The sequence below is a fragment of the Astatotilapia calliptera genome, chromosome 3 (assembly GCF_964374335.1).
Source record: "Astatotilapia calliptera chromosome 3, fAstCal68.1, whole genome shotgun sequence".
Classification (NCBI taxonomy): Eukaryota; Metazoa; Chordata; class Actinopteri; order Cichliformes; family Cichlidae; genus Astatotilapia; species Astatotilapia calliptera.
The window spans coordinates 69,068,924-69,140,177 of record NC_137424.1 but is presented as its reverse complement, the minus strand read 5'-3'; the positions used below and the strand labels follow the sequence as shown (position 1 = coordinate 69,140,177).

Genomic DNA, 71,254 nt, shown 5'->3' with positions numbered 1-71,254 from the left:
GCCCCTGCACCTCCAGTGAAGCGTCCCTGGAGTCAAGGGCCCCTGATGGAGTCAAGGGCCCGTGCTTCTCCAGTGAAGCGTCCCTGGAGTCAAGGGCCCCTGATGGAGTCAAGGGTCCATGCTGGAGTCAAGGGCCCATGCGCCTCCTGTGACGCGTCCCTGGAGTCAAGGGCCCCTGCTGGAGTCAAGTGCCCCTATGCCTCCAGTGACGCGTCCCTGGAGTCAAGGGCCCCTGATTGAGTCAAGGGCCCCTGATGGAGTCAAGGGCCCCTGATGGAGTCAAGGGCCCCTGCGCCTCCAGTGACGCGTCCCTTGAGTCAAGGGCCCCTGATGGAGTCAAGGGCCCCTGATTGAGTCAAGGGCCCCTGCGCCTCCAGTGACGCGTGCCTGGTGTCAAGGGCCCCTGCTGGAGTCAAGGGCCCCTGCGCCTCCTGTGACGCGTGCCTGGTGTCAAGGGCCCCTGATGGAGTCAAGGGCCCCTGATGGAGTCAAGGGCCCCTGTGACTCCTATGACGCATCCCTGGAGTCAAGGGCCCCTGCTGGAGTCAAGGGCCCCTGATGGAGTCAAGGGCCCCTGCGCCTCCAGTGACGCGTCGCTTGAGTCAAGGGCCCCTGATGGAGTCAAGGGCCCCTGCTGGAGTCAAGTGCCCCTATGTCTCCAGTGACGCGTCCCTGGAGTCAAGGGCCCCTGATTGAGTCAAGGGCCCCTGATGGAGTCAAGGGCCCCTGTGACTCCTATGACGCATCCCTGGAGTCAAGGGCCCCTGCTGGAGTCAAGGGCCCCTGCTGGACTCAAGTGCCCCTGCGCCTCCTATGACGCGTCCCTGGAGTCAAGGGCCCCTGCGCCTCCAGTGATGCGTCCTTGGTGTCAAGGGCCCCTGCTGGACTCAAGTGCCCCTGCGCCTCCAGTGACGCGTCCCTGAAGTCAAGGGCCCCTGCTTGAGTCAAGGGCCCGTGCTGGAGTGAAGGGGCCGTGCTGGAGTCAAGGGCCCCTGCTGGAGTCAAGGGCCCCTGCTGGAGTCAATGGCCCCAGTGCTTCCAGTGACGCGTCCCTGGTGTCATGGGCCCCTGATGGAGTAAAGGGCCCCTGCTGGAGTCAAGGGCCCCTGCTGGAGTCAAGGGCCCCTGTGCCTCCAGTGATGCGTCCCTTGAGTCAAGGGCCCCTGCTGGAGTCAAGGGCCCCTGCTGGAATCAAGTGCCCCTGCGCCTCCTGTGACGCGTCCCTGGAGTCAAAGGCCAATGATGGAGTAAAGGGCCCTGATGAAGACAAGGGCCCCTGCACCTCCAGTGAAGCGTCCCTGGAGTGAAGGACCCCTGCTGGAGTCAAGGGCCCCTGATGGAGTCAAGGGCCCCTGCGCCTCCAGTGACGCGTCCCTTGAGTCAAGGGCCCCTGCTGGAGTCAAGTGCCCCTGCGCCTCCTGTGACGCGTCCCTGGAGTCAAAGGCCCCTGATGGAGTAAAGGGCCCCTGATGAAGACAAGGGCCCGTGCACCTCCAGTGAAGCGTCCCTGGAGTCAAGGGCCCCTGCTGGAGTCAAGGGCTCCTGCTTGAGTCAAGGGCCCCTGTGCCTCCAGTGATGCGTCCCTGGTGTCAAGGGCCCCTGCTGTAGTCAAGGGCCCCTGCGCCTCCAGTGACGCGTCCCTTGAGTCAAGGGCCCCTGCTGGAGTCAAGGGCCCCTGCGCCTCCTATGACGCGTCCCTGGAGTCAAAGGCCCCTGATGGAGTCAAGGGCCCCTGATGAAGACAAGGGCCCCTGCACCTCCAGTGAAGCGTCCCTGGAGTCAAGGGCCCCTGATGGAGTCAAGGGCCCGTGCTTCTCCAGTGAAGCGTCCCTGTAGTCAAGGGCCCCTGCTGGAGTCAAGGGCTCCAGCTTGAGTCAAGGGCCCCTGTGCCTCCAGTGACGCGTCCTTGGTGTCAAGGGCCCCTGCTGGACTCAAGTGCCCCTGCGCCTCCAGTGACGCGTCCCTGGTGTCAAGGGCCTCTGCTGGAGTCAAGGGCCCCTGATGGAGTCAAGTGCCCCTGATGGAGTCAAGGGCCCCTGCTGGAGTCAAGGGCCGCTGTGCCTCCAGTGACGCGTCCCTGGAGTCAAGGGCCCCTGCTGGACTCAAGTGCCCCTGCGCCTCCAGTGACGCGTCCCTGGTGTCAAGGGCCCCTGCTGGAGTCAAGGGCCCCTGATGGAGTCAAGTGCCCCTGATGGAGTCAAGGGCCCCTGCTGGAGTCAAGGGCCGCTGTGCCTCCAGTGACGCGTCCCTGGAGTCAAGGGCCCCTGCTGGAGTCAAGGGCCCCTGCGCCTCCAGTAACGCGTCCCTGGTTGCAACGGCCCATGCTGGAGTCAAGGGCCCCTGCTGGAGTCAAGGGCCGCTGTGCCTCCAGTGACGCATCCCTGGTGTCCAGGGCCCCTGCTGGAGTCAAATGCCCCTATGCCTCCAGTGAAGCGTACCTGGAGTCAAGGGCCCCTGCTGGAGTCAAATGCCCCTATGCCTCCAGGGACGCGTCCCTGGTGTCAAGGGCCTCTGCTGGAGTCAAGTGCCCCTATGCCTCCAGTGACGCGTCCCTGGAGTCAAGTGCCCCTGATTGAGTCAAGGGCCCCTGATGGAGTCAAGGGCCCCTGTGCCTCCAGTGACGCGTCCCTTGAGTCAAGGGCCCCTGATGGAGTCAAGTGTCCCTGCTGGAGTCAAGGGCCGCTGTGCCTCCAGTGACGCGTCCCTGGTGTCAAGTTCCCCTGCTTGAGTCAATTGCCCCTATGTCTCCAGTGACGCGTCCCTGGAGTCAAGGGCCCCTGATTGAGTCAAGGGCCCCTGCTTGAGTCAAGGGCCCGTGCTGAAGTCAAGGGCCCGTGCTGTAGTCAAGGGCCCCTGATGGAGTCAAGGGCCCCTGCGCCTCGATTGACGCGTCCCTGGTGTCAAGGGCCCCTGCTGGAGTCAAGGGCCCCTGTGCCTCCAGTGACTCGTCCCTAGAGTCAAGGGCCCCTGCTGGAGTCAAGGGCTCCTGCTCGAGTCAAGGGCCCCTGTGCCTCCAGTGACGCGTCCCTGGAGTCAAGTGCCCCTGATGGAGTCAAGGGCCCCTGCTGGAGTCAAGGGCCCCTGTGCCTCCAGTGACGCGTCCCTGGTGTCAAGGGCCCCTGCTGGAGTCAAGGGCCCCTGATGGAGTCAAGGGCCCCTGTGCCTCCAGTGACTCGTCCCTGGAGTAAAGGGCAACTGCTGGAGTCAAGGGCACCTGTGCCTCCAGTGACGCGTGCCTGGAGTCAAGGGCCCCTGCTGGACTCAAGTGCCCCTGCGCCTCCTATGACGCATCCCTGGAGTCAAGGGCCCCTGCTCCTCCAGTGACGCGTCCTTGGTGTCAAGGGCACCTGCTGGACTCAAGTGCCCCTGCGCCTCCAGTGACGCGTCCCTGAAGTCAAGGGCCCGTGCTGGAGTCAAGGGCCCCTGCTGGAATCAAGGGCCCCTGCTGGAGTCAAGGGCCGCTGTGCCTCCAGTGACGCGTCCCTGTTGTCAAGGGCCCCTGCTGGAGTCAAGGGCCACTGATGGAGTCAAGTGCCCCTGATGGAGTCAAGGGCCCCTGCGCCTCCAGTGAAGCGTCCCTTGAGTCAAGGGCCCCTGCTGGAGTCAAGGGCCCCTGCTGAACTCAAGTGCCCCTGGGCCTCCAGTGACGCGTCCCTGGTGTCATGGGCCCCTGCTGGACTCAAGTGCCCCTGCGCCTCCTATGACGCATCCCTGGAGTCAAGTGCCCCTGCGCCTCCAGTGATGCGTCCCTGAAGTCAAGGGCCCCTGCTTGAGTCAAGGGCCCGTGCTGGAGTCAAGGGCCCGTGCTGGAGTCAAGGGCCCCTGCTGAAGTCAAGGGCCCCTGCTGGAGTCAAGGGCCGCTGTGCCTCCAGTGAAGCGTCCCTGGTCTCAAGCGCCCCTGCTGGAGTCAAGGGCCCCTGATGGAGTCAAGGGCCCCTGCTGAACTCAAGTGCCCCTGGGCCTCCAGTGACGCGTCCCTGGTGTCAAGGGCCCCTGCTGGAGTCAAGTGCCCCTATGCCTCCAGTGACGCGTCCCTGGAGTCAAGGGCCCCTGCTGGAGTCAAGGGCCCCTGATGGAGTCAAGGGCACCTGATGGAGTCAAGTGCCCCTGATGGAGTCAAGGGCCCCCTCGCCTCCAGTGAAGCGTCCCTGGAGTCAAGGGCCCCTGATGGAGTCAAGGGCCCCTGCTGGAGTCAAGGGCCCATGCGCCTCCAATGACGCGTCCCTGGTGTCAAGGGCCTCTGCTGGAGTCAAGGGCCCCTGCTGGAGTCAAGTGCCCCTATGCCTCCAGTGACGCGTCCCTGGAGTCAAGGGCCCTTGATTGAGTCAAGGGCCCCTGATGGAGTCAAGGGCCCCTGCTGGAGTCAAGGGCCCCTGATGGAGTCAAGTGCCCCTGATGGAGTCAAGGGCCCATGCGCCTCCTGTGACGCGTCCCTGGAGTCATGGGCCCCTGATGGAGTCAAGTGCCCCTGCTGGAGTCAAGGGCCCATGCGCCTCCTGTGACGCGTCCCTGGAGTCAATGGCCCCTGCTGGAGTCAAGTGCCCCTATGCCTCCAGTGACGCGTCCCTGGAGTCAAGGGCCCCTGATTGAGTCAAGGGCCCCTGATGGAGTCAAGGGCCCCTGATGGAGTCAAGGGCCCCTGATGGAGTCAAGGGCCCCTGCGCCTCCAGTGATGCATCCCTTGAGTCAAGGGCCCCTGATGGAGTCAAGGGCCCCTGATGGAGTCAAGGGCCCCTGCGCCTCCAGTGACGCGTCCCTGGTGTCAAGGGCCCCTGCTGGAGTCAAGGGCCCCTGCGCCTCCTGTGACGCGTCCCTGGAGTCAAAGGCCCCTGATGGAGTCAAGGGCCCCTGATGAAGACAAGGGCCCCTGCACCTCCAGTGAAGCGTCCCTGCTGGAGTCAAGGGCCCCTGATGGAGTCAAGGGCCCCTGCTGGAGTCAAGTGCCCCTATGCCTCCAGTGACGCGTCCCTGGAGTCAAGGGCCCCTGCTGGAGTCAAGGGCCCCTGCTGGAGTCAAGGGCCCCTGTGCCTCCAGTGACTCGTCCCTGGAGTAAAGGGCATCCCTGGAGTCAAGGGCCCCTGCTCCTCCAGTGACGCGTCCTTGGTGTCAAGGGCCCCTGCTGGACTCAAGTGCCCCTGCGCCTCCAGTGACGCGTCCCTGAAGTCAAGGGCCCCTGCTTGAGTCAAGGGCCCGTGCTGGAGTCAAGGGCCCCTGCTGGAGTCAAGTGCCCCTATGCCTCCAGTGACGCGTCCCTGGAGTCAAGGGCCCTTGATTGAGTCAAGGGCCCCTGATGGAGTCAAGGGCCCCTGCTGGAGTCAAGGGCCCCTGATGGAGTCAAGTGCCCCTGATGGAGTCAAGGGCCCATGCGCCTCCTGTGACGCGTCCCTGGAGTCATGGGCCCCTGATGGAGTCAAGTGCCCCTGCTGGAGTCAAGGGCCCATGCGCCTCCTGTGACGCGTCCCTGGAGTCAATGGCCCCTGCTGGAGTCAAGTGCCCCTATGCCTCCAGTGACGCGTCCCTGGAGTCAAGGGCCCCTGATTGAGTCAAGGGCCCCTGATGGAGTCAAGGGCCCCTGATGGAGTCAAGGGCCCCTGATGGAGTCAAGGGCCCCTGCGCCTCCAGTGATGCATCCCTTGAGTCAAGGGCCCCTGATGGAGTCAAGGGCCCCTGATGGAGTCAAGGGCCCCTGCGCCTCCAGTGACGCGTCCCTGGTGTCAAGGGCCCCTGCTGGAGTCAAGGGCCCCTGCGCCTCCTGTGACGCGTCCCTGGAGTCAAAGGCCCCTGATGGAGTCAAGGGCCCCTGATGAAGACAAGGGCCCCTGCACCTCCAGTGAAGCGTCCCTGCTGGAGTCAAGGGCCCCTGATGGAGTCAAGGGCCCCTGCTGGAGTCAAGTGCCCCTATGCCTCCAGTGACGCGTCCCTGGAGTCAAGGGCCCCTGCTGGAGTCAAGGGCCCCTGCTGGAGTCAAGGGCCCCTGTGCCTCCAGTGACTCGTCCCTGGAGTAAAGGGCATCCCTGGAGTCAAGGGCCCCTGCTCCTCCAGTGACGCGTCCTTGGTGTCAAGGGCCCCTGCTGGACTCAAGTGCCCCTGCGCCTCCAGTGACGCGTCCCTGAAGTCAAGGGCCCCTGCTTGAGTCAAGGGCCCGTGCTGGAGTCAAGGGCCCCTGCTGGAGTCAAGTGCCCCTATGCCTCCAGTGACGCGTCCCTGGAGTCAAGGGCCCTTGATTGAGTCAAGGGCCCCTGATGGAGTCAAGGGCCCCTGCTGGAGTCAAGGGCCCCTGATGGAGTCAAGTGCCCCTGATGGAGTCAAGGGCCCATGCGCCTCCTGTGACGCGTCCCTGGAGTCATGGGCCCCTGATGGAGTCAAGTGCCCCTGCTGGAGTCAAGGGCCCATGCGCCTCCTGTGACGCGTCCCTGGAGTCAATGGCCCCTGCTGGAGTCAAGTGCCCCTATGCCTCCAGTGACGCGTCCCTGGAGTCAAGGGCCCCTGATTGAGTCAAGGGCCCCTGATGGAGTCAAGGGCCCCTGATGGAGTCAAGGGCCCCTGATGGAGTCAAGGGCCCCTGCGCCTCCAGTGATGCATCCCTTGAGTCAAGGGCCCCTGATGGAGTCAAGGGCCCCTGATGGAGTCAAGGGCCCCTGCGCCTCCAGTGACGCGTCCCTGGTGTCAAGGGCCCCTGCTGGAGTCAAGGGCCCCTGCGCCTCCTGTGACGCGTCCCTGGAGTCAAAGGCCCCTGATGGAGTCAAGGGCCCCTGATGAAGACAAGGGCCCCTGCACCTCCAGTGAAGCGTCCCTGCTGGAGTCAAGGGCCCCTGATGGAGTCAAGGGCCCCTGCTGGAGTCAAGTGCCCCTATGCCTCCAGTGACGCGTCCCTGGAGTCAAGGGCCCCTGCTGGAGTCAAGGGCCCCTGCTGGAGTCAAGGGCCCCTGTGCCTCCAGTGACTCGTCCCTGGAGTAAAGGGCATCCCTGGAGTCAAGGGCCCCTGCTCCTCCAGTGACGCGTCCTTGGTGTCAAGGGCCCCTGCTGGACTCAAGTGCCCCTGCGCCTCCCGTGACGCGTCCCTGAAGTCAAGGGCCCCTGCTTGAGTCAAGGGCCCGTGCTGGAGTCAAGGGCCCGTGCTGGAGTCAAGGGCCCCTGCTGGAGTCAAGGGCCCCTGCTGGAGTCAAGGGCCGCTGTGCCTCCAGTGACGCGTCCCTGGTGTCAAGCGCCCCTGCTGTAGTCAAGGGCCCCTGTGCCTCCAGTGACGCGTCCCTGGTGTCAAGGGCCCCTGCTGGAGTCAAGGGCCCCTGCTGGAGTCAATGGCCCCTGTGCCTCCAGTGACGCGTCCCTGGAGTCAAGGGCCCCTACTGGAGTCAAGGGCCGCTGTGCCTCCAGTGACGCGTCCCTGGATTCAAGGGCCCCTGCTGGAGTCAAGGCCCCCTGTGCCTCCAGTGACGCGTCCCTTGTGTCAAGGACCCCTGCTGGAGTCAAGTGTCCCTCGTCTCCACTGACATGTTCCTGGAGTCATGGGCCCCTGCTGGAGTCAAGGGCCCCTGTGCGTCCAGTGAAGCATCCCTGGAGTCAAGGGCCCCTGCTGGAGTCAAGGGCTCCTGCACCTCCAGTGACGCGTCCCTGGAGGTCTGTATGAGAGCTGTTGGGCTGAAAGTAAATGAGGTTGAAGGAGTGAGTTAACAGGTTAATGTGGGGTGCAAAAAGTTAACAGGTTAATGTGGGGTGAAAAAAAAAAGAAAGACAAGAAAATGATGAAAACAAAGAAAATAAAGTGTGGAAGTGGGAGTGGGAAATTGTCTCCTACTGGGAAGCAGTGACGCTACAGGTCACCTTCTTCCCCTGCTGGACACAAAAGAAAACATAATTAGGAGTGTGGTGGATGAAAATAATTAACAACAAGATTTTTGTGTTTGCAGTTAAGAATAAATAAAAATGTTATTTTTGGGGTTTAAAGTCAGTAGAGAACAAAACAAAATAAGCAGAGATGTGTTGGTTTAGGAGTGATGAAAACATATGCAGTCACAGTGAATAATGAAAGTCTCTCAGTCTGTCGTTTACAGGTGGGGAACGGACCTGGATCAATTCTCCACGGGCAGCAGTCGGAAGAAAATTATAGGTTGAAATCATTAGAAAAAAAAATAGAAAACCCCCAGCCAGAATTTTTTGGCTGAATTGTTTTGCAGCTTCCCATCCTCATCCTGAACAAGCAAGCTCCAAGGAAGCTAATCTCTCCCTGAAGACGCCGAGTGCAGTTTCAGAAGCACGAGCACGAACATCAACAATGGACAGGAGTCCAAGAGATAAAACCAGAGTTCTGAGCAGAGAGGTCCAGCAGCGCTGTGGGCAAACGGCATCAGAAAGAGAAGAACCACCATCTAGATTAGATGGATGGAGATGCGTTTCCAGCAAGCTGCAACCTCATTGTGTGTGAAGGACTTTTGAGGAAACTGTCTGAGCTTGACATTTGCCATGTTTGGAGCGAGATGGCAATGAAAGAGACAGTGGGACAAAGAGAGACACGGGACAAAGCTGAAGAAAACTGACTGCCATTGGACTGAAAAGTGGGAGAGAAGAAAAGGAGCAGAAGAGGGCTGAGGTGGCTGTTTTAGTGTGGGGAATCAAATTGGGGTTAAAGAATCCGGGGAGACAAGTGACTGCCTGGAAGTGGAGGCTTGACACAGTGTCCAGACCACCACAAAAGGGGGAGGAAGACAAGCACTGAGGTATGCAAGTGTACTGTTAGAAAAATGGAAAGGTGACACCACACATGCAGCTAATATCCACCAGAGATAACACAAAATCATACACAAAGTGTTACACATTAAAAGAGGGTATTTGTAGAAGGGGTTAACAACACACAGTATGGTTGCCTATGGTAACCTGCAAGCATTTGGGGTTTAGCTGTGCCTGACTATGACAGAGTTTTTCATTTAGATGTTTCTGAAACAAACTTTGGAGTGAACGGAGTTTGTTTCAGAAAAAAGGGGGAAGGTACATGAAAGGATACATAAAAACAGAAAATGTATTAACCCGACTAACACACACACACACACACACACACACACACACACACACACACACACACACACATAATGAAGATCAAACACAATTTTAAGTAGGCAATACTGTTACCATCATCCTGTCTGGTTTATTGAGTGGGTTGAGAACTGATACATAAATGATTGAATTAGTATTATTTTGGGGAACATGATAGCAGGGGTGAACAGAATCTTGCAGCCAGAGTTTAAATGAGTGAAACTAGCAGATTTTTGTTTTGTTTTTGTTTCTGAAGTATGGGTGTTTTCTCACCTATAAGAGAAAGAACATTTTGTGACAAGTCCTAAGACCGGGCTTTTGTATTTTTTCTTTTTCTTTTGTTTTTCAGTTTATTTGTCATTTTTCATTTTATTTTTGTTTTTTGAACAGTGCACTGATTTTGTTTGTGGATTTCTTTTCTTTGGGCAGATCTGCACGTCGGGAATTGAAAGTGCTACACGTCGTCGGGAGGGCCGTTGCGGGTGGGTTTCTCCACATTAAAATGGGCTCTGGAGAAAGCCACTTATTGGGACAAGTCCCTGTCCAAAAAGGATTCAGCGATGTAATCCGATCTAAAGTTCTTCTTTTTCTTTTTGAAATGACGTCATTTTGCTGAGAGTGGAAACTAAATGCGACGACAGGTTCCACTATCAGCAAAGAAAGAAAGAATGGATGAATGAATGAATGGAAATAAAAACAAACTGACTGACTGGTAAAAGCTGACAAGACTGATTGACTTAACACCATGGTGTGAAGTCAACCCCCACCTGACAAAGGTGTGGATGTATCTCTGTGTGTGTCTCTGTTACAGGAGCAGAAAGATGATAGCAACATCTGAGGTTGCGTGATGGTTTAACCTTTTAAATGCCATTTTTATGTTTGTGAATCTATCAGAGGTGTGTTATTCATGGGCTTGTGTTGCTCACAGAAGTTACTGTGAGAAAGTGTGTACACACCTGTGCAGCGCTAACATTTGCATTCTCTTTTCTACAGCATTACAGTTCTTCATGTGATTTGATGATGTGGTTTTTAGCAGAACAATTGGTGGATGTTTGTTTCTTTATTACAGGTTTTGTTTTCTTTAAGAGTGTATGTGGCATTCGGCAGAGGTGGACAAGTGACATGAGGAAAACAAATGGGGGATGCAGTTTTTGTGGAATATTTGAAGATGGGCTATTGAGCTCATAGTGATAAAATGGGTGGAGTGACATTGTTTAAGGGAAGTCACAGATTAAATTGTGGAATAAATTGGGATGATTCATGATTTGGGACAAATTATGGTAATAATAGTGATTTAATGATTGGAGAAAACCTGCACATGATACTTGTCTGTTATGCTGAGTACTTTATCACTTTCATGATCTCTAGTTGGTTGCAAATGTGAAGTTTGATTTAGATTGTTTTAGGGAGACTGTGCAACATTCTTATGCATGTCTCATTGGGGAGTTGACACATGGCGAAAGCCGTGTGGCGAGAGGAGTGTTATTTTTTCAATTTGTAGATGTCGTGAGGTGCCAGAGGCAAAGTGGGTGTGGCTGAAGGTCTACAAACGAAAGTGGAACGAGCCCAGGTGGACAGGTCCATTCGAGGTGGAGACCAGGACCTCACACCCGGTCCGACTGAAAGGAAAAGGCGAAACCTGGTACCACTGGAGCTAGTGTGCTGTAGCGGAAGAGCCTAAGAGGTCGGAAAGGCTCTCTGCAAAGGAAAAGAGGGGGAACTCGGCTGAGACCCCCCTACATGGATCCCAGCCCAGGGACAGAATAAATCCCTGATCCATGCAACGACTGAAGGGTAGTCTACCCCGGAAGTTGAAGAAAGAAGAGTAAGAGAGAATCACCCGACTCAGAAGATAAAGGTTTAAAAATAATAATAACAATAACGACAAAAACAAAAGTAAATAAAAAAAACAAAACAAAAAGAACAAGTGAAATTACATTGGACAAAAAGCGATGAGAGAAATAACCAAAATGGGGTTATGGGGAAAGTGGAGAGCAATGGTAGTGTTAGGAGTGATAACTGTTGTAATTGTAACTGCGATTTTTCTTGAAAGTGAATTGCCCAGAGACAGTCCACTCCGGGGATACCCCCTTCACAGGCCACGGCGGAGCGAACCAAACGCAACGAAAAAGGTAAATCTGATGAGTGTTTGGATTATTATGGAGGTATAGAGCTGGACTACGTTAAAGGGTCCACTACTTCGTACACATTCGATCTTTGTGCTGTCATTAAATGTAAAGGTTTAAATAGTTCATGGCGGGGATATGATGTTTGGGTAGGTTGCAATCCAATGGTAGATATAGAGTGTAATAATCAGAAGCTTGGGTTTCAGCGGGACTTCTCAACTGGGCAGGACCTGTTGACTCTCTCACTGAATCGTTGGTATGACACTGTGTGGCCTGCCCGATCTGTGGTGTGTTTATTTCTAGGAGCAGACGTCTCAGGGAAGGATCCATACGGTTTGGTTAAAATTAATTCTAAAGATTCTGCACCTGAAGAATTGTTTTAACACCTCCCTTACCATTGTCACTTTCTGAATCGGGCCCACAAATACTTGAAGTAGACAAGACTAGACTTAACAAGTCTAACAGTATACAAGACTCAAACTTAAATAGCTTATTTCAATGGCCACTGGCTATCGTGACAGCAGTTTGTGGCTAGATTGGCTCATCCAAAATGCTAGAGAACGAAATGTTTCAGATTGTGTGGCGTGCCCAGCTGCTCGCCCACATCTTTTCACAGAAACAGCTCCCCTATATCCAGAAGACCAGTGGGGGTTTGAGTGCATGCTTAGACTCACGAGAGAAGCGGTTTCTGAAGGTAATTGCACTACGTTAGCTAGTTTGTTTCCACCAATAGGTAATGACACTGTACTTGGTCCTTTCACACCAAGAAGAGCCAACTACACATGTTTTAACTTTACTGTGTCTTTCCCTGACAGACATGAACATGAGGCCGGGGAGATAAACGCTGATTGGTGCACTGTGACGTACCAGGCCAGAGGAAAGGTATCCAAAAACACTGGCACTGAAATAGGCCTGTGGGCACATGCTGGTTTATATTATTATTGTGGTGGGTACAGATTATATGTTAGAATTCCTAGTGGGACTTCTGGTCTCTGTGCTATGGTACGTTTAGGTGCACCTCTCGTTCTAGTAGGTGAAAAGGGGGTAAGCCCGGCACTGCTCAATTGACAGCCAGACGGCGGCGCCATGTGTTGGGCAAGCGGTCATCAGGATCCTTTGACCTTACATTAGGATCACCGATATATGTAGATGCCATTGGAGTCCCTAGGGGTGTGCCTAATGTATTTAAGTTAGCTGACCAGGTTGCTGGAGGATTTGAAAATCTTCCCATAATTTCTGCATTTTTTCCAGTAACTCCAAATAAGAATGTGAATCGTATTAATTATGTGCACTATAATGTCCTGAGATTGGCAAACCTTACCAGGGACGCAGTTGAAGGACTTGCTGAGCAGTTGGGTCCAACATCTTTAATGGCAGTACAAAATCGGATGGCGTTAGATATGTTGTTGGGATAAAAAGGGGGCGTTTGCGCGATGTTTGGGGATATGTGTTGTACTTTTATTCCAAATAATACAGCTCCCGATGGCTCTGTGACCCGAGCGCTGGAAGGTCTGAGAATGTTGTCCATTACAATGCATGAGCATTCGGGATTAGATGACCTGCTGGAAGCATAGACGACCTCTGTCTTTGGGCAATGGAAAGGTTTCATTATGTCAATTATGGTTTCTTTGTCTGTTTTTATTGCAGTATTAGTGACATGTGGGTGTTGTTGTGTGCCTTGTATCAGAGCCTTGTTCGTAAGACTCATCAGTCGTGCTGTGGGAGAATCTGATACAAAGGCCGACACCATGATGCCACTTTTGGGAAATGGGGAGTCACAGTATGAAAACATTATGGTGAAAGATTTAGTTTAGTTTTATCTGCCATGGAGCAGATAAAAAAGGGGGACTTGTAGGAATGTTTAGCTTATTTTAGAGTTTAGAAATATGTTATCATAGAATGTAGAATTATTGTAGGGACACTGTTTGTAAAGTAATAAAGGCCTCACTCTCTTGTGAAGTTAGGAGTAGATTTTAGAGGGCTTCTCCCCCATTGAGCGGAAATTCCCCAGAGGATGTTTTAAGATGGGGGTGTTAACATTTGTAACTGTGGGGGGAGTTTTATGAGCTCTAGGGAGTCATCTACACCCACAGTGTTTTAACTGTCACACACACACATCCACACGCACACTCACTCATGAGCACTCACATAGACACGTGGGAACGTGCACATGTAGGCATTCACGTGCTCGTGCACATAGACACAGACAGAGTTTGCAGCACACCGTAGGGGGTTTTATGATGGGGTCGCTTCTATAAAACTGACTGTAATGAACAAAGGAGTGAAGATTTTTGCAGAGGGACACTGGCCTCATCTTCCCTTCTAGAAGTGCATGCTTAAAGATGAATGAAGATGAACGTAGATGAATAAAGATTTTGTGAAAATGACTACTGAGTCCGGTGCCATCTCTGGATGCTCGAGGAATAAAAAGAACCGGGGTAAAACTGATTTCGCGACAGCCTCCAGTGACGCGTCCCTGGAGTCAAGGGCCCCTGCTGGAGTCAAGGGCCCCTGCTGGAGTCAAGGGCCCCTGCGCCTCCACTGACACGTCCCTGGAGACATGGGCCCCTGCTGGAGTCAAGGGCCCCTGCGCCTCCAGTGACGCGTCCCTGTAGAAACTCCAGTAACAGTAAAGTTCAAATCCTCTTCATCTCGGTTGTTCACAGACGTCGTTTTGGTGAAACAGAATTAACTGTATGTTAAAACTAATAAAAATAAATGATAACAATAAATAAAATATGAATGACTCAAACTGGACACACAACCTCTCTCTTTGCCTTGTAACTTGTGCATCCATGTATGTTTACACATTACAATGAATCACCTGTTTAACATTTTCTAAATAATCTGTAATGACATTAGACGTACTTGCACAGAACTGTATCATGAATCAAACAATCAAATTAACATCTGTTAGGTATATTTTCTTTTTTTGCCTGTCCCGTTTGGCTCTTTTGCCTCAGAATTATTGTCTAAAGGCAAAGAAAGATGCCCAACTGATTTACTTTACCAAATGGACCATCCCAGCCTTGCCGTAATGGTCTATTTGATTCACCCTTTATTGTTTATTTTATTTTAATTTCACTTGTTAAGTACGGGACAGACTTGACTTGAAAGGGGAGAAAGAAAAACAGCGGGGAAGAGGGACGGGGATAAAGGGCAAAAAACAAAAATCAACAAAATAAGCAGACAAAAAATACATATATCGTGTCACGGGTAATGGGGGAAATGCAGACTCAGTCGCGGAGCTCTGGATGCGAAGCAAACAGTGCGTTTATTTACAGTGCTCAAAACAGTCACAAAGCGAAGTACAAAAATCCAACGGTGATCATCTCCAAATTCCCAGTGGTGTGCAGGTGAGTCTCCCAAGTGATTATCTGAGTGTGTTTCTCCTCCGAGGGCTTAATCCAGCGGACTCCTTCTCTCCAACCTTCTGCTCCGTATCACTTCCTCCTATAAACAAGTGACGACAGCTACAGGTGAGAAGGGTAGCCGGCTAAGGCTATGTTAAAAGTAAGAAAACACTCTTTACTACCGAGCCTCCAGTACAATCCAGCGTCGACTGCCATCCAGACACATAGTTAAGTACCTCAGTCCACAACGAGGATGATCAGTGACAGCTGGATGGCAAATTAGGTGCAGGTGTGTCAGCCACTGGGTGGAGGAGGAGAGAGAGAGAGAAGCACACACATACACACACAGACAGGTCGCTCCGGGAAGGACCGTCCGACCATGACAGTACCCCCCCTCTAACGGGAGCCCCCGGGCGACCCACGAAACTTGTCAGGGTGCCGACGGCGGAACTCTCTCACCATAGCGTGGTCGAGAACCGCAGACCGCGGCACCCAGGAACGCTCTTCCGGACCGTACCCCGCCCAATCCACCAAAAACTGGAAGCCCCTACCGCGGCGCCTGGCATCCATTATGCGAGTAATGGAATACGCCGGAGCGCCAGCGATATCCAGGGCGGGTGGCGGGGGCCCGGGAGGCGGGCACAACGGGCTGGTCCGGACCGGCCTAATTTGAGAAACATGAAACACGTCGTGTACCTTCATGTTGCGCGGGAGGGCCAGTCGGACAGTCACTGGATTCAGGATGGCTTGCACAGAAAAGGGTCCAAGGAACCGGGGAGCCAGCTTCTTGGACTCAGTCCGCAGAGTGATGTTCTTAGAGGAAAGCCACACCTGCTGGCCCACCCGATAGGCCGGTGTAGGGACGCGGCGGCGGTCAGCCAGTCTCTTGTTTTGAGCGCTCGTACGCAGCAGTGCCGCTCGAGTTGCCCGCCAGATCCGTCGACAGCGCCTCATGTGAAGTTGCACGGAAGGCACGGCCACCTCTCCCTCCGTGATGCAGAGGAGCGGGGGTTGATACCCCAGGGACGCCTCGAAGGGCGAGACACCCGTAGCGGCCGACGTGCTAGAGTTATGGGCGTATTCGGCCCACGCCAACTGCTCACTCCATGACGACTGGTTGGAGGAAACGACGCAGCGCAGCATGGCCTCCAGCTCCTGGTTCGCTCGCTCAGTCTGCCCATTAGTCTGCGGGTGGAACCCAGAGGACAGGCTGACCTGGACCCCCAGCTCGGTACAAAACATCTTCCATACCCGCGAGGTGAACTGGGGCCCACGGTCAGAAACAATGTCCAGAGGAATGCCGTGAAGGCGGAAAACATGTTGGGTCAAGAGCTGGGCAGTCTCTAGAGCAGTGGGAAGTTTGGTAAGGGCAACAAAATGGGCAGCCTTAGAAAAACGGTCAATGATGGTGAGTATAACAGTTTTACCAGAGGATGGAGGGAGGCCAGTGATGAAGTCCAGAGCGACGTGCGACCACGGCCGGCTGGGGACAGGCAGTGGTCTGAGGAGTCCCGATGGAGGGGAGTTGGACGTCTTATTTCGGGCGCACACAGGACATGCGGCCACATACTCCCGGACGTCCTGAGAGAGAGAGGTCCACCAAAACAGCCTTTGTAAGAAGGTGACAGTTCGGTTCCTGCCCGGATGGCAGGTAAACCGTGCGGTGTGTGCCCAGTGGATGACCTTACCCCTGACCGCTGAGGGAACGTACAATCTACCTGCTGGACCGGTGCCGGGGTCGGGTTCTTGTCGCTGAGCATCTTGGACCACCTTTTCTATCTCCCAGGTGAGGGTCCCCACGATGCATGAGGCTGGCAGAATGGGTTTCTCCTTCTCCTCAGGGTCCGTGTCTGGCGCGAACTGGCGTGACAAGGCGTCTGGCTTCGTATTCCGGGACCCGGGCCTGTAGGTGATGGTTAGGTTAAACCGTGCAAAAAACAGTGCCCACCTGGCCTGTCGGGCATTCAGGCGCTTAGCCGCTTGGAGGTAGGCGAGGTTCTTGTGGTCCGTCCACACGATAACAGGATGTTCGCTCCCCTCCAACCAGTGCCGCCACTCCTCCAGCGCCAACTTGATGGCAAGAAGCTCCCGGTCGCCCACGTCATAATTCCTTTCAGCCTGAGTGAGCCGACGGGAGAAAAAGGCACAGGGGTGTAATTTACCTGCCTTGCGCTGAGAGAGAACCGCCCCAACTCCAGAATCAGAAGCGTCCACCTCCACCACAAACGGCAGGGCGAGGTCAGCCTGGGCCAGGATGGGGGCCGAGGCAAACAAGCTCTTGAGACGGTCGAATGCTTGCTGAGCCGCTGGAGACCACTGGTACGGCTGTTTGGGCGACGTGAGTTGGGTAAGAGGCAATGCCACCTTACCGAAGTCCCGGATGAAGCGTCTGTAGAAGTTGCTGAATCCCAGAAAACTTTGCAACTTCTTCCGAGTGCCGGGCACAGGCCACTCCAACACAGCTTTGACCTTAGCCGGGTCTGCTCGCAACCGGCCCTGTTCAATGATGAAACCCAGAAAAGAGACAGTTGAGGCATGAAACTCACATTTCTCCGCTTTACAAAACAGCCGATTCTCCAGCAGGCGGTGCAACACCAGTCTCACATGCTTAACATGCTCAGCTCCGGACCTGGAGAAAATCAGAATGTCATCAAGGTAGACGAACACGAAGTGGTTTAAAAAATCTCGTAGGACGTCATTTACCAGGGCTTGGAAAATGGCAGGGGCGTTAGTGAGTCCGAACGGCATTACCAGGTACTCGAAGTGGCCCAGATGGGTGTTGAAGGCCGTCTTCCACTCGTCCCCCTTGCGGATGCGGACCAGGTGATAAGCATTGCGGAGATCAAGTTTGGTGAAATGGGTGGCTCCTTGAAGGAGTTCAAAAGCTGAGGTGAGCAGAGGTAGAGGATATTTGTTTTTGATAGTGATCTTGTTCAGTCCCCGATAGTCAATGCAGGGGCGTAGGGACGCATCTTTCTTTTTAACAAAAAAGAAGCCTGCACCCAAGGGAGAGGTGGAGGGACGGATGATGCCTGCTGCCAGGGAGTCTGTGATGTAGCGCTCCATAGACTCGCGCTCAGGTTTCGAGATACTGTAGAGTCGGCTAGTGGGCAAGGGGGCGCCTGAGAGCAAATCAATCCCGCAGTCGTACGGACGATGGGGGGGCAGCGATTGGGCCCCGTCTTTGCTAAAGACTCGACCTAGATCATGATATTCGGCTGGCACGGTTGACAAGTCGAGGCGAGAGGGCGGCCCCGCAAGATCGTCTGACATGCAACCCGGCACAGCAGAGCGTAAACACTGCTCATGGCAACGGGTGCTCCACCCTACGATACATCCCTTGGCCCAATCAATCTGTGGATTGTGTCGCTGGAGCCAGGGGAATCCCAAAACTAAGGGTGTGTCAGGTGCCTTGAAGAGAAACAGGAACATCTGTTCAGTGTGGTTGCCGGAGAGAGTGAGTGTGATTTCTTGAGTGCGGTGAGTGACAGCGGCTAAAGGCCTGCCATTAAGCGCTGACACCTGGAGTGTTTCCGGGAGAGGAACAACAGGCAAACCCATCTTGTGGGCCAAAGCCTCATCCAAAAAACTTTGTTCAGCTCCTGAGTCTATTAGTGCATCACAAGAATGGGTGCGGGAAAGAAACCATAATTTAGCAGGGCAGCTGAGGTGGAGGAATGTATTCACCGGCGCACCCGTCAGTATCCCCACCTTTAGTGACGGGCTGAGTCTTTTAGCCGTGAGGGACAGGAGTCCGCGAAATGCCCCTTCCTCCCGCACACAAAACACTCACCCACCAGTTGTCTTCTGCTCCGGGTGAATTTAGTCCGTCCGAGCTGCATGGGTTGCTCCTCGTCAGCAGGTGAGTCCGTTCCCTCCTCTCTCCACTCGAGAGAGGGGAGTCCAGTCGAAACTCCTACGACCCCTACTGACCGTCGCCCATCTCCAGTCCGCCTGCCAAACTCCCGCATATGGTCGTCTAGACTGATACACATGTTAACCAGGGCACTTAACGATTTAGGAAGCTCTTTAGTGGCCAACTCACGTTTGACATTGTCGTTTAAGCTGTTTAGGAATGCTCCTCGGAGCGCCTTTTCCTCCCAACCCGTCTCCTCGGCCAGGATCCAAAAGTCCACGGAGAAGTCTGCCACGCTTCGCCGGCCCTGCTTTAAAGTAAACATGCGATGAGCAGCACTGTCAGGGTTAGAGCCTTTGTCAAACACACACCGAAATTTGCTCAAAAAATCACTATATGAGATGGAGGATTGGGCGCTCAGGACTGCTTGAGCCCAGAGTAGCGCTCGTCCAGTCATGAGCTCCACCATGAGGGTGATCTTGGCGATATCAGAGGCATAAGCTCGAGTCTGCTGCCTAAAAATCAAAGAGCATTGAGCCAAAAACCCCCGGCTCTTGTCCAACTCTCCACTGAATTTTTCAGGTATAGGGAACGTGTGTTCTCGCTGAGGTGGAGGCGGAGATGGGGGAAGGGGACAGGCCGCCGCCATATTTAGAAGCTCCACTGGTGGTTGTGGTGGTGTACTGGGCTCTGGTGGTTGAATGGGTGCCCTAGGTGTAGCAAGCAACATACCTTTCAGTTCAGATACCACCTGTAGTAGCGCGGACTGCTCCTTGGCAACATGCTGCAGCATCTGTTCATGCCGCTCCAACCGTTCAGCTTGAAGCGCGAGCTCGCGCTGGACGGGGGTTGAGTCCGCTGAGTCCATAGCTGGCTGGATTGTTCTGTCACGGGTAATGGGGGAAATGCAGACTCAGTCGCGGAGCTCTGGATGCGAAGCAAACAGTGCGTTTATTTACAGTGCTCAAAACAGTCACAAAGCGAAGTACAAAAATCCAACGGTGATCATCTCCAAATTCCCAGTGGTGTGCAGGTGAGTCTCCCAAGTGATTATCTGAGTGTGTTTCTCCTCCGAGGGCTTAATCCAGCGGACTCCTTCTCTCCAACCTTCTGCTCCGTATCACTTCCTCCTATAAACAAGTGACGACAGCTACAGGTGAGAAGGGTAGCCGGCTAAGGCTATGTTAAAAGTAAGAAAACACTCTTTACTACCGAGCCTCCAGTACAATCCAGCGTCGACTGCCATCCAGACACATAGTTAAGTACCTCAGTCCACAACGAGGATGATCAGTGACAGCTGGATGGCAAATTAGGTGCAGGTGTGTCAGCCACTGGGTGGAGGAGGAGAGCGAGAGAGAAGCACACACATACACACACAGACAGGTCGCTCCGGGAAGGACCGTCCGACCATGACATATCGATCACCTGGATCACCTGTTGAGAAAGAAAAGAAAAGAACCAGAAGAAAAAAAAGAGCAATACAATAAACAACATCATGATGATCTATGGGAATATAACAGTAAATACTAAATATTAAACATTATTGTGCAGCACGTAATATCTACAGCGCACAGTGTGCTTTAAGGTAGGAGCCAAAAAGGGTGTAGCTTGTGTGTGTGTGTACACCTGTGAGCATGGACGCGCTTGTTTTTTTAAAAGGTTCCTTCATGTAATGATCTGCTAGAGGGTGTGGGGGGGCCACAGCCCCGTCCTCCAGGGCATGAAGCAGGTATGGAGGAGATCAAAACTCCAGACATCCAGAGGCCCCCAGAACACAAGAGACCAAGGAAGACTAACAGAGGGGCAGCCGCGCCACTGTCCCAGAAAGAGCTGAGGAGAGTCCCAGATGAGGGGTCACCCAGCAGCCGCGGAGCAGAAGCCAGGGGGAGTTGCAGTGATGCGCCCGTGAGCTCCGCCGGCAGCCAGCTGTGCCTGAGTGACCGAGCCCCAGGCCGAGAGGCTGAGGGCACCCCACCTCCGAAGTGGCCCGAGCGAGCCCCAGGCTCCAGGCCCCGATAAGCGGCCACCAAGGAGTGAGCCGGCGTGTACCTGGACGCCCATCCCCAGACACAAAGAACCACCAACGCACCGATGTCTGAGGGAGTCCGCCACTGGCAGGGGAAGTGGTGGTGGGGGGAGATAGGCCTCCAAACCTTGGAGGGCCTGAGATGTCCCCAGAGAGGTGGCGTCTGATAGCCAACCTGACATATAGACACAGACATACAGGCACACACAAATACAAACATCCATTCCCACCCTCATGCTCTCATATGCACTTACTCCACACTCAACCAACGTGGAGACAGACATAAAGAGACGCTGTACACACGATCACACTCCCCAAGCGTACTCTACGAACCGGGTCTAGGTACCCTTGCCCCTGGAGGGGGGAACTGCACCCAGACCCAGGTGGTATTACCCTTTTCCCTGCGGTGGGGAGAGGCAGACCGCCCCGACTCCGCAGCAGCAGGGAGGCCCCACACTCCAGACCGCAGTCGGACGGCCAACTCCTCCTCCTAGCCCCCCCGCTCCAGCAGGTTGCAGAGAACGGAGGTGAGAGAAGACTCCAAACCTCCCTCCACCCGCTCATTGTAGTGTTGATGCATGTGTGTTCTAAGGTGCATTTAAAACCCAGGAGGGCATGGAGCTACCTGCCAGAGAGCAGCAGGTAAGTGCATAGTCCCTCCTGATAGCCCTCAATGTCTAAGTGTATTTAAAATTGAGAGGTGGGCAACGACGCCAGGGGTGAGGTGTACACCCTGATGGTAACCTGGATTCCATGTATCGTGCCCACCCCCAAGATCCTATATGTATGTGTAATGAGAGTGTGAGTAATGTGAATGTCTAAGTTGTGGGATAAAATTGAGCCAGAGGCAGCCAGAAGAAGACGGGGGGGGGGGGGGGTAGCCTCCTCTGCACCCTGGTGACATACCCCTACTCCAAGGCCCTGCATGTGTGGGTGGTTGTGGTAGAGCGGGAAGAGGGAGGCAGCTGGAGATGGGGAGGGAAGGAAGGGAGGGGCAAGTGACCCCTCCCTGGGGCCAGCTCCCCCGCTGACCCCAGTAGGCACCCCCATACTCCGCGACCCGCCAGGGAAAGGGGGCCCAGGCCCATCCAGACCGGGGACCAGTGCAGCAGCGCCTCCCTGCCCCACAGAGCCTGGGACAGTCCACCCAACCCCACCACAGAGAAAACTGCACCCACCCCACCATCCACTCATCTTCCAGACTACATAAGACAATAGACGCCCAGGCTGAGATCTTCCTCCACCTCTCCTGTATCTCCCCTTCCTGCAGAGAGAGTTCCTGAAGAGAGGAAAGCTCCTGCAAGATGTGACAATCTCCCCCAACAGTTGAAAAGCCCCCCAGGTGGCTCGATGCACCGGCGGCACCCCATTTACATTTACATCCACATTTGTAGGTTAAAAGACCTGTTTTTTTTTTTTTGTTTTTTTTAAATCATGCCCCTGCTTTGTCACACTGAATCATGTTGAAAAGATATATTTTCATGGCTCCCCCCATTACCATTACCTTGTACTTTTTTCAACCAGTCTATTTTATTTTGTGACATTAACATCTTTAATGTACCCCGCCAGTATAATTATTAATAGCTGTGTTATTATTTATAATGCATCTTTTTATCATGTGCAGATCTACCAAGGGTCGGTGGCACAGTTCAACTTTTGTGGTAAGTTATAACACTTCATATTTAGTTGTTGAGTTCTTATAAAATAATTTTGTATAATTGTACAAAATTACTGAGGATACATCGAATGTGTAAATCCCAATCAACAATTTTACTGTGATATTCGCTCATGTTTAGAGAATCTCCATTATATTGATTACTGAGTTTCCATTTTTTTGTAGGGCCAAATTTGTATTAAAAATTAATATTTTCATGTGATGTGAAAATACTCAATCATTTTTAATTTTTAAAAGAAACCATTCATTAAGTACCTTAAAGTGCAGATTTCAGTAGTTGTTGAAATGCATATAAAATGTCCCCCAAAAAACGTCTTGATACGTTGATTGGGGTATTTCAAAATTAAAAATGTTTAGAAACCCAAATTTTGACTGAAAGTTTCATAATCTGGACGTGTGATGTAACTGAAGGGAGTTGTATGTTATGCCCTGTTGGCAGTAGGTGGTGTTTGTGAGCGTATATAATTATGATTCGGGTATGTTTAAAGCTGACCTTTACAGTTAACTCCTGGCTAAAAAGATGTCCAAAGCTGTGATGTCATAGCTGGACACCATGGTCATTTTAGTCTTGGCTGAACATTCACTGTGTTCTGCAATGGTTGTGTACGAAATTATAGGAAATTTTGTAAACCAGAAACACGCAAACCGTGTTGATATTTGGAGTAGCAAGTTCTGTCTACCCAACTGCCGTCGTAGAGCACGGACTGAAAGTTTTGCTTTCACTACAACAACAATGGCGTGCAGTCATTATGTGTTGGTTTCAACACTATCTAGTTGAGCTCCAACTAGTGTGACTAAACATTTGTAAAAGTCCCCGGATGATGACAACAAAGCACAACCAAGATGCTACCAAGTGCTTGGAATTCATAACAAAACAGTGGGAAAATAATGGCGTTTTGTGGCAGGTTATGCTTTATGTAAAAGCTGCAGTGTCTAGTGCCCCAACAACTTTCATTATATGGATATAGGCTGGTCAGGAATTGATCTAAATATCTCTCAAAGGACTCAAAATAGCACCTAAGTTGTGTGAGTGAGTAAACAAACATTTTGCATTCCATAAGGCTCACGTTGCAAAAAACGGTAGATCTCCTTGAATGTTTGTCAAGAAACTGGCAATTATATAAATATAGAAATAGAATTATTTGCATGGTAAAGTAATAGATCATCTAAGCAGGTGTGATTTGCACTTTAAAATTGTTCTTGAAAGGGGAAACAGAAGAAGATCAGGTCAGTTTGGAGGATATGAGAGTCCAGATAAAAAATGAGGTTGAGAAGACTGAGCCCAACAAAGTAATGATTGAAAAACTGATGCAGACTACCTTTGCACTTCGTCACCATGAAATTGTTCAAGACAACCCAATGGTAAAGAACTTCTTAGAGAAATGGCCTGCTCTGCGATTTGACTCTCAGGTATCTGTGCTTTGATTTTTTTTTTTTCTTCTTCAGTTTAACATGAAACAATGCAAGTTCAGCAGATCTCTTCCGATTCAGATAATAAATAAATAACACATAAATAAATAATAGATAACAAACAAAAATATATGTCAGCTTTGTGATACACTTGTGCTTGTGGTTCGGGTCCAATTTTAAAAAAAAAAAAGAAAAAAAAAAAACTTCATAGGACATCTATAAAACAAGGTTAGACAGAAGTTGGGCAATTCCTCTTTAATGATAAGATGTAAATTTGGTCAGTAATTTGGCTTCATGTTGGATGTTTTTGTCCTGTTTTGTTTTAGATTTGTGCAGAGTTCCGAGTCACAAACATCAACCTGCGGAACCAGTTCTACGCTGAACTTGACAGACACACACCACGACTTATGGCTCTATACAGACAGAAGGCTGCACGGACTGGCAAGATATCAGAGGCTCTGCGAACCATCCTGAATCATTATGATCTTCAGGTGAATATTGATAATGATAAAATTAACACAAATTAAAAGTTTCACCGATAAAAACTCAATTTTTCCTTGCTTTGAACATTTGTGTTTTATACAGATTACAGCTCTGATCTGGTATGTTACTTTAAAATACTGTGTAGGATTTTTGTCAAATGAGTAAGATACAGACTCTTTGTCATAAGAGACAGAAAGGTTGTGTCTTAAAAGAAATGTCTCCAAAATTATGTAGAGTCACATGCCATGCAGTTTCATAAACATGTATTCTCCCCAAAGAATGACACCTGAAAACTTTGTGTTCAATGAACTTTTCTTTTCCCTTTTTAGGAGGCGCCTGATATCAACGTGAAACGCACTGCAGTGCTTCGTGCCCTTCCTGTATACCTGCGGGAGGAGGACCCAGAATTCTTTAAGACATGTAATGTAAGTGTATTTTTGCATCACTTAAATTCTGCCAGTGAGATAAAACACCATGGATTTTTTTAAATCCAATTTAATACCCACCCTCTAGGGTGGAGTGCCCACTCCGGGTCGGGGATGAGTTCCTGCCCCAAGTGGAGGAGTTCAAGTATCTCGGGGTCTTGTTCGCGAGTGATGGGAGAAGGGAGCCGGAGATCGACAGACGGATTGGGGCTGCAGCTGCAGTAATGCGGACGCTGCACCGGTCCGTCGTGGTGAAGAGGGAGCTGAGTGTAAAAGCGAAGCTCTCAATTTACCGGTCGATCTACGTCCCTACCCTCACCTATGGCCACGAGCTGTGGGTAGTGACCGAAAGAACGAGATCGCGGATACAAGCGGCAGAAATGAGCTTCCTCCGAAGGGTGGCTGGCCTCTCCCTTAGAGATAGGGTGAGAAGTTCGGCCATCCGGGAGGGGCTCAGAGTAGAGCAGCTGCTGCTCCACATCGAAAGGAGCCAGCTGAGGTGGTTCGGGCATCTAACAAGGATGCCCCCTGGGCGCCTCCTGGGTGAGGTGTTCCAGGCATGTCCCACCGGGAGGAGGCCCCGGGGCAGACCCAGGACATGCTGGAGAGATTATATCTCTCGGCTGGCCTGGGAACGCCTTGGTGTTCCCCCGGATAAGCTGGAGGAGGTGGCTGGGGAGAGGGAGGTCTGGGCCTCTTTGCTTAGGCTGCTGCCCCTGCGACCCGGCCTCGGATAAAGCGGATGAAGATGGATGGATGGAATTTAATACCCTAGCAGCTACCAAATTGTACAAGCAAAATACCCTCTCTTTAGAAAACCCTCACACACACACACAGGGTCAGGAGCAGGGCACAGGCGTATCACAGCACTTCGGCTACGCTGCAGGTGGCCCCAAAAACAAGGCTGAAGTCAAGATTTAGTTTCTTTTTGAGATAAAGTCATAAAATAAAAAATGACGTTTTTTTTTTGTTTTGTTTTTTTTTAGAAAAATAACAAACATACTAATTATGTAATGCAAGAAGCGAACGCGTTAATGTACATTTTTCAAAAAAGTAGAGTACCCTAACCCGTTACAAAGTAACCCACTACACTGCTGAATTTTTTGCTAGATTACAGGTCTTGCTTGTCACATTCTCTCAAACCAACCTTACTTATTGATACTGTGTCTATTCCAGGCGGACACATTGGATGAGTCGACCCTCATTGACACTCCAGTTGCCCTTCTCACAGTGGTTACCGACGGCGCTTCCCAGACCAGTTCTGTCCATTTTACTTCCTCAAGCATGGCCGTTGTGGTGGAAGGCGACTTGGTGATGCGTGATATTCCCAGATTTGCAGATGCATTTGCCTTATTGTTTGGCTTGATCTATGCTCTGCATTTGGACTACCCCAAGAAGCTCGTTCACACATTTACCTTTGTCCAAAAAATCTTCATGGGGCTTGATGACGGCAAACCTCTGAAACCCTGCCTACATGCTCTTAAAAATGATTTGTTGCTGAAAGAGTAGTTCTGGAAGGAATATAAGGCAATGTTTGGTAGGACATGCACTCTGTTACTGAGCACTTTGTTTTAAGCACTTTATTTAAAGCACTTTAAGTTTACTACAGACTTTGGGTGGATTTAACTCCATCAGTTTACCTAATTTTGCTTTGGTTATTTGGAAGATGATCATCTTTATTTGTACCCATTTTATAAAATTGTTTTTCATTTCTTTTTCAAACAAAAGTGATTAGTATTTGACTTTTTATTTTGAATTTATGTATTTTGAGTAAGATGCAATTAGGACTGATGTTGTCCTTTGTGATTTTATAAAAATATACATGTTCTACATTGAATTTATAATGCTCACTTTATGGTGCCAATGTCCATGTTAGTGGTTTTATAAAAATACTAAGTGATGTTTTTACATTTCCATAAAAAATGTTAAATAAACAAAATGTAAAGTAAATGAATTTCTCTAATTTTTTTTACTAGTCTACACTCAAACATTTAAGAATAAATATCTTTTAATTAATAATCATATAATTTGAGTTTAGTTTGTAATATAATTGCTATGTGATGGATCAAAATAGTAAACTACAAAAAACACAAAAATATTAAAATTAAAGTATATAGTTTTTAAGTAAAGCTCAATTAATAAAATAAAAATATAATTTAAAATTTTTAAGTTAACAATAAATACAAATTTTGAATACCCCATACTTATAAAAGATGAGTTTGTGTACTTAAAACTTTTGAGGTAATCAGTTTCCACAAATGTTTTAAGTTCAGTCAACTGATTCGGGTTTACAGTGGAGGGCATGAAGCAGGTATGGAGGAGATCAAGACTCCAGACATCCAGAGGCCCTCAGAACACAAGAGATCAAGGAAGACCAACAGAGGTGCAGCCGCGCCACTGTCCCAGAAAGAGCTGAGGAGAGTCCCAGATGAGGGCTCACTGTTAGGTATATTTTCACTTTATTAACTTAACTCTAATCAGCTCACATGGCTGATCATTGTAGTTGCTGTGATGTTTGTTTAGAGAAGCGTGACAGAACCGAGCTCAGTACTGTTAAAATCAGCACTTCACCGAGTTCTTTTGAATCCTCAGAGGCAACCGATGGAAGACAAAACACTGCTCAGTATACCATTTAACACTTTATTTCTCTTTAACAATACTTCTAGAAGGGAGATGCATCCTGCATGACACGCTGCCGCAGATCTCAAAATGGTGACGAGCCCCTGACAGTTTTATTACAGAAGCATCTCATTCTAGACTAAACAACAGCATTCCTGTAACTCTCCACAGAAAATAGTTCCCTCTTATCTATATTTTCCTGGGAAAATATAGATAAGAGCAAGCATGAGTGAGAGTCTGCAGCTTTCTACTTCCCAAGGACACAGTCTCATGCCTTTATAGTAGAATATATATATATATATATATATATATATATATATATATATATATATAAATATATATATTTATATATATCCTTCTTTCTCCGCCTTTCTCTGTGAAGGAGTGTTAGTTTTGATTGCCTGCACTGTTCTGCTTCTTATATTTCAATGAATAAATAAATAAATAAAACAATCAATTATACTATAAATGAATTTTGTCTATAATTAGTAAAATCTGGATACTTTAGAAATCCCAGTAAGTACCTTTAAACTTTTTATGGAAACTAATCAAACATTCAGGTGAAAAAAAAGAGTTGAACCAGATTTAAAAAAAAAAATTAAAACCGGATTTCAATAAAAAAAGATTTCAGGCAAAGCTGCTAAACCAAATGAAAACCATCAAGAAAACTCCAGTGTTGATGAAAAGGAAACATTAAAGACTTGCTCAAAGAAAAACCATCAACTACAGCTGGCACAGTCCTGCACACCAATTAGAGAGACTGAACAGGTCTGCTCTCCCGAGTTAGTACTGGAGGGTCAAATGGAGCCAAATCTGTATGACAGAGTGTAAGTGACAAAAATTGTGTTTATTTTTTTGATACTCCTTTATAGATGTGCACTAGCTGTACAGGAGAAAAGTGGCTGACAGCTGAGTCAGTGTCTCACACACACACACACATGCAGGCACGCATGCACACGCACAGCGATGTCAAAGTATTTACGGGAAATGTAAAGAGAAGCACAGAAACATTCTTCTTCTCTGACACACACAGTAAAAATGTTTTTGTTTCACTGTCTGTGAAGGTTCTCAGTCATCCAGGTCATCGTAGTCAAAGGAGCTTGCAAAGAAAAGTGTCTTTAGGAGTGAAAGAAGCCATCTATGTCCACTGTGAGCGACCATCTTTGAACAGAGGCGGGGGTTTACGACACCAACTCTCTGCCATCTATAATCCAGTTTTGAGATCCCTTCCCAGATGCCTTAACGCCCACTCACATCCTGGGCCATCTGACCTCAGGAATTCGCATGATAAGGTGGGGCCAGGTTTCACAATGAACACACCCGAAACTCTGGCTGATTGGGTCCCACACCCAATTTCACACCTTGGCTCAGGCGATTAGAGGATCATCAGGGGGTCCTTTTGTCCCTCTGTGGGGGGTCACTCCCACTAGGTTTATATCTGGGACTCTCCACCATTTGACCTTAGAACTGAAGAAGCTTCTCGGATGAGAGGTGAAACGTCTTCAAGCAACTTAAAGAAGTCCAGACGCTTTTCTTTGCAAGCTCCTTTGACTCTTTGTTTCACTGGCATGCAGTTCAACAGTTTATGGTGAATTTATTTCTCACACGCACTTGAAGAAGAATGAGTGCAGCACCCTGTCGTCCCTAAAACTGTACAAATGTGTAAAAAATGAGCTACATCTTGTCCAGATAACACTGCTGTGACTTCATGTTAGACCCTCATCATCACTTACTGAGATGAAGCAGAGACAGAAGACTTTATGATCAGTTTATTTGGAAATTTGATTAGGCCTCAGTCATAACTGTGTACTTATGCAAACCTGTGATGGTAGCTGAGATTAGCAAAGCTTTAGAAAAGAGTTCCAACTCCACTACATCATACTGCATATTACACACAGTAATGCCTGCAGCACCCTGGTGTCCTGAACACTGTGTAAAGGTGTCACTAAAGTTTTTATGTCACTCTTCCACACAGCAAAATCTCCAGTGTTAAATTAACACTAGAGAGTGTCTATATGGGTCCACACCTCTGAGTGTTAAATACAACACTGTTGAGTGTTAAATTAACACTTTTGACAGTGTTATATGTTTAAAAGTAACCTAGTCAGTTTTGAAGATTAACAATGGCTAACACTGAGCAGTGCTGATTTTCTAACACTGGAAAATAACTCAAAATGTTAGAAATATTCCAGTGTTAGAAAATCAGCACTGCTCAGTGTTAGCCATTGGTATCAAACGTTTGTGCTACGTTTGTGCTGGTTTGTGCTGCTAAAATTTTCGTTTGTGCTGCCTCTGTTTTAAAGATATTAATGAAAAGGTAAAGGTCAAAATGTCAACCAGCCCCCCCACATTATCCAAATCAAACAAAATTGATGTTAAATGTTTGTGCTACGTTTGTGCTGGTTTGTGCTGCAGAAATTGTTGTTTATGCCGCTATTATTTTAAAGATATTAACAAAAATTTCTAGATGTCAACAGCGGTCAACCAGCGTCCATCTTGTTGCTCTTCACAAGATTGGGGCCCACATATTTCATATTTCTGCCTGTTTCAGGTGAGAGACAACCATTCACACTCACATTCACACCTATGAGCAATTTAGAATGACGACTTATCCTAACCCCACTAACTGCATGTCTTTGGACTGTGGGAGGAAGCTGGAGTGTCCAGAGATAATCCACACAGGTACCGGGAGAACATGTAAACATGCATCAGATCCCAGTTCTGCCTGAAGAGCACAAGTTTGCTACAAGACACCGAAATTAAACTGAAACCTGCAAAGTTCATTACGAGCCTTTGAGTTTAAGCACAGAACAAAATGGAGGATGTTTGTATTTTAAAGTTCAGCTTTACCTCTGTCACTTTGACAGAGGACGTGTTAAACTGACAAAATAGAATGAATTCAGTATTAAAAACATGCATGCTGATCGTTTTTCACACTGAAAGGCTGATGTGAAAACAGTGGCATCACCTTGCATCGACTCCTGTCAAGTCATGTCAGCTGCTCAAAGCTGAGTACAGCAGGTTGAGCGGTAGGTCATAAATATTGATGAAGTCAAATTTGGTTATGAATGAATGTAACCAAAACAATAATAAATGAACATTTAAAAAGCATGTGAGCAGTTGGGTGTCACTTCTCGTGCTGCTGCTAAAGTCTGTGGATTCAGTTCTGCTGCTGAAGCTCAGAGAGCTGCACGCTGAAACACCTGAGCTGGACAAAGAGCTCCAGAGAAGCCTCGTTTGACCAGTAAAATACCTGCAGAGTGTCAGGAGACGTATGTATCAGCTCACTCTGTGTTTCATAAAAGACATAAACAGAGTAGCATACATGCACGCTGCCACTAATAATTTCAGCTTTAATGACTCATGTTGTGTTCATTTAGTCATGAGCTATACACCTGAATGAAAGGATTTTCAGTTAAGAGTTTGAATAAGTGTTAAGAGGTTAATACAATTAACTCAATATATTTCATCTCGTTCTCAATATGCTAATCTTAGGTTACCTTATATGTTCATTTAATATACAAGATTTAATTTCATTTAACATAATTTGGAGTGGCAAAACTGTTGTGTGTCTTTTGAGTGAAACTGTGTGAAATGAAAGAGCTGTATACTTTCTATACTGGCCCCAGCACTGTAGATGGAATATATGTAAACAACATAAAAGACAGTGAGGAAAGAAGACACAAGCAGCAGGCGTATCAAGCAGGAAGTAGGCAACCCTGAGAGGAGATGCTGTGAAGGTCAAAGGTCAGATGAAAACCATCAAGTGTTGGGCAAACTGAAGCTCCTCTGCTGCCACCTACTGGCTCTTATCTTTCTATGACTGATGCCTTTATACACTATGCTGTATTAGGAACACCTTGCTGGTACTGGGTTGCATCTACCTCAGCACCTGTGTAGCTCAGCAGAGAGATCAGAACTATACAAGACACATAAACAAAACCTTGTTAAACGTTGTTCATCAAAGTTGCTAAACTAAATCAAAACCATCAGCAAAGTCTTTTAATGAAAACATTGAAGAGCGGCTGGAAGAAATAGTAAATGGCCTGTATTTGTATAGCGCTTTACTAGTCCCTAAGGACCCCAAAGTGCTTTACATATCCAGTCATTCACCCATTCACAGACTGGTGATGGCTACATTGTAGCCACAGCTGCCCTGGGGCGCACTGACAGAGGCGAGGCTCCTCCACTGGGCCCTCTGACCACCACCAACGGGTGAAGTGTCTTGCTCAAGGACACAATGACCGAGACTGTCCGAGCTGGGGCTCGAACCAGCAACCTTCGGATTACAAGACGAACTCTTGAGACAACTCTTGAGCCACAATCCCCCTTGAAAAGAAAAAAAAACCCATCTGCGGTTGGCACAGTACTGCAACCTGATAAATGAGAGAGACCGGGCAGGTCTGCTCCCCAGTGTTATTAACTGAATAACTGACTTGAATAGAACAATAGAAGACTTTTATAGTCAGTGCACATTTACAACAAAATAGTAGGTGTTCCACAACAACTGTGGAATAAAATAAAATATTAGACAGCAGGAATGAATGACAAACAGGAGAAATTTATTCAATCAGGAGGGATATATACAAAAATATACATAAAAAAATAAGAGAAAGGCACAGAACAAAATTGCAAATTGCAAACTGCTTGGAATTAGTGATGGTGCAAAAGAACAGTGAAGGACATATGCTGTCTGAATCATTAAAACGCGGCAAATAGAACCCATTAAAAAAAAATACAGCAAGCATTCTATGAAGCTATGGGGGACACAGACTGATAAAAAAAATCTTAAGATTGCCACAGCAAAATGAGCATGCATCCCCGATCAGATGCTATGCTTAACCTTGACAGTGCTGGAGGGCTTGTTAGAGCACTTCAGTGTCAGTAGGTGGCAGCACCAGATCATGGTTTCAACTTGGGATGGCAGTTAAACCAAGCTTGAAGCACACACACACACACACACACACACACACACACACACACACACACACACACACACACACACAAACTGTGTGGTGCCAAATGTATAATGAAAATTTCAAGTTAAACTACACTAACCTAAACTATCATCTGTGTTTAGGTGACTTCTGTTACCAGATACCAGTCTATGTTATTTTAGGTACTAATGGTCACTGTTGGTGTTACAACAAATAAAATCCACTGCAGCACTGACTGTGACCAGTGATGTAAGTGGTTTACTGATGTGTAATGCCTTCCAAAATGATGTGTTTAAATTAGAAAAAATGTAGTAATACAACACACTACTGTACTGAATTCAGTAATAATATAAAAATGTTGTTGCTGCTTGCATTTGCACAATTGATGGATTAAATATATATCAGATGTGTTTTTTTTCCTGCTACAATCAACTGATGTCAATTTGTGTGCAAGGAGAAGGAAAATGGTGGTGAGGTCTACAACTTTTGATGAGTGAATGAGTGGATATAATACTGAGAGGCTGAGTGTGTGTTGGTAAAGTGTAAACTGCATCAAGGACAGAAAAAAAATCGCCTTCGTAACATCAACTCTGTGTAAAAATCTACAAAAAGAGCACACTAACACCAAGCTAACCAGAGAGAAAATTCTTACGGTTTGATTTCCTTGAATTAAACACTTCCAAAAAAAAAAAAACACACTTTGTTCTTTTATCTTTTTTTTCTGAATGATGTTTGTGCTGTTTTTAGTCTGTGATCAAGGTTAAGCTGGTTGTCTGTTCGTTGTTATCTGCTGAGTAGAGGTGTGAATCAGTTAGAGACAAATTTTCTATCAGTGCTTTTTCTCAAACCCACAGAACCACACGACAGGAACGACATGTGAGAGCAAAGTTTACTGATGTTGCAGAAGTGACAGCATGGCGCCTATAAATGAAATGAACAAAACACAAAGTTACAGAGGACATTTAAAGTAACGCATTACATTTATATTTCTAATTAATGTAATTATACTATATACAGACAGACTTATACAACCACGAGAGTGATTATAAGAGTGTATATTATAATGAGAGGACACTACTCAGTATAAACAAATAAATATTACAAGTCAAATTCCTCAGGTCTGATGGGCTGTGTGGACCAGTTTGAGACCAGCAGCTGGACGTCAGTGGTTGGACTGGTGGACTACTTCAGTGAAGAATAGATGATGTCTGGCTCTGGTTTAAAGTCTGAACTCGTGGATTTTCAACAATATCAGAAGGAAAAACATATTTTATCATAAGGTACAGACTCACACTGTATATACTGTACATTATTGTCAGCACCTTGATGAGAGTTTTCTTTTTGTCTTCGATTAACAGCTCAGTGGATAAAGTAGGAGGAGCTGCTGCGGTTTTATATGCAGAGTGTTTTTAAAGGACAGTTTGAGATGCTGAGGTGTGGTTCGTTTACATTCATTCATCATACATTCATTTACATTTTACTTAAAGTCTTATTTTCATGCAGAGTTCTAATGTCATCTTGTCTTTTACTTGATAAAAAGTAGAATAAAGAGTTCTGTTTTTATGTTTTATACAAATGTTCATCATCCAGTGATGACAAATTCACTGCATTGAGGTTGGTTCACGGTGCAGCTGCTGCTTTAACCACGTCATGACGTCTGTCCTGCATAAAGACATCCTGATCACAGGCATAACAACTCTATGTGAGATGTTGTGGTCTAACATAAACTCTCATGAACTTCTTCAGCTGTTCTATCACAAGCATAGAACCACCACTTTAGCACTGCTTTAGGAGAAGATGTCTTCTTCCCATTTTCAAACTTTTCCAACATCTCCCTCTGTATGTCTGCATGTCTCTGACCCCTGTGGAATAGCATAAAAATTATGGTAAACACTGACATGGTACACACTTGTGAGTTAAACACAGCTTTGGCGACCGCGGCTCAACATGCCAAGTTATAAAAATCCAGAAGTGACAACCAGCTAATGTGCTACAAAGATTGTGTTACTTGACACAGGATGTGACGTCAAAATTGGCTTGCAACGTCCACGACTCAAGCGACTCGTACAGCATAATGGCACTGTCAGCACGCAGCCATGTTTAAAGAACAATGTCATGCCAAGCAACTTTTCACTAGTGGGCACTTTAGCACAAACAGATGTGACTCACAGAGTGAGTGAGTGAGAGAGGAGACAGTTTCAGCAATTTTACACATGATAAAATCCCTCAGACTGTACATGAAGGCAGCTCACTGATTTAAATTTAATCTAGTGTTGAGGTTTTGATTTGATTAACATTCATTAGAAACCCCAAATAGAAAAAGCTGTGAACAGAAAAAGTGCCTGTTTAGGGTTAAAACTAATTCAACATTAGTCTTGGTGAAGTAAAATCTTACCAATTTGACTAACTTTACACAAATTGATACTCAACTCTTCAGACAAACAATTTGTTGAGTTATTTCAGCCACTGAAAGATGTTCCTGCTGTTTTTAATCTGTGGTTGAGATTAAGTTGTTTGTCTGTTCTTTCTTATCTGCTCTGGATAAAGGTGTGTATCAGTTAGAAACACAACTCACATTTTTCCATCAGCAATACTTCTGAAACCCACAGAACCACATGACAGGAACAACATGTGACAGCAAAGTTTATTGATGCTGCAGAGAAGGCAGGACAACGCTGTACAGATGACATTCATATTTTAGTTATACTATTAACACTCATACAAACACTTAGAGTGTATATTTTAATGAGAAGGCACTAGAGAATATATGCAAATCAACATTGTGTGGCTGTGTGGACTAGTTAGAGACCAGCAGCTGGACGTCTGTGGTTGGACTGGTGGACTACTTCAGTGAGGAGTAGACAACGTCTGGCTCTGGTTTAATGTCTGAACACAAACACACACACAGTTCAACATGAGAAGAATAAACAGCTCTGTAAACTCATGTTTATGTAAAGTAAATGAACACAACAGGAGAATGTTAGTGAAAGTATCAGAGCATCACAGTTAAAGTCTGAAGAAGAATAAAATCAAATCTTTATGTTAAAGAGAAGTTTATGTATCTGACATCTTACAGACACAAACTCAGTTTCTGTCACGGTCCGGGGCAGCGGCCGTGTGAAGAGTGGAAAGGAGGACTCAAAACGCAGCACTTCTCAGTTGTGAGGGTGATTTATTGATAATAACAAATATAAAGTGGGGATGGTAAAACAGAACTAAGGATGAACTAACTGGGAGAAACTACACAAAGGAGTGGCAAACCTGAGCATGAAGGGAGAACGGCAGGGAGAGCACGCAGGGGATTACACCAGGTATGAACACAGACGACGCGACGAGGAACAGATGCAAACACACACTATAAATACACAGAGAGACACTGGGAAATAACACACAGGTGGGAGACACAGCTGGACCTGATTAACCTGACAAGACAGGGGAACACTAACACCAGGGACCAATAGAGGGAGCACAAACCCAAAACCCAGTATCTAAAATCCCAAAACACAAACCATCCCAAAACAGCCCAAGAATAATAACAATAAAGAACACAAACACAAAGTCCCTGAGTCATGGCCGCAGGACCATGACAGTTTCATTAAAACACACACAGAGGACTGCAAATACCACAACTTCTAAATGCACTGTTAGTGTACAGGATGTGTGTTGAAAGAAGAGAGTTATTGTTCCTCATAGCACAAAGATGATGTGATCATCTTTTTTCTACTTTGGAAAATCACCCTCTGGTTATATTTGGTCACTGGTTATTAACAGTAGGAGAAGAAAAAAAACACTAATTTTACCACAAGCTACAAAACAGCCCCACACTTTGAAACACACTATCATCAGCACTGTGATGAGAGATCCCAGTTTAGCTTCATATGTCAGCTCATTGAAAACAACAGGAGGAAGTAGCTGATGTTGGTGAGGATGCAGATAAATGAAATGTTTACAGACAACATCAGCACCCTTCATTATTAATACATAAAATCCAAAATCAAAATAATAATCTGTACCAAACTGCCCTTAAGTTGTGGTTGATATTTCAGCATCTGGCTGAAGTGACTGAAGAGGTGTGAGCATAAAGTGAGTAGGATTTTTTAAATGACAAGTTCTTTCAAATGTAACGTTTCAACAAACGTTCAACGCTCAAAGATCATCAAACACACAAACAGTTTGTCTCACAGTGTGTTGTAGCTAAAGGTTCAGCTGCTGTATTTGACAAGGAGAGAAATGAAAGTGTTATGACCGTGTGCAGGGAGGCAGGAAAAGGATCCAACATGCAGACTCCTGGAAGCAGAACTTAAACGCAAGGACCACTGCTTTACTGCAGGCATCAGTCAAAAACAGAACAAACCAGGAGGGCTAGAAACTGAACAAGAACCAAAACACACAGGCAGGTCTGAGGGCATGAATGTTAACAATGCAGCAAAGCACAGAGGCAGGCACAGACAATAAATACAGAAGGTCAACAGGGCAAAGAGGGAGAAGGAGGGCGACACAGCTGAGGATAATTACACATGATGAGAAAGGAGGATGCAAAACTGAGCACACTGATTATTAAGACTAGTGCACAGAGGAGCTGGGGGCAGATAAACATAACAGCACGAGGGTAAACACAGCCCAAGAACTCACACAACAATATGCACACATGGAACCAAAACCTAAGAACTGGTGGCTGTAGCTCAGGTGGCAGAGCAGGTCAGCCACTAATCAGAAGGTCGGTGGTTCAATCCCAGGCTGCCTCCTGGCTGCATGCCAAATATCCTTGGGCAAGATACTAACCCCATGTTTGCCTACTGGTGGTGGTCAGAGGGCCCGGTGGCGCCTCTGTCAGTGCGCCCCAGGGTGGCTGTGGATACAATGTAGCTTGCCATCACCAGTGTGTGAATGTGTGTGTGAATGTGACTGAATGTCATTAAAGCGTCACTGTAAAGCGCTTTGGGGTCCTTAAGGACTAGAGTGCTATACAAATGCAGGCCATTTACCAACTAGAACTCAGTAAAAACTAAGGAATACTTAAGACAGACACCAAAACCAAGAGACTCACAATGACACATGAAATCAAGGAATAACAATACAAACAGAAAACACTGGGTCCCTGACCTAGGACTGTTTCTTCACTCAGAAAGACGAAGAGAGGTTGGATTTAAAGGAAGAAACTGAGGGTGGACAAACTCAAATAATCTTCATCATGTAAAGAATAAAAAATGAACCAGTGTAACAGGAAGTAAGATGATCTGTGTGTGTGTGTATTTTCATGGTAAAAAGCTCTTAAAGTGGGAATTCGGCATCCGATTTATGTTGATCTGGATCATAAAATGTCAAAATGAATTAATTAGTGAGTTCACAGAGTTCATTTAACCAATTTTTATATTTCCTTTGAATATCAACATGAACCCTCAACACACAGCACATTAAAAACTACCTCTGCTTCCTTTGATTGGCTGTTGTTGATGACTTGAGCCTTTGGTGTACGTGATGTCATCATCTCCAACTCCTCCCCTGTCAGATAAAAGAAACCAGAATGAACACCAAAGTAATTTCACTGTTTCATAATCACAGCAGGAAACTGTTTAAATAATTTGTGAATATGACGGTAAAATAATTTACAGAACTTTACTCTGAGAAACTAAACCTGAAAGAGAAACGGCTCAGACTCACTTTGAGTTTTCCTTTGAACTTGTAGTCTCACCAGCAGAACCAGTAACAACACAAGAACCATAACACAGACTGAACTAATAACTGACACAGTGAGAACAAGAGAAAAGAGTGATTGAGAGACACAGGTGGAACCAGGAGGAGAGGTGGATGTAGGTGGAGGTGTGGATGTAGGTGGAGGTGTGGTGGTGTGTTCCCCTAAAATAAAGCAAACACAGTCATTAAGTTGTCGTCACATTGTGAATGTTGAAAGCTGCAGAAACACAGACAGGTGAGTGTGTCACCTGTGACAGTGATCCAGCTGGATGGAGACTCTCCATGACCGCTGATGTCACACTTGTAGAGGCCTTCATCAGACCTGGAAACATGCTGGATGGTCATGTGACCTGTAGGCTGCTTCCTGATGAGGGAGCCATCTTTATAGAAAGCAGCTGGGAGGTTGGAGGGAGTGGTCTTTGTTTTACAGAGCAGAGTGACGTCATCTCCCTCCATCACAGGGAGGACAGGACTCTGCAGGATCACTGATCCACCTCAACACAGAGACAAACTACAGCATTTCATCCATTTACACACAGCTTCATCAACACTAACTCCACACACTCAGCTTACCAGTGACTGTCAGGTTAACCATGTTACTGATGGGACCCTCTCTGGACTCACACCAGTAAACTCCACTGTCCCATGGGAAAACATTGATGTCACAGGAAGAACCAACTGCCTCCCCCCACCCATCTTCACATTGACTCATCTGTTGTCTGCTTGTGTTTCTCCTCAGAGTCCACCCAGCAGAGCTGTCGTCCTCCTCACAGCTCAGAGACACAAAGTCTCCTTTAAAGAACTGAGAGCTGCTGGGACTCACAGTCAGACGAGCTGTGAGGGTTACAATGAAAAACGGATGATCTGTTAGACTTTACATTGTGAAATATGAACACAATCAGGTCATATCAGTGAGCATTTATCAGGTTTAAACTGTGACAGAAGAAGGTTACTGACCTTGGTTTGTTGTGCAGCTCAGCAGTGAGATCAGAACTAAAGAGGAAAGGTTGATTTTAGTTTTCACAAACACATCAATTCTTCATCAATCAGTCAATCAATCAAGTGATAAGTCATATTTTCTTCTGTACTGCTGTGTCCGATAAAGAGAAGAGATTCTGTGGTGTTGATTAAAATGCTCCTTTAAAGTCTGATTTATGCTTCATGTCAAAATGTGAAACTTGTCAAATGTCATGACTGCAGTCAGACAAGAATCACATCCATAGACCTAAAAAACAGAACACTGATAAAAATTAACTCAACATAAAACACATTTATTTTCAAGATTAGACAGTCTTTAAATTAAAGTACTTCTATAACAATGTGTCAGAGATCAGTCGAGTCATTGTAGTCTAACATCTACCTTTGTGGTACAGATTATTATTTAGATTTTTATGTTTTGTTAATAAATGCTGCTTATGTTGAATGTAGACATTTTAATGTTTCTGCTCCTGAGCAGAAACAAGCAGTCTTGATGTTAATCCGAGGATGGAGGATTTTTTTTATTATTGTTAAATGAATATAATTCATTTTTGTTAATATCGTTCTACTTTGTTTTCATGCTGTAGACCTTTTGTATGCATTGAGTAAAAGACAGCCGAGTATCAGTAAAATGTATATCCACAGTACAGTTCTGTTTTTAAATCACTAAACTGCTAAATTCAGTTTTTCACATCCTGTTTTTCTGTAAGATGCTCAAACTTCCTCTTCACAGCTGAAATGTGTCTTCTTTGTGTTTTAAACTTTCTTGAAATACTGTTTCACTTGTTGCTTATGTGATTTTCTTTCATCTGTCATCAATCGACATTCAAAAAATCTGTAAAAATATTCTTTAGGTAACCTTAAGAGGTTTTTACTTACTGAGCAGACATTGCAGAGATGTTTCCTCCATCGTTCCTCTCAGTGATGTGACGTCTTTTAGATTTACAGAAAATGAATCCCCGCCCTCTTGCTCTGTGCACTCCTGCTATTTCTTTTGGGCTTTTTTTTCTTGTTTAAAAAAAATCTTGAAACTACCTGTGCAAACACGTTTTCATAACAAAACCAACATTTTAAAATCAAATGATCTCTAGCAGTCATGCACCAAAAGAGATTTGAATAACGTGTTCTTCAGGATGTATGGAAATCTGGATTTTCTCCACTCTGTTTTAGTCACTTTGTGTCAAATGAAACATGAAACAACATGTGCAGCTTTCTTCAGGACATTTTAAAGAAAATCTCTTGGTGACACTCTACGATTGGAGGGGGGACTCTCCGCAGCTGGAAACCACCAGAAAGCTGGAAGCAGCAATTCTAAGTGACCGTATCTAGAGGCTCCTCACTGAATCTGAGTGTGGTACTTTCATAGTTTACCCAAGTCCATGATTAACTGCAAAGTGGAAGTAGAGGAGCCAACGCAACAAAGACCACGTAAAGTTTCACAGCAGCGTTGCGAAACGCTGATGCACATAGTGTGTGAAAGTTGCCAACGCTCAAGAACGGTTCCAGACTTCCTCTAGCATTAACATTGTTAGGAAAAATTGGAGCCATGACATAAAAATAACATTTTCTTTAGATGTAATACAGTGTTGGACACTAATTTTTGCTTGTTCATATATATGTATAATTTTATTTATTCATTTTCTTTTAATGTTGGATCCTTTCTGCAGTGGTTTTGGTTTCGAATGTGATGCATTTTTGATGTTTTGGTTTTGATATTTGTTTTTCTGTTGACTCTTGGTCAACAGAAAACTCTGAGATAGATAGACAATAAAATTGATTCATGTTTGTGGCTGTAATGTGACAAAATCTGGGAAAGTTCAAGCGGGCCCAATACTTTTGCAAGCCACTGTATAGGCTCCCCACTGAATTTGAGTGTGGTACTATCATAGTTTACCCAAGTCCATGATTAACTGCAAAGTGGAAGTGGAGGAGCCACAGCAACAAAGACCACAAGTTTCACAGCAGGGATGCACATAGTGTGTGAAAGTTGCCAACATGTGACACGACACATCTGAGATACATATATAACGATAAGGGAACAAGTCAAAACAAAGACTGTGGAATCGTACAAAGCTCAGATGTTTTCCAGAATACGTTCGATAAAAAAAGAAAGTGAAAGAGTTGCATGACTAATATTTGTTGAGAATGAAGTCTGCAGGTGGGGATTTTTATTGCTGAAAGCTCCCCTTTCGTGCAATGTTAAACTTAGAGACAGATGAAGAACAAAGGCGGGAGTTGGAAGATGGACACAAAAATGTCAAAAAAATAACTACATGAGCTCATTTTCCATGTGTTTTAGGCAACAAAGAGACTATGCTTCACATGCACATACCTTTATAATTAATTTTAAATTCATTCTGGAAGAACTCTGGTACTAGGTTTTGGTTAGGTTTAGAAAAACATTGTTTAGGTTAAAACAAACTTCTTCACAACAGTAATGCTGCTCACTGATAGATGACATGTTTAAATCCAACTCACTAACACTATAACCCACTCAGTCAGGTCATGGATCTCAAAAGCTTCCTTAACGAGCCAGCCTGCTCTCTTCATGCACTAAATTTAATACAGAATTGTAAATATATGCCAACACAGATCTTAATCTTTCATTCAGTGTGAATAAAAGAAAAGGAAAATGATAAGATTTTTTTATTTGCAAAGGTTTTCACACTAAATATAACAGACTTAAAATAAGAACCTTAACTTAACTTTAAAAAGATAAACTCTGTACACCAGAACATTCATGGCCTTAAGCAAGAAAATAAAGATAAGGTAATCACATTTTTGCTCCTAAATTCATTCTTTAAACTGAGTCAAATATGTGCATTTTCTTTTATTTGAATTTATTAGAAATTAAATTAGAAATAATAAATATTAAAATTAGAGTCAAAAAGTTAAATAGGTGAAAATGATTCATGGATTTTAGGATACTTTCAAATTTCTTTTGCGCAACTTTTGGTTTAATGAATGACATCCCTGCACAGACACAACTTTAAGCCAGTTCGGAGCATTTGTCGTGTCATGTCTTTCTCAGCCCCCACTTATTCAGTACAGGAACTGTACAATCTTCTGTTAGTTCTGTACATCAGAAGAATATAAGCAGGATATAATGGATAAGATCAGCAGTGAAGACCTTAATCAAAAATTTTGCTTCTGGAAAACGACGTGCCTATATTGCTATTATTGTGATTTTTATCACCACAATTTTTTTTTAGTAGGAAGAATGCACTTGCAAATCACAGGTCCTTGACTGCAGCATTTACATGTTTTTGCCATGTATAATAATATTTGGCTTAGTGCTGTGGACCAACATTTCCTTTCAGAGACTCTTTAGATACACATGGGATCGTGAATGAACAAAAATTAGGTACAGGACATATTACAAAGTGATTCTGGAAGAGTAGGGGATGGTGAGGAAACAGCTTCTAAGGACAAAAGCAAAAGAGAAGCTGACTGCTGACTGAAATGATAGATGGTGGACGATGGGAACAGTTTTTCAGAAGAACTAATTAAAAGAGAAGCCAATTCCCCATCTGATGAAGTGGAAGATGCTGGTGCAGCACAATTACAGGTAAACACGCTAAAACAGTAGTCTTTATTACAAAAACAACTGGAGATGACTGCTGTTGGACCTGGTGTTTATAAAGCAAACTGAATTAAATGTTAGTTTGTTTTTATTCTCTATGTTTGTCAGGCTACGTCCACACGTATCCGGGTATTTTTGAAAAAGCTGATTTTTCTATGCGTTTGCACCTTTCGTCCACACGTAAACGGCGTTTTTGGTCACTGAAAACGGAGATTTTTAAAAACTCTGGCCAGGGTGGATATTTTTGAAAACTCAGTTTTTGCATTTACGTGTGAACAAGGAAAACGCAGAAAACGCAGCGTCAAAGGTGTGCGCATTTTTTGACGACACACTGTGCGCCACGTTATTGTTTCGGTGAAATGAATGTCTACAATACTGTTACTGTTAATTCTACTCTCTGTGTTCTCAGTGTTTAAATGCTTACATATACACACAGTTACTGTCCCTCCACACATACGACTGGGTTCTGCTTTTATGCCCCAGCTTTGTTTACTTTTTCCCACCGAGGCTTCTAGACTTCTGATTGGCCAACATTTCTACATGGTTAGGAATATATCGCCACCTGTTGCTTTGGCATGTTCCTAGCAGCGTTTTCCTTCATTTCTGCCTTTATGTGTGGACGGGATTATTTTTTAAAACGAAAACGGAAAATCTCCGTTTTCAAAAATACCCGTGTACGTGTGGACGTAGCCTCAGTGTAGGGGCCATTTTTGGGGGTTGGTACCTTATGTATGCTGCTATTAGGGGTGCAACGATACACAAAATTCACAGTTCGGTTCAATACTTTGGTGTCACGGTTCGATATTTTTTCGATACAAAAAAATGTTCATGCCTTTTTAATTTGTCATTTATTAAAATTATAAATATATATTTTAACTCAAAAGTACAGTTTTTAAATTTAATGTTGCTGAAACAACAAAATAATAAAACAAAATCTAAATGTCTAAATGACATTTAGATTTTTAAATGTCTAAATAAATCTAAATAAAGTTTGTAGCATGCGTGCTTGTTGTTTTTGTCTGCTTCCACTTGTCTTTGCACTAGGATGATGTCGGCGTAAATGTGCAGTCATATTCGTTGTGTTCCCACTGGTGCTGTCAGCGTTAATCTCGTTAAAATGACATTAACACCATAACGTGGCAAATCTCCGTTAACAAGTTACCTACCTGCGCTATTGCACTATTTCCCACCAGTTGAGCATTGCGTGGCACATCCGACATACTGTTTTACTTTTGTCCATGACGCGCTTACCTTCAGGGTCATACTTCACATGAAAACCAAGATAGTTCCAAACGCCAGATCTGAATGAGGGTGGGGGAGGTTCAGTTTCTGGTAGCGTTGAGGCAGTTGCCATGTTGCAACGAGCTTAGCTTCTGTCTTGCTACCTTGCGCTGTGCTCAGTGGATCTGCACTTGACAGTGCAGCCTAGGCGGAGTAGTTGAACGCAGATCCACTGAGCGCTCAACACAGACAGCATCGTCAGAAGAAAAGTTGATAAAATAAATAAAAAAATTTGTATTATTCGATACATATGCGAACCGAACCGAAAGCACTGTATCGAACGGTTCAATATCTATACGAGTATTGTTGCACCCCTAGCTGCCATTGGTCACTTTTTGTGTTTTTTGGTTTAAGGTACACACAAGTAATTAGCAGCAGGTGCTGTTGTTTGGGAGTAAGCAAACAGTCTGGAATTATAAGCATTGAAAAAGCATACTGATGGAATAAAGATTTTAAACAGACAAGATAAGTACGGGTGAAGTTACTGGACTGTAACAAGTTTAACAAGTTCATTCATACCAGTGGCATCTCCTCACCCCTATCAATGAACACCTCAGTGGTTTCAAGCGTAGGCTTAGACTCTACAATCAGTTTGTTTGTAAGCTTGACAAACTTGTAATCTATGTTTGCAGTCACTATTATTGACTCTTTATCTTACAATATGAAGCACTGTGATGGATAAAGCTGGGTATCACCTGCATAGTACTGAAAATGTATGAAATCCCATTTAATGATACTCCCCAGGGGAAGCGTGTAAACTGAATCTACAACAGAAAGTATAAACTAAACCAAAATCTAGATTAAATAAATGCAAAATCATGCTGTTTAATTTAATTGCATAATTGTATTCATATTTCTTTTTTTTTCTTTGCAGGACATAAGCTCATCCAACTCTGAGCACCAACACTTAGTAGAGGAATTTTAAGCCTGACAAGATAGATTCACAAAGAAGTTATTGTTTTCTCTTTTTCTTTTTTTCCCCTGTTCATGTTTAGAAATGTACCATCAAGATAATGTTACTGGAGCATGACCCAAATGCCTCAGTGCAATAGGCAGGGTACACCATGGACAGGTTATCTGTTGTTTTCAGAGCCACAGCCAGACAAAAATTCATACCTACAATCAACCACTGATGCCATTAGCCTGGAGAGAACTATGCAGACCCCACACATAGAGACCTCAGCCAGCCATTGGATTTAAAAGAAGAACTTTCTTCCTGTGAAGCAAAGCCATTAACTGTCACATGACTGTGTATAGCTTTGCACTCTTTTAATTTTTTTTTCATGTTCAGCTGTCATTTGACTTCAAACTATATAAACTTACAAACATGTGCATGCAGATGTAAACGCTGGTGTCTTTCCACTAACTTCATCTTAATATTCTGTACTCACCCCAGCACCTGTTTAATTCCGATGTTAGTGTATAGATTCATTCATTTAATATAATTTATTTTGTAATGAAAATATTGTTATAAATGCTATTATTCTTATGGTATTTATTATCATTTTTCTATTTATAAGCACTGGTTATAGTACTAAAAGCATTAAACATAAGGTTATGTATTATATTTAATGCTTGTAGTACTATTAGTGGATACTAAATAATCAGTAGATTTACAAAATGAATTCAAAAAAACTAAAGAAGGGAATACAAATGAAATTTTCATTCTCCTTCCTACTCTCTCATTCATGTGTTTATACAAATGTGCCCTTATACTGTATACTGTGGGGGGAATAGTTATTTGATCCTCTTTGTATTTTTGCTCACTTGCAGTGAGAAATACAAGAAAAAAGAAAAACAATTGAGTCATTGAGTGAATTAAGAATTAGTTCTTCAAGCAGATGGTGAGGTATTTCTTAGGCCCACTTCTCTTTATGAAAACTGTTTTACTTCTTTAGGTTTCTTGGCTGCCGTTTGGCGTCTCAATGGTTCAGCTCCCTCAACAGATTTTTTACAGCAGTGACGTCTGGGGACTGGCTACTCCATGACCTTGAAGTGTTTCTCCCTAACCATTACTTTACCGTCATTATGTTTTTGGTTGTGTTTGTTTGACTGTGGTCCTCATTGCCTTCAGATCAAATGCAAACCTCTCCATGAGTCAAGATCTTGCATCAAGCTCCTGACTGAGAGTGATTCATGTACATTTTATACTTAAAAAACCAAACAAACAAAAAAACCCAGCTTGTGAACAAGTTGTAATTACACTGCAATTAAATGTCATTCCAAGGCAATTCACTTGACATTACAAGTATATTACTTGAAAGGAGTTTTAAGTACAATGTAATGTCGTGGTCATTAGAACAACAATATTTTCCTACGGTTCCATATTTCCCTGTTAACTTAAGTATGCTATACGTTTTGGTGTAATAGCAGATAATAAATAAAAATATAATAATAAAGATCAATAATACCTAACACTATTAGTAACTTTAATTTCATTTAATGATTACCCTTTTATATTATATTTTGGACACTTTTAAATCATTTCCAAGTTTCTTATTGTCATTCAAATCGGCAGCTCCGCTCCTGCATTACCAGTAGATGGCAGCAGACTTCCACTTGATATATTTCTAATTTATATCTCTTTCTTAACATGCTAATCTTAGGTTACCTTATATGTCCATTTAATATACAAGATTTAATTTCAGTCAACATAATTTGGAGTGGAAAAGTTATTGTGTGTCTTTTGAGTGAAACTGTGTGATCTAAATGAGCTGTGCTTTCTATACTGGCTCAAGGAATGTACACAGAATATATGTAATGCTACATAAAAGAATTGGAAAATCAGACACAAGCAGCAGGCATATCAAGCAGGGAGCAGTCAATCCTGAGAGGAGATGCTGTGAAGGTCAAAGGTTAGATGAAAATCATCACATGTTGGGCAAACTGAAGCTTCTCTGCTGCCACCTACTGGCTCTTATTGTTCTGTGACTGATGTCTTTATACACCATGCAAACACCAGCCGGCCGCTGTATTAGGAACACCTTGCTGGTACTGGGTTGCACCTGCCTCAGCACCTTTGTAGCTCAGCAGAGAGTTTAGGACTATCAGAATCAGAGGATTTCTAAAAGATACATAAACAAACCCTAGTTAATCTTTGTTCATTAAAGTTGTTGAGGTAAATCAACACCATCAACAAAGCCTGAGTAATGATGAAAACATTAAAGAGCAGGTGAAAGAAAAACCATCTGCAGCTGACACAGTACACTTACAAATGGAGAGACCAGGCAGGTCTGCTACTAATATTAGACTTTAACTTCAATCGTTTTTAGAACAATGTGTCTGAAATCAATGATTCCAGTCTTACATTTACCTCTGTGTGGAAAGAATAGTGCAACATACAGTTTGGTACAGATTATTATTTATGAATGCTGCTGATGTTATCTGTAGACATTTAATTTGTTCTGCTTCTGAGCAAAGTCAAGCAGAACTTAAACACTGTTATCTTAATCTGGGGAGGGAGGGATTTTTGGATTGTTGTTAAACAGCCAAGATTTTTCATTTTTGTTAACATCTTTCTACTTTGTCTTCTTCGCTATATAGTTCTGTTTTTTAAAATCACGAAATTGCTAGATTCACTTTTTCAGATCCTGTTTTTTGTGGTAGAAAGCTCAAACTTCCTCTTCACTCCCTTCATCGCTCCTCTCGGAGAAGTAACGTTTTTTGTTTTGTTTTTTCATTTGCAGAAAGTGAATTTTTTTATGTCTGGATCTTTTTTTCTATATCTATTCTTAAACAGTTTGGTGGATTATTTTTAAATCCACCTTTCTTGTTAAAGAAAGAAAAAAATAAGCAATACAATGAAACTTACCTTTAAAAAATGTCCCCAGAGCAAGCACCTTTTCATAGAAAATAACCACCTTTTAAAATTATCCACCCTCGAGCTTTCATGCATGAAAGGGTGTTCCAGTAATGTGTTCCACTTTCTTTGGGAGATGTCGATGAGACATGGAAATGTGGATTTTCTCTTTTTTGATTTTTCTTTGTTTCTCAACAATGCTATGCTCTTTATCCCTGTGCATTTGTATCTTACTTTACTAGTAAGCTACACTCATACAAAAACACACTGGAAGCTGCTTGGGGACGGCTTTGAATGCACATCAGCTCCTGTGTCTAAGCCTCATCTGCATCTTTGCCATATCTACAGTGACTTAAGCCCCTCAACCAGAAACATACAGGAAGGATTAGGTCCTCTCGTTTTGAGTGCTGCATCCCAGTGAATTTTCCATTAAAGAGCCGTGAGCTTCTCCAAGATCTTATCCATATTGTGTTCAATGAGCACAGTCTGAGTACTCACAGCCCTCCCCATCACTTCGATCATCATTTTGGTATATTTCTGTATTATGATTAATGTTCTGATGATGTGTAAACCTATAAACTGAATAAATAAATTGTTGTCATGGTTATTTAGCCCGGATATTGTCTCAAGATGTCTGATACAAAAGAGAAACTGGAAACTATCAGGACAGAGTTTTGGTATGATTGTGTAACTGTGTACTCATGCTTATGTACATCTGGATAATGACACAAACTAGTGTGTGGGGCCTCAAGTTGAATAAATAGAGAAATTACTGTTGTTCATGACACAAATAACTAAACTCTAAATATTAGTTATATTTAATATTATATTAATGTTTGTGTATAATACATTGGCAGCTTAACACGGGAATGTACATGGAAACAAAGGGGAAGGGGTTGTGATGTGAATGTGCTTATGACTTTATAACAGTGCTTATGACACAAGAGAGAAGTTTTCATTTGTTTCTATTCAGAAATAGCAGCTTTTCCACTGCTTTTCCTGGGCTTAAGACGGTTCCTCTTTATTGAGAGAAATACCCTTTCACAGGGCACAGATGAAGTAGGGGTTGCAAGAAAAAAACCACAGCAAGTTTATACAAGTTTGGATAAAGAAATTTGTGTCCAGCCCAGTACTCCAGTGGATTCTCCAGTCTGCCAATGTTTGGTTCATGGAGGTATTTCTGCACTTCAGCTGTTGCAACACCAGTAGCATTTGGGGTCTTTGTCTCCATAACAGTGGTATCCAAACGATTTCACAGTTTGCTACCTAAAACCAGAGATGGGCAGTAACGCGTTACTTGTAACAGCTGTGTGCAGATCAACAATGGATCACATATCGATTGTGGGAGAGAGTATGAGCGTGCAGCGTTTAAAGCGTGGAAGTACTGACCTTACTTTGAGTTTGATTCCATAAAAAGTGACAAAAACATTAGCGTCCGTTGTGCGTCGGGAGAAAACTTCTTAAAACCCCTAACCTTCCAAGCAAGCACCAAGTGCGTAACGACGTAATGGGAAATTCACAGAGAAACTCGCAGATTCTTCAACAGACCGCTGCAGCACACCTGCACCAGGGTAAACCTCCGCCTACCGCAGTCCTGCTTTACAGGTGAAAATAGAGCAACAGGACCGCTAGTCTTTGACTTTATTTATTTTCTGCTGTGTTTTACTTGCATCTATTTGAAAGAGTGAGTGTAAACACAAAAAATATTTTATTGTATGTGCTGGAATGTGCAGAAAATAGGTTTAAATGTTAAACTAATTTAGCCAAGTCAGAGAATGTTGCATATAATTAAATTTTTGCTTGATGCATAAAGTTAAAAGATTAAAACTGATAAAACAAGTTAAAAAAATAGACTTTTCCATTTGATTACATTTTGTATGATGGATTATGTAGAAAAAGTAGAATTGGGCTGAAAGATCTATCACTTTATCACCTCTTCAGGTTGTAAATCGTGTTTTTAAAAAGTAACTAAGTAACTAAGTAATTAATTACTTTTGAAAATAAGTAATCAGTAAAGTAACGCGATTACTTTTTTGGGGTAGTAATCAGTAATTAGTTACTGATTACTTTTTTCAAGTAACTTGACCAACACTGCCTAAAACAAACAGAATGTAAGTATCTAAATACAATATAACAATCAAAATGTGCTTATATACTTTGAGTCACAGGCCGAGAAGCTTTTGATGATGAGGGAGCCAAGTGCCGGAAAATAGCAGCACATTTAAAAATGAGTCTCTTCTCGGCATCCATTGCTTTATTGGCGCTTAAGAAGCCTGTTTTTTTTAACCTTGGATCCAGCAATGTTGCCAGTGACATGATGCTCATTGACTGCAATGTGTAGAGCTCCTCCTTTAATTGTCTCCTTAGACACTCAACCATGGTGGAGCTCTCTGGAGTTAGGACAACTCCCATTTCCTCTTCATTTAGTGTAACATTGTTAAAAGTGGAATTACTTTGGATCCAGACACTCGCTTTTCCTCTGACAGCTCAGTGGTGGCATCATGAAATGGGGAGAGTATTCTAAGACATTCTGCCATAAGCTTCACTTCAACACTTCACTCGTTGCCTACTGGTGGTGGTCAGAGGGCCCAGTGTCGCCAGTGTCCGGCAGCCTCGCCTCTGTCAGTGCGCCCCAGGGTGACTGTGGCTACAATGTAGCTGCCATCACCAGTGTGTGAATGTGTGTGTGAATGGGTGAATGACTGAATGTGTAAAGCGCTTTGGGATCCTTAGGGACTAGTAAAGCACTATACAAATACAGGCCATTTACCATAAGCTCATACTGTTCAGAGGATAGTGGGCAAATATCAGTGTGCAGGCCAGCTAACGATGCTCCAATAGGTTCCCTGAGTTCATGAACACATTGAAGCATTTGGAATGTGCTGTTCCAACGTGTATCCAACTCTTGAATTAACTTCAGTGCAGGTTGGCCCATTTCCTCCTGCACCTCTGTCAGCCTCTCCTAAGAAAACAGCCAACACAAACTGATTAATTCAAGCTGTGTTACTACAGCAGCACCTTAGAGCAGCAATGAAATAATGGAACAAACATTAGCAGTTATACTGCTACTTGATCAAGAGCTTTTTGACCATTAGATTCAATGGTCAAAAAGATTCGCCACACAATTACTGTGATGCAAACTAAGCTCCTTAGCACAAGCACCCATGTTTGCTGCTCCATCATGTAACTTTGTCTGTAATGCCCCACTCTGACATGAGTGCTTCTGTTACTTGTGACAAATTGATAGCAGTATGTGCTGAACACCTAACACTACAGAATGCAATGCAGTGTTAGAGTCAATGAAATGGCAGGTGACGGCTAGGTAAGCCTCTGTGTTAATAGAGGTCCACATATCAGATGTCAAACTAACTGCAGAAACCTTGGCCACAGCCAGTTTTTCTTTTTGTTTGGACTCTTTGTATCTTTGGTCCACCATAGCTTTCAAAGCCTAAACAAAAGAAGGTACAGTACTTAATATGGAAATAAAGGCAAAATGGAAACATGCTTCATATTTTAAGATACACACCTGCCTTGTGGGGAGAACATAGTTAGGGTTCAAAGCTTTAACAAGCTTCCTAAACCCACTGTCCTCCACAATAGTGAAGGGCTGGGAATCCTCTATCACCATGTTGACCAAGGCCTCATCCACATCATTGCTCTCCCTTGATAAAAAAAAAAGAAAAGAAATTACAGATATCAGTAAATACAACCCAAATATAAGTGAATGACATGGGGAATATAAATGTATCAAATGACTGTATCCTTAAAACCTAAAAAAAACTCACCTGAGCTTGGTCCACCTTGGTTAGTCTCCTTGTTCTCATGCAGGGCTCTGCAATACCTCAGCATAGATGAGGTGTTGTTGCTGTATGCAAGTTCTTTAGAGCACAGCAAACATTTCACCTTTTAATGAACCAGAACACAGAAATACGATTATAGGATCTGTGGTGTCGTTTATGTATATTATGGTGCTTATCATTTGTGATATTTATTACAGTGTGTATACCTTATTAGGAGAGATGAGATCGAAATGTTGCCAGACAGGGGAAAATTTTCTTTTCCTTGCTGGTTCCATCGAGAGAGGAAATGCTCAAGTAACTATGTAGCACGTACCTTATCCAATTCCACAACACAATGTGATGGGGAATCAGCTGTGTTTTGCTGCGATTTTATTTGGAGTCTGACGCAAACCGGCAAACCAGTTCCTGAATCAGTCACGTGGTACGGACTGCCCGCGAGGCCTCGAATGTCACTGCATACGTAATGAAAGCAAGCGTCGATACGCGCTTCACAAAAACGCCCCGGAGATTACCCAACACAGGCCTTTAAGACCTACCATAGAACCAAGTCCGCCAGAGCTTATATTATATTTTTACATGCTGTGGAGCCATTTTTTGGAGCATTTCAAGTTGCTATACATCAATACAACCATTATAGCCCAAATTTTAATAATATGGTTTTTTTTAACATATATTTCTAGTTAGAGAAATTTAAGAGGCTTATCCCTCAAAACTGTAAATACAAAAAAGTTGCACAAACTAGTTTCCCAACAAAGGAAATTTATTTTGAGTGTTTTCATAGTTTTATTTGAGGACTCTGAGGAAGAACCACCTGTCCTCAGACATCCTGGTGAACTTCTATCGTTGCACCATCGAGAGCATCCTGACCAACTGTATAACAGTCTGGTACGGGAACTGCTCTGCCTCGGACCGGAAGGCGTTGCAGAGGGTCGTGAAAACTGCCCAGCGCATCGCCGGAGCACCACTTCCTGCCATAAAAGACATCTACAGGAAGCGGTGTCTGAAAAGGGCTGGGAAAATCATCAAAGACCCCAGTCACCCATCACATGGACTCTTCACCCTCCTGCCCTCTGGGAGGCGCTACAGGAGCCTCCGGACTAAGACCACCAGGTACCGGAACAGCTTCTTCCCCACAGCTGTCAGACACCTGAACTCTGCCTCCTGACATCTGACCCACGTTAACACATGAACTGAACATACACACACCCACAATGGACAACTGTACCCTCAAACACACAATAATAACATGGAGTGAACCACCACTCACAACCACTAGCACTTTATATAGCCTCTGTAGAAACTATCTACACCCTCACTTATCTTAACTGCACTACTGTATAGCTCTGTGTAAATAATCATTCTGTACATTCGATAATTTTTAATCCTACAACTGTTTACTACTTGCATAGTTCCCATTTCTGTATAGCTGTATATCCCAGATTCTGTAAAGTTATTTATTTCATATTCTGTATAGTTTTTCATATTTATATCCTGTTCATATCCTGTACATAGCTTATACTCACTACAGCCTGTACATACTTATAGTTATAGAATATTCACGGCATGCTTCATACCGTGTACATTATAACATACCATAATAGACCCATTTCTGTAATATACTCACATATCTATATTATTGCTAATATATATTGTAATATATCTATATCACTAAAGCACTTCTGGATGGATGCAAACTGCCTTTCGTTGCCCTGTACCTGTGCATGTGCAATGACAATAAAGTTGAATTCTATTCTATTCTATTCTATTTTTGAGATACACCAATTTTCATATACTACAGGAAAAACGAAAAAATATATTATAGTGCAAATTTGCAAAATAACAGCATATGCATCAAAATAAACTATTTCCAGCAGTGCAATATGAGTCCTAAGCATCCCAGAAACGACACAGAAAGTCATAAAGTCAAAGATAACTTTTAAAAACACAAGTATAAGCTCATGAGGCCACGATGGTAAAAAACTACATTTCCGCAAAATGACGTCGCTTCCGGTTTCGGGCAGGTCATGCGGTCATATGATAGTTCGCGCTGATGGACGTAGGAAGTGTTACAAACAGCTGATCGGATCGGCAAAGCGTGTTTCTGGAATATTATGTTTTTGTTGCTGCAAGTGATTTTTATGCAGTTTTTGCAAAGCTATATGTGGAAGGAAACTGTGACTAACTAAACCTATGGTATAGGATTAAGAAATCTTACATGACCTCCTTGAGTTATCATGCTCATAAAGTTGGGCATCCTGACCACCTGGTGGGCTGACAACTATATCCCAAGCTTTTCAGGCTGAGTGGTTAGAATTCAAAGTAAATAACCGATGTCAAATTAAAATCAGGCTCTGAAGTGAGTTTGTCTGATTGTGTTAAAGTCTAACATCTCTTTCTCCTTGTGTTTCTTCGTTACTTTCTCTGGTTGCATCTCTGGTGGGAGGAACCAAGACACAAGGAAAGGAGGAAAAACTAAAAAAAAAAAAAAAACAGTGGAAAGGATAGAAAATAAAGCATCATAGACGACAGGAAGTAAGATGCTCAGCATGTGTGTGGATTTGTGATTAAAAAGCTGTTAAAGTGGAAGCTTGGCATCCCATTCATGTTACTCTGGATCATAAACTGTTTAAATATAAATGAATGAATCAAACTTAGATTCTCCACAGTTTTGGGGAGGGTCAGAATAAAAGTGATGTATTTAGATTTCTTTTTTTTCTAAGATGAAAAGCCATGTACACGGTATAAGTGTTTTGGGTTCAAGCTAAGCAGACTCAATGAGTTATTCCTCAATCTTTAACAAAGATGAAAGTGGACAATACATATTTTAGAAGGAATGTTTCACGAATTTTAATCATGTTTAACACATTAGTTCAAGCTCAGTGAGTTAAGTGAGTCTGTTTTATATTTCCTCTGAATATCAACATGAACTCTCAACACACAGCGCATTAAAAATGATCTCTGCTTCTTCTCATTGGCTGTTGTTGACTTCAACTTTTTCTGTCACTGTACATGATGTCATCATCTCCAACTTCTCCCCTGTCAGATAAAAAGAACCAAAATAAACAACAAAATAATTCGCATAATCATAGTGTGGGAATGTGTTTAAATGATTTATGAATATCACGTTAAAATAATTCACATAATTTCACTCTGAGAAACAAAACCTTCAAGAGAAACGGCTCAGTCTCACCTTCAGATTTCCTTTTAACTTGTCGTCTCACCAGCAGAACCAGTAACACCAGTAGAACCAAAACACAGACTGATTTAACAAATGACACAGTGATAACAAGAGAGAAGAGTGATGGAGAGACACAGGTGGAACCAGGAGGAGGTGTGGATGTAGGTGGAGGTGTGGATGTAGGTGTGGTGGTGTGTTCCCCTAAAATAAAACAAACGCAGTCATTAAGTTGTCGTCACATTGTGAATGTTGAAAGCTGCAGAAACACAGACAGGTGAGTGTGTCACCTGTGACAGTGATCCAGCTGGATGGAGACTCTCCATGACCGCTGATGTCACACTTGTAGAGGCCTTCATCAGACCTGGAAACATGCTGGATGGTCATGTGACCTGTAGGCTGCTCCCTGATGAGGGAGCCATCTTTATAGAAAGCAGCTGGGAGGTTGGAGGGAGTGGTCTTTGTTTTACAGAGCAGAGTGACGTCATCTCCCTCCATCACAGGGAGGACAGGACTCTGCAGGATCACTGATCCACCTCAACACAGAGACAAACTACAGCATTTCATCCATTTACACACAGCTTCATCAACACTAACTCCACACACTCAGCTTACCAGTGACTGTCAGGTTAACCATGTTACTGATGGGACCCTCTCTGGACTCACACCAGTAAACTCCACTTTCCAGTGGGTCAATATAGCTGATGTTACAGGAAGAACCAGCTGGTGTTCCCCACCCATCTCCACACTGAGTCCTCTGTTGTTTGCTTGTGTTTCTCCTCAGAGTCCATCCAGCAGAGCTGTCGTCCTCCTCACAGCTCAGAGACACAAAGTCATATTTAAAGAACTGAGAGCTGCTGGGACTCACAGTCAGACGAGCTGTGAGGGTTACAATGAAAAACTGATGATCTGTTAAACTTTACATTGTGAAACATGAACACAATCAGGTCATATCAGTGAGCATTTAGCAGGTTTAAACTGGGACAGAAGAAGGTTACTGACCTTGGTTTGTTGTGCAGCTCAGCACTGAGATCAGAACTAAAGAGGAAAGGTTGGTTTGAGTTTTCACAAACAAATTTATTCTGGATCAATTAGTCAGTCAATCAATTGATGAGTCATATTTTCTTCTGTACTGCTGTGTCTGATAAAGAGAAGAGATTCTGTGGTGTAAGTTTTGATTACAAAGTCTGCTGCATGCCTCATGTCAAAATGTGAAACTTGTGATTTCTGAAATGTGATGACTGCAGTCAGACATAAATCACATCCACAGACTTAAACACAGAACACTGATAGAAATAAACTCTACATAAAACATGTTTCATTTTCAGGATAATATGAAACCTTTAACTTTAATTATTTCTATAACAATGTGTCAGAGATCGGTGATTATAGTGTTACGTTTACCTTTGTGTAGAAAGAACAGTGTAACATACAGTTTGGGTACAGATTATTATTTTGATATTAATGTATTATTAGTGGATGCTGCTGATGTTATCTGTAGACATTTAATTTGTTCTGCTTTTGAGCAAAATCAAGCAGAACTTAACACTGTTATCTTAATCTGGGGAGTTTTTGGATTCTTGTTAAACAAGCAAGATTTTTCATTTTTGTTAATATCGTTCTTGTTGTTTTCATCCTTAAGACTTGTTGTATGTACTCTTGAAAAGACATCACAAGTAACAGCATTTTTGAAATCACTAAAATGCTGAATTCAGTTTTTCACATCCTGTTTTTTTTGTTTTTTGTGTAAAATGCGCAAACTTCTCTTTACAGCTGAAATTGGTCTTCTTCTTTTTTTAAACTTGCTTTCAATTCTGTTTCACTGTTTATGTCATTTTCTTTCATCTGTCATCAATCAGCAACCGAAAAGTCTGTAAAAATAAACTTTATGTAATTTAAAGAGGTCTTTTGCTTACAGAGCAGACATTGCAGAGATGTTTCCTTCATCGTTCCTCTCAGTGATGTGATGTTTTCTCATTTACAGTGTTGGTTGGAAAAAGAAAATTAATCCCCGCCCTCTTGCTCGGTGTGCCTTTTTTGTTTTTGTTTCTTTTCTGATATAGATGGGTGGATTTTTACAAAAGAATTTAGTAGTTTCACAAGAAAGTAAAAAGAAGTTAAAAAACCAGACTGTCCCCCAAAGAAAAAAAAGAAAAAGTATCTCCAAACCAGCTATTCGTTTTCATGACCAAACCATGTTTTGAAATTAAGCGACTTCTAGCGCTTATGCACAAAAGGACATGCAGTAGCAGTTTTTGATACGGGCGACATGGGCGGTTGCCCGGGCCGGCATCACGGGCATCGGCAAAAAAAATAAATAAAATAAAATAAATTGATCGTACTAATGCTGCCCCGACGTCATGCCAGAGCATACTGAGGATGGCATCTAATAACCAACTCACAAAATAAAACAAAATAAAAACAAACCAAGCAAACACGAAAACCCCAGACATCGTGATACAGATAATTTGCACCGATGGTTTTTTTCGAAATTCTATATGCGAAAAGTGAGCGCGAGAGCCCTCGGTGCGCCTGCTGCTGAAGTCAAAGTAAACTTTATTGTCATCTCCGCTACAGTCCAGTATATAGAGAGACGAGGCTCCAGTTACAGCAGTGCAAGTAAACAAACAATAAATATAAGAAGAGTAAGAAAATAAATATACACTTTAGGACTCGGGGTAAAGGGATCAATAACAATTTAAAATTTATAATTTACAGTTTGATGATTTAAAGTCTCACACACAACACATCGAAAGGGGAGGGGAGGGGCTGCTTCCAAATAGAGCACATTTCATTCATCATGTTGTAAATCCAAGCCCATTACGTATTCATGATTTGAACCCTGGGTTGTACGAAATCCCAGAAATAAACTCTAGACAAAGCAAATCTGTGAACTATGGTGTAGGTGTGTTAGATCATGTTGTGGTGATTCTCGGGTTGGGGGGTGGGTGTTCATACTGGAGTGCAAAATTACAACCAAGATGGACAAGAAAAGTTCAAAGCCATCAGGTGCTCAGTTTAGAAAAAAGAAAAAAAGAGGAGTTGGAGAAATGAGCAGAAGATACAGATAAGCAGATGTGTCATTGGATAATGGCAGGTCATCCTGAAACAATCAGAATCAGAATACTTTATTTGTCATGTTCCAGAGTCTGTGGACTCCGTGTTTATGTTTAAGTTTATTATTATTCTGTGGACTTGTTTATTTTGGGGTCATTTTATGATTAGCCTCTGTTTTCCGTGTGTCATTGTGAGGTCGTTCGTTTTCCTCGCCATAGTCACGGTCACTAGGGGCGCCAGAGGGAGTGTTCGCCCAGGGCGCCAAACAGGCTAGGACTGCCACTGATGACAGCTGGGCGCACTAGTAACATTCAGTGGAATAATTTGATACTCAAGAATAAAAATTGTGGATGTGTCCTCAGGCCGCAGTGGTTACTCTATAGAGCTCATTTTTAGGATTTCTTTTTATTATTGTAATTTAGTGAAAGTTACCATTATGTTTAATCTTAGCTCATGAAACTGTTTTTATTTAAGAAAACAAAAACAAAAACACTCACTGTATCCATTATAGCCACTCCAAAATGTCTGAATGGTTTCTGTTCTTATCTTTAAACAGCTGAAAATATTTAGAAATGAACGCTGTTAAAAATGTGAAATTCCCTTAAATTTTCTTAAACTCAGTTTAATATATATATATAGTACCAAATCACAACAAAACTCACGTACCTTAGAAACTAACAACAGTCAGATAAGCCATCAATGAGTGAGCACTAGTTACTTGTATTAGTAAATATCCAAGACAAAGTTGTTGTGAAGAAAGAGCCATCTCTTGGTGATACTCTACAATTGGAGAGGGGACTCCCAGCAACTCACCATTTTTAATATTTTACAATCTTGAAAATAGCTATGCTTTGCTTTAATTACTGTTTTGCACACTCTTGGCATTCTCTCAGTGAGTCACCGGAAATGGTTTTCCAACAGTCCTGAAGGAGTTCCCAGAGATGTTGAGCACTTGCTGGCCCTGTTGCCTTCACTCTGTGGGGTTTATGTCAGGTGACTTTGGAGGACAGGCCATCTGGTGAAGCACTCCATCACTCTCCTTCTTGGTCAAATAGCCCTCACACACCCTGGAGGCGTGTTTGGGGTCATTGTCCTGTTGGAATAAAAAAATGATGGTCCGACTAAACACAAACTGGATGGGATAACATGTCGCTGCAGGATGCTGTGGTAGACATGCTGGCTCTGTGTACCTTCAATTTTGAATAAATCCCCAACAGTGTCACCAACAAAGCACCCCCACATCATACCTCCTCCTTCATGCTTCATGGTGGGAACAATGCATGTAGAGAGCATCCTTTCAGCTTTTTGCATCGCATAAATACATGGCAGGGGGAACCAAAGATCCCAAATTTGGATTCATCAGGTCAAAGCAAAGATTTCCACTGGTCTAATGTCCATTCCTTGTGTTTTCTGGACCAAACAAATCTCTTCTGCCTGTTGCTTTTCTTAGTAGTGATTTCTTAGCAGCTATTTGACCATAAAGGCCTGATTCACACAGTCTCCTCTGAACAGCTGATGTAGAGATATGTCTGCTACTGGAACTCTGTGTGACATTTATCTGTGCTCTAATCTGAGTTGCTGTTAATGAAACGGTTCTCCCTCTGAAAACGCTACGTCCAGATGAACAGAATCAACCTTTTGGGAACACAACTGATGATCCCAACCCCATTAAGATGGCAAGAAATTCCACCAATGAACCCTGACAAGGCACACCTGTGACGGGAAAGCCATTTCAGCTGACTACATCATCAAACTCATTGAGAGCAGACCAAGGGTGTGCAGTGCTGTCAACAAAGCAAAGGGTGGCTCCTTTGAGGAAAAGTGATGTAAAACATCAAATGTTTTTATTTGTTGTTGTGCTTAAAAATGTTGGATCTTTTCTGCAGGGGTTTTGGTTTCAAAAGGCTTATTTGTTTTGTTTTTTTCTGTTAAATACTTTACTCTCACTCACCATGAAAAACAGAAATATGTGTATGATAAGGGAACATGTAGAAACAACAATAGTGGAATCGTACAAAGCTCAGATGTCTTCCAGTAACCATTCAATAAAAAGGAAAGTGAAAGAGTTCCATTTACTAACGTTTTGTTTATTATGAAGCTACAGTTGGGGCTTTTTATTGTTTCTGTTTCTCACACAACGTTAAAGTTGTTTAGTTAGTTAGAATGATGGTCACAAAAATGATGGAAATATAACTATATACACACATTGTGCATATGTGTTAGGCTTAACAACAAAGAGACCATGGTTTACATGCACATGCAAACAGTTTGTTCTATATTTCTTTTTTTTTCTTTTTTTTTCTTTTTTTTCTTTTTTTTTATCTCTGGAAGGATTTGGCACCAGGTTTTGGTTAAATTTAGAAAAAGTTGTTTAGGTTAAAACAAATTTCTTAACAACAGTCACATTTGTTCACTGACAAACAACAAGTTTGGATCCCACTCAGGTCAAGGTACGCAAAGGAAACCTTAAATGTAAATGAGCCATGACGGCAGTTTTGGTAGAGCTGCACTAAATGACATACCGGGAAAGAGAGCAGCCTGAAACCATTTATGACAGAAATGTAAACATATACCAACACAAATCTTAAGCTTTTATTCAGGGTAAAAGAGCATGAAAGAAAAATTATTCTTTTTTTTTAATTTGTTAAAGTTTTCTCACTAAATACATTTAAAATAATAACATATACATACATACAATAACATTTAAAAATATTTTTAGTAACTTTTTGAAGATGAAGTCTGTACTCCAGACCATTATTGTTGTAAGATGCCTTAGCAAACGAATAAAGCTAAGAAAACCACCTTTGTGTTCCAAGATCATTAAACTGAGTCAACTGTGTGCATTTTTTAGCATTTAATGCAAAATGTTTTATTAAAAATTTAATTCAAAATAATACAACAAAATTAGAGTAGAAAAGGTAATTCATGGATTTTAGGATAATTTAGTATTATTTAGTATTTCTTTTGCTTTAAAGAATGACATCCCTGCTCAGACACCACTTCTGAGTTCTGCCAGTTCTGAGTGTTTGAAATAACTTCTTGTCATGTCGTGTCTTGTCCGGCTTTCTCAGCCTCATAAATATTCGGTGGGGCTGAACAAGACAGAAGGTAAAAGGAAAACAGGAAATGTTCAATCCCCTCTTAATTCTTCTTTTCAGAGAGTATAAGCAGGATACAGCAGATAAGATTGGCAATGCAGACCTTGATCACAAATTTTGCTTCTGGAAAACGACGTGCCTACATGGTTATTATCGTGATTTTTATCACCACAATTTTGTTTAGCAGGAACTTTGAATGCACTTGCAGATCACAAGTGCTTGACTGCAGCATTTACATGTTTTTGCCTTGTATAATAATATTTGGCTTAATGCTGTGGACCAACATTTCCTTTAAGAGAATCTGTAGATACACATGTGTGATGGTAAATGCAAAAAATCTGGTAAATGCCCCAGATTTTTTTGTTCTTTCATCCGTCACTTTTCAAAGAAATTTTTAGTTCGTTTACTGTGGGCTGCATATGTCTGCTGTCTGAGAAATCTCTCTAACAGAACCCAAGAGGCACTGTTGCCTTGCAAAGACAAGTGGAAGCTCACTTTTGAGGAGCGATTACACATCACTGAACAACGAGTCCAAGGTCAGTGTTTTTCTTTCTTTTTACACATCATGTGTTTTAACCTGTGATATTAATATGTCATAAAAATATTTTGTTTCTTTTTCAGAGGTATGGCTACATTTTGCTCTTGACTGTCATTGTTGTAGCATCTTTCATGCCTTATTTTAGATGTGGGAAATGCTGTAAAAAAACATCAAATTGCTTGGACAGTAAAATGACGTATTACAAAGTAATTCCCTGACATTTTACAAACTGATACTGAAAGAGGGGGGGATGGTGAGGAAAGAGCTTCTCAGGACAAAAGCAAAAGAAAACCTGACTTTTTCATGAAAGGAAGGATAGATGAGGAACGATGGGAAGAGTTTTTCACCTGCTGTTTCACCTGCTGTTTATAAACCAAACTGAATTGTATCATCATGTCTGTCTGTTATATTTCTGTCTGTTCATCACTTTGTAAGCTTGAAAAACTTGTAAACTGTGTTGAGCAGTCACTATTATAGGCTCTTTACCTGAAAATGTGAAGCGCCTTAATGTTGCTGTAAATTGACGCTAGATAAATAAAATCGAATTGAACTGAATTGAATTTATTTGGCTTCATGGATAAAGCTGAGTATCATCTGCATAGTACTGAAATTGTATGAAATGCCTTTCAATGATGCCCAGGGGAAACATATATAGTGTAAACAGGATCTACAACAGAACCTATAAATGAAACCAAAATGTGTATACGCTCACAAACACAGGCATATGAATGCAGATGTAGACACTGGTTTCTTTCCACTAACTGCATCTTAATATTCTGTACTCATCCCAGCACCTGTTTAATTTATATAGCAGTGTATAGATTTATTAATTTCATTTAAACGTTATTAATCCACTGAATGGCTGGTCTGGACCCATATTATTCTCAGTATTGTTTGTGATGGTGGGGCTTTATGTGTAATAACAATATTTATGTTGCTATTGTATGATAATTTTTATTGTTATAATATTTTTGGTTAATATTAAAGTTATGTACTGTGCTTAATGCTTGTAATAATATTAGTGGATACTTCTGCCTCTTCTGAATAAATTATCAGTAAATTTAGCCAATTGTCCAAAAAAAGTGTAACAATTTTCATTCTCGTTCCTATTCTCTCATTCATGTGTATATAAAAACAGTTGTATACACATAAAGTTGGGGGAATAATTATTTGTTCGCCTGGTGAATTTTTAAGTTTGCTCATCTACAGTGAGAAATTCAGGAAAATTAAAAAAAAAATGAGTCATTGAGTGAAATAAGAATTTGTTCTTCAAGCAGAACGTGCTATAGAGAAACTGTTGTTGGCTATCAGAGTGGTGAGGCGTTTCTTGTAGTTGGTAGGCTTGCAAACATTTCAGAAGGGATTGTGGCCCACTTGTCTTTACAGAAACTCTTTTATTGCCTTACGGTTCTTTGCTGCTGTTTGGCATCTCGATGGTTCAGCTCTTAGATTTTCTACAGCAGTGAGGTCTGGGGACTGGCTACTTCATGACCTAAAAGTGTTTCTCCTTAACCACGCCTTTGATGTTATCATGTTTTTGGTTCATTCTCTACTAGTAGTCTTTGTTTGACTGTGGTCCTAATTGCCTTTAGATCAATAGCAACCTCCCCATGAGGCAAGATCTTGCATTGAACTCCTGACTGAGCGTGATTCATGGACATTTTATATTTAAAAAAAGAAAAAAAAAGCTTCTGACTAAGTGTGTAATTACACTGTAATTTCAAGGCATTTCATTTGAAATGACAAGTATACTTCTTGAAAGGCGATACACCATAAGTAATACCATAAGTAATAAGTTTCTTATTGTCATACAAATCTGCAGCTCTCCTGTAGTACACCTGCATTACCAGTAGATGACAGCAAACTTCCACTGTATGTCAAAGTCATGTAAAGGTTCACTGAGAGTTTTCAGACTCTGTGGGTTTGTACTGATTCAGGAACAGGTGAGAAGATGATGACCCAGAAGTCCAGTCTGACTCACATGTTAATAAGTTTGTAGTTTTTCAAACAGCAAAACACATCAACTCTCTGTTTTAATGATAAAGTACTGAGTGAGACACTGAAGACAGAAAGCAGTTAAACACTGATCATCTCCTGACAGCCCCAGATTTATTTCAGCACCACTGATATGTAATGAATTTCAACTTCTAGTTAAAAGAGAGAGAGAGAGAAAAATAATCCCCAAATTACTGAAGTATTAACTCCTAGTGTATCCTAGCCCCCCCTAAAATGTACTGGCATGGCATGGTGTGGCAATAGAAGAAGATGAGGGATACACACACAACTAACGTGGGGGACACAACAACTGGCAGGGAAAAACACAGGGCTTAAATACATACTGAGGTAATCAGGGAATGTGAAACGGGAGGAGAGCACAGCTGGGAGTAATCGGACATGACAAGACCAAAGGGAAGCAAAACTCAATACACTGACATATGACACAGACTTTCAGAGTAAAACAGGAAACATCACAGATGTGCACTTGACTGGGGAAACATAGAGATATGGGACTAGGAAGACATGAAACATGACTGACTGGGGGACAAGAGAATAAACACAAGGTCAGAACTAAACCTAAAAGCTAGAAATCACAATAATCAAAAGGGCACAACCAAGGACTCAGAACAAAAACCATAATGTAAAACACTACCAAAACACCAGAACTCAAAGTGCTGGGTCACAAAGACCCAGAACCGTGATAGTACTTCCATTGTCTTGAGGATGGATGTGAAGGTTTTCTGCTGAGAAAACCAGCAATAAAAGCAGGAAACATCTGCTTTCATTGCTCAGCTGGACTTTGCTCTCTGCCTGCTTCTGTTATTTTTAATTTTAATTCCAGGATTTCCTCAGTATGACTCACAGTGGAGCTGTGAAGAAACAATCCCTCCCTATGAGTTCTGTTCATACTGTTTGTGTAACTGTGTGTTTAAGTCTGACTCATTCCAGACTGGATGAGTCGAAACTGGATTTTTATGATTGGGGCTCTGTTCCAAAAAGCGGGTGTAGTGAAAAGTCCGAGTTTATTAACCATTAAATGAAGGAGACTCAGTGATTTCCACAAAGAGAGACAAAGCCTACTTGCACTGACACCTCATAGCTCCCCATACTGAGTGCTCAAACTATCAAATGCATATCTGTTTCCAGCCTGTCAGCATAAAGCAAGTATTTTCTTAAATTTATTCATTAATCTCAGTGTCTTTTTGGCCGTCATGTCTGCAGCCTGACAGGCACTCAAAGAAAGCTGGACTTCATTGAGATACCAGCTATTTGCTCTACGGGCATTTATGTATTAAAAACAGTCCTCACTAGTGTTATAACCTCAGGATAAAAATGCTCAGAAACTCAAGTGCCAGTTTTAGGACGTTTACTGACCACTTTTAGAAACAACCACAGCTAGTCGCACACATACAGGAAACTGTCCTACACATAACAGGGAGAACCCTGAAAAACCTCTGAAGGTTCCAGGGTGCAACGCCCCCAAACAGACATTAACAACAACACTGTCTATAACACCCCCCCCCCCCCCCTAAGCAAAAACCCACACCATAGCAATTATGCATAAGTACGAAAAGAGAGGGAGAATTCAACATCACATTATTTTAACAATTCAGTCTATCAAGGGGCTTGTGCTGCCTCTTTGACCTTCTCAGTCCTGCTGCTGGGTTCTCCAGGCCTGCTGAGCTCCTGTGGCCGGGTTCGGCTCAGGTGACTTAGATTGCTCCACCAGCCCTTCTGGTGATACTGAAGAACCAATCCCGATCTCAGGGGCTGCTGACACGACTTCCCCTTCGGGTGAACCACTGTGAGGCCTCACAATGTCTACAGCCCTGTCTCCACCATGTGCGTGGGAACCACTCTGAGCCTTGTTCTCAGCTCCATCCATGCGGGCTCTCACATGATCCTTGTGCCTGCGAACTTGTCTGCCATCCAACAACTCCACCACAAAAGATACTGGCCCTGAACTGTGGTGAATGACGCCAGGCAGCCACCGTGAGCCCACCCGTAAAGTTTTTGATATACACACAGTCTCCCTGCTTGAAAACACAGCCTATGGCATGTAGATCATGTCTCACCTTCTGCCCACCTTGTGACTGGGTGGCGAAGAAGGTCCAGATGAGATCTAGGCTTCCTCCCCATCAGCAACTCCGCTGGGGACAAGCCTGTGGTTGTATGAGGCGTGATGCGATACTGAAACAGGAAACGGCAGAGCCTCTTTTCTATGGAAAGACCTGGCATTTTTTTTTAGACCGTCTTTCAGTGTTTCCACGGCGCACTCTGCTAAGCCATTGGAGGCAGGGTGGTAGGGTGCTGTGCGGATATGTCAGATCCCATTTCTCTCCATAAATTCTTGGAAAACCCCACTTGTGAACGTGGGCCCATTGTCCGTGACCACTGCCTCAGGTAATCCATGTGTTGCAAAGATTCTCCGGAGTGTGTCTGTGAAGACTGGGGCTGTGATGGTCGGTATTATGTGGACATCCAGCCATTTTGAATGCGCATCCACCAACACCAGGAACATGTGGCCCAAAAAGGGGCCGGCAAAATCTAGATGAAGCCTGGACCATGGACGGCCAGGCCACTCCAATGGGTGGAGTGGGGCAGGTGGTGGCATTTTTTGGTTTGACTGACATTGAGAACAGGTTTTTACTTTGTCTTCCAAGGCACTGTCCATTCCCGGCCACCACACGAATGACCTTGCCAGACTTTTCATTCGCGAAATCCCTGGATGAGCCTCATGCAACACTTCAATGATCTGTGACCGACCTAGAGGCGGAACAATGACTCGGGAACCCCACAGGATGCAGCCATCTTGAACACTGAGCTCCTGCTGACGCTTGGCATACGGTTTGAGCTGATCCTGCTCCACTGTTGCTGGCCAGCCCTGCAACAGCCACTGTTTAACCTGAGATAACTCTGGATCCCGTTCAGTCCATGCTTTGATGTTTTTAGCACAGACCGGAGAGTTCGCTAACCTGTCCAGCAAAAACACCGTTTCTGGGGGCAAGTTCGACTGGTCGGGGACCTCAAGGGAGGGGGAGGCGGCTGAAAGCATCTGCATTCGCATTTTCAGGTCCCGCCTTATAAACAATGCGATACTGGTATGCCGACAGTGTTAATGCCCAGCGCTGAACCCGGGCTGAACCCATGGGTGGGATGCCTTTTGTTTCACTAAAGAGACTCAGGAGGGGCTTATGGTCTGTAACAACAGTAAATGGACGGCCATACAGGTACTGATGAAATCGTTTCACAGCAAAAACTATTGCTAAGCCTTCCTTCTCAAGCTGTGAATAGCCCTTTTCTGCTGCTGTGAGCGTACGTGACGCATATCCGACCGGTTTCTCTTCCCCCTCTTCCATGCGATGGGAAAGAACAGCTCCTATGCCATACGGGGAGGCATCACAGGACAGGACCACCTCCTTCTCCGGATCAAAATGCACCAGGAGCGGTGCCGATTGTAACAGTTCTTTTACCTGTCTGAAGGCCTTCTCCTGTGCTTGGGCCCACCTCCACTGACTGTCTTTGTGCAGTAGCCCATACAGGGGAGCAAGCATGCTGGAGAGGTCAGGCAAAAACTTCCCATAGTAGTTCACTAAGCCCAAGAATGATCTTAGTTCAGCTACATTCTTTGGACTCGGGGCTTCTTTTACTGCACTCACTTTCTCTTCCAGTGGGGACAGGCCCTGTGCAGAGATGCGATGACCCAGGTATGTCACGCTAGGGGCTTCGAAAACACACTTACTGCGCTTCAAACGCAACCCAGCTTCTGAGAGCTTCTTCAACACCTGCTCAAGGTTACGCATATGCTCCTCTTCTGTTTTACCTGTAACTAAAATGTCATCCAAGTAAACAGCAACACCAAGAATGTTTTGCAGAAGATTGTCCACGGTGCGCTGAAAGATAGCCGGACTGGATGCAACGCCAAACACCAGGCGGTTGTACTTGAACAGCCCCTTGTGTGTGTTTATTGTCACATATTTTTTTGATTCCTCATCCAGCAGCAACTGCTGGTAAGCATGACTCATATCCAACTTTGTGAATGTCCGACCACCCGCCAATGTGGCAAACAGGTCATCCACTCGAGGCAGAGGGTAGGCGTCGAGCTGAGAGGCTTGGTTTACTGTCAGTTTGTAATCACAGCATATACGCACCCCTCCGTCCTCCTTCAACACTGGTACAATCGGGGCTGCCCAGTCCGAGAACTCTCTTGGCTCAATGACCCCTATCTGTTGTAGTCTCTCCAACTCTTCTTCCACCTTGGCCTTCATGGCGTATGGTACAGTGCGTAGTTTGAAAAAGCGTAGCTGGGCAAAAGGGTCCATACACAGCTTCACAGTGGTGCCCCGGAGAGTGCCCAATTCATTCTTGAACACATCTGCATACTTTCCCAGTAACTCTGCTATTACCGTTACATACCTGATTTCCCTCCAGTTCAGGCGGATTTTCTGCAGAAGGTCACGACCCAGCAGACTAGGCCCCTCCCCTTTCACCACCAGTAGTGTTGCTGCAGCTTCTTGACCCTGATATGCTGCATGCACCTCTATAGCACCAAGCAGGGGAATGCATTCACCCGTGTACTGTCTCAGGCTTATCTCAGTCGCTTGGAGAGCTGGTGCCCCGCCCGAGTGCCACAAGCTGTGGTAGGTGGCTTGGCTGATCACCGAAGCTGAAGCCCTTGTATCCACCTCCATTTGTAGCTCTTTCCCATTTACCTGGATAGTGGCATAGATGGGCTCCGCACAGCACTTATTAAAGTCAACCAGATTAAACATGTTGAAAACACACTCATCCTCCTCAGGCACCATGCCCTGCAGGTGATGCGTGTTTAGTTTGTGTTTTGTCTCCCATTCCTTCTTTGATTTCTCCTTAGTGCCCCTGCATTTCTTGGCTAAGTGCCCCTTTTTCTTGCAGTTATGGCAGGTACTGTCTTTGAAAACACAGTCCTTCGCAAAGTGTGCTCCCCCACACCGGTAACACTCCAAAAGCTCCCTCGGTTTGCCCCTCACATGATGATACATGATGCACCTCGGTTGAGTGCATATTGTTGTTAGCTTTCCGAATATCTTTAGTGTGAGTTGAGCTGCCGTTTCGATTGCCTGAGCAATTTCCAAAGCTTTCTTAAAGTCCAGTGTGGGCTCCCCTAACAACCGACGCTGCATGCCATCATCATTTATACCACACACCAACCTGTTGCAGAGCATGTCATCCAGCACGCCTCCAAACTCACAGTGCTCCGATAGCTGTCTCAGCTCCGTCACATACGCAGCCACCAAAACTCCCGGCTTGCGTGAATGAGTGTGGAATTTGAACCGCTGAACAACCATGGAGGGTTTCGGGCAGTGATGATTTTGCACCAACGTCACCAGTTCTTTCCGAGGCGTCGTCAGGTTACGTATCAACTTGTAGGTCCTCGCTCCACACGCACTGAGAAGAACTGACCTTTTTTTTCCTTCGTCCGAAATGTCGTTTGCCAAGAAAAAGTGTTCCAGCCTCTCGACATATTCAATCCAGTCGCCGTCTCCCTCGGTGAACTCCGTGAGCAATCCGATCGTAGCCATAGATGCGAAGCGGTAGTCCGACTGCAAAATCCGTAGCAAAAACTCAAAACTGTCCGCGTTCGGCTTTTATCCTCGTTGCCAAAAAGGTGTTATAACCTCAGGATAAAAATGCTCGGAAACTCAAGTGCCAGTTTTAGGACGTTTACTGACCACTTTTAGAAACAACCACAGCTAGTCGCACACATACAGGAAGCTGTCCCACACATAACATTCCGGCAGGGAGAACCCTGAAAAACCTCTGAAGGTTCCGGGGTGCAATGCCCCCAAACATACATTAACAACAACACTGTCTATAACAACTAGATTTTGTTTTTTGAACATTTAATCTCTTGTCTTGACTATTTTACATGAAGTCTCTGTGATTAAAAAGTATGAAATGACCCATTCAGAATAAATTCATTGGCAATCAAGTGTAGGCCTCAAAAATGTTCTAGACAGGCAGACTCTCAAAAGTAAAGAGGCTCTCCAATCTGTGAAAGTGCATAAAAAGATTGTGAAATAATTCAGAAAGAAGTTCCTCAACATCAAATTGCAAAAGCTTTGCACGTCATCATCTACAGTGCATCTGTCATGGTCCCTGTGCCTCCCCGGCCAGCCCAGTGTGGCCACAAGTGTTTGTTGTTCTCTCTCTCTCTCTCTCTCTCTCTCTCTCTCTCTCTCTCTCTCTCTCTCCTACCTGTCTGCCTGGGCGGCGCTCTGATTGGGCTCCCGCCCTTGGCCCACGCACCTGCAGCTAAACTCGAGTGAATTGCAGTTGATCTCTGGCTCTTTTTAAGGCTGGGGCTCTGAGCTATTCGTCGCTGGAATATTGAGTAACCCTCGTCAGTATTGCCTGGCTTCATTGTGAATCAGTTATTCCCGTGCTTGCCGCCGACTTACCCTCGTCTATGTTTATAGGTTTATCTGGACCCGCCCGTTTTGACTCCTGGACCCGGTGAGTGTGAGTGGGTTGCTCTTGTGAGGAGTGTTTGGACAAGGAGCGGAGCAAGTGTGAAGAAGTGTGTTTCCCCAGCCTATTGATCCCCGGGACCCTGGTGTTCCCCCCCCCCCCCCCCCCCCCCCTTCACGTGTACATAGCGCACCAGAGTGATTAATAAAGTATTGTTGAACCGTGCTACCTCAGTCTGTGCCTGAGTCCGTCCACCACCGTGACAGCATAAAAATATTCAGAGAAGTTGGAGATGTCTCAGTGTGTAAGGGACAGGGCCAAAGACCTTTATTAGATTCTCATGGTCTTCGGACCCTCAGATGACACAGCATAACTCATCGGCATGATTGTATCTCTGACATTACTAAACAGTCCCGTTTACACAATCCACCGTGCCATCTGCAGATGCCAATAAAAGGCCAATCATGCAAAAAGGAAGCCATATTTGAACATGGTCTAAAAGCGCCTTCGTGTCCTGTGGGTTAAGACTCATTTGAAATGGACTGTTTCAAAGTGGGAAAGAGTTCTGTGTTCAGATGAATCTAAGTTTCTTCTTGTTGGTGATCATGGACACTCTGTCCTACAGGCTGAATAGGAGGGAGACCTTCCAGCATGTTATTGTCAAGGTCTGCGGTGGCAGACCATGGAGTTGTGGGGAAAGTAGGACACAAATGCAGGACTCGCTTATTTAATAATAATAACACAACAATAAATCCCTGTGCAACTCCCGTTCCATGTCTTCTCCCCAGTGCTTGTGCTCTGTGCTCCCCCGACGGGGCTGATCAGGTGCAAGTATGTGCCATTACGCCTCCAGGTGTGGCAGGTCCCCACAGTGGGAACAACCCTCCAGGCCCAGTGTCCAGGGAAAACCAGGACACCTCCACACACACAAGGGACAACAGCAGAATACATGGACGTCATCCTGCGACCCCCAGACAAACCCATTAAAATATAAACAAGTCAATAACTACTCATGGACCATGACAGTTATCAGCACTGAGTTCAAAAGCCAGCATTTCTGATGGTATGGAGGTGCAATAAGTGCATATAGTATGGGCAGCTTGTATGTTTGGGATGGAACTATGAATGCTGAAAGTTTTAGAGCAACATCTGCTCCCCTCCAGATGACGTCTATTTCAGGGAAGGCCTTGTTTCTTTTGAGCAGGACAACACAAAACCACATATTGCAGCTATTACAACAGCATAACTTTGTCAGAGAAGAGTAGAACTAAGTCCTTCTTCACTGTGTTTCAAAAGAAGCTTCATGAAGGGGGGAAGGGAGCAAAGTTATGCTTCACAGCATAAACCACACTGTGAGCAAAGAGAGTTGAAAGGCCTCCCACACTGATACTGACTGTATGAGATGCATCTCATTCCAAAGACAAACATGTGACAGTCTCATGAAGTTAAAGAGCTCAGGCTCTGCTTACAAGCTGCACATCAGTTAAAAACCATAAATAAAATTTAAAAACCATACAATAAACAGACAAAGAAATAAATATAAATAACAATAAAACAAATACATAAATGAAAAAAGAAGATAAAAATAAATCAGTATATATTACAAATGTGACTGAGCCTGTGCAGACCCCTCTGTGTCAGGAAACATCTCCATCCTGCTGTGGGGTCAAGCGATCAGTTACTGAGGAATTTGCTTAGTACAGCGGAAATATGAGATTAGAAAGGAAGCACAACTCACAGTGTGCATGTGAACACACATATGTATTCAGACCACCTTCACTTTACTGGCATGAGTTATGTTGTTTGCTGAACCAGTTTCCAGTTAGCATTGTGTGCCAGTGTTTTGGTCTTGTCCCATGGGGAGGCCCT

At 44.4% G+C, this 71,254-nt stretch overlaps 3 protein-coding genes and 1 long non-coding RNA gene across 4 annotated transcripts; 2 read left to right on the top strand and 2 right to left on the bottom strand.

Annotated features, from left to right (window-relative positions):
- The first annotated feature begins 23,805 nt into the window (after positions 1–23,805).
- LOC113018414 (uncharacterized) lies at positions 23,806–26,331 on the top strand. The gene is made up of 3 exons (XM_080294123.1): positions 23,806–23,964; positions 24,286–24,381; positions 25,558–26,331. The coding sequence occupies exons 1-3, from the start codon at positions 23,881–23,883 to the stop codon at positions 25,888–25,890; spliced, it is 513 nt and encodes a 170-aa protein (XP_080150249.1). The 5' UTR covers positions 23,806–23,880; the 3' UTR covers positions 25,891–26,331.
- An 8,232-nt stretch (positions 26,332–34,563) lies between these two features.
- Positions 34,564–39,593, bottom strand: LOC113015059 (low affinity immunoglobulin gamma Fc region receptor III-like). Its single transcript, XM_080298933.1, has 7 exons — positions 39,489–39,593; positions 38,589–38,624; positions 38,205–38,465; positions 37,880–38,125; positions 37,599–37,793; positions 37,363–37,439; positions 34,564–34,823 (listed from the first exon to the last, which is right to left on the bottom strand). Exons 1-7 carry the CDS (start codon positions 39,517–39,519, stop codon positions 34,785–34,787), a joined length of 885 nt encoding a protein of 294 aa, XP_080155059.1. The 5' UTR covers positions 39,520–39,593; the 3' UTR covers positions 34,564–34,784.
- A 2,475-nt stretch (positions 39,594–42,068) lies between these two features.
- LOC145422586 (uncharacterized) lies at positions 42,069–47,883 on the top strand. Its single transcript, XR_013903901.1, has 2 exons — positions 42,069–42,177; positions 44,348–47,883. It is a non-coding gene; the product is annotated as an uncharacterized LOC145422586 (long non-coding RNA).
- Positions 47,884–53,894: 6,011 nt separating this feature from the next.
- On the bottom strand, positions 53,895–57,292 carry LOC113018099 (Fc receptor-like protein 5). The gene is made up of 6 exons (XM_080298947.1): positions 56,164–57,292; positions 55,250–55,285; positions 54,863–55,126; positions 54,538–54,783; positions 54,263–54,451; positions 53,895–54,108 (listed from the first exon to the last, which is right to left on the bottom strand). The coding sequence occupies exons 1-6, from the start codon at positions 56,192–56,194 to the stop codon at positions 54,041–54,043; spliced, it is 834 nt and encodes a 277-aa protein (XP_080155073.1). The 5' UTR covers positions 56,195–57,292; the 3' UTR covers positions 53,895–54,040.
- Between the last annotated feature and the right edge of the window lie 13,962 nt (positions 57,293–71,254).

Coding starts and splice junctions, on each gene's coding strand:
- LOC113018414 (XM_080294123.1), top strand. CDS start 23,881: ATGGCTCTATACAGACAGAAGGCTGCACGGACTGGCAAGATATCAGAG. Junction 23,965..24,285: donor TGAATCATTATGATCTTCAG/GTGAATATTGAT, acceptor TTCCCTTTTTAG/GAGGCGCCTGATATCAACGT. Junction 24,382..25,557: donor AATTCTTTAAGACATGTAAT/GTAAGTGTATTT, acceptor TGTCTATTCCAG/GCGGACACATTGGATGAGTC.
- LOC113015059 (XM_080298933.1), bottom strand. CDS start 39,519: ATGGAGGAAACATCTCTGCAATGTCTGCTCA. Junction 38,625..39,488: donor ATCTCTGCAATGTCTGCTCA/GTAAGTAAAAAC, acceptor TTTCCTCTTTAG/TTCTGATCTCACTGCTGAGC. Junction 38,466..38,588: donor GAGCTGCACAACAAACCAAG/GTCAGTAACCTT, acceptor TAACCCTCACAG/CTCGTCTGACTGTGAGTCCC.
- LOC113018099 (XM_080298947.1), bottom strand. CDS start 56,194: ATGAAGGAAACATCTCTGCAATGTCTGCTCT. Junction 55,127..55,249: donor GAGCTGCACAACAAACCAAG/GTCAGTAACCTT, acceptor TAACCCTCACAG/CTCGTCTGACTGTGAGTCCC. Junction 54,109..54,262: donor AGTTAAAAGGAAATCTGAAG/GTGAGACTGAGC, acceptor TTTATCTGACAG/GGGAGAAGTTGGAGATGATG.